The 71,578-nt window shown below is 51.4% G+C and overlaps 1 protein-coding gene across 1 annotated transcript; it reads right to left on the bottom strand.

Moving 5' to 3' along the window:
• Window positions 1-37,069: 37,069 nt before the first annotated feature.
• CDRT4 (CMT1A duplicated region transcript 4) lies at window positions 37,070-64,922 on the bottom strand. Its single transcript, XM_037404991.1, has 2 exons — window positions 64,772-64,922; window positions 37,070-37,528 (listed from the first exon to the last, which is right to left on the bottom strand). The coding sequence occupies exons 1-2, from the start codon at window positions 64,878-64,880 to the stop codon at window positions 37,149-37,151; spliced, it is 489 nt and encodes a 162-aa protein (XP_037260888.1). The 5' UTR covers window positions 64,881-64,922; the 3' UTR covers window positions 37,070-37,148.
• Window positions 64,923-71,578: the final 6,656 nt, after the last annotated feature.

Genomic DNA, 71,578 nt, shown 5'->3' with positions numbered 1-71,578 from the left:
CTGACGTACACACAAAACACACAAAGTGCTCGTGACTACAACTTATTGTAAAACACCACCCAAGCTGTGCTTGACTGATTTTAATACTCCTGCAAAGAGATCACCTACAGAGTTACTTCTGCTAAAAACAAAGCACTAATTCCACATTTTAGTACCGGGATCACTCAAGGGATTGTCTAACTCCAGACTAAATTTCCTTTTATCAGATTTGGCCACTGAGAGCTCTGATAAGCACAACGTGTGTGTATTTACAAGCCATTTCAATAGGCAATATAAAAAAACTCCAACTACATTTACTTGCTGGATAAGGACAAGAAAGCAGCCTACCTGGTTTGGCCAAACGTTTGGCTGGACTCGGAGCCTGAATCTGAACTGCCTTTTCCTTTCAGCCACATTTGTGACCGGCCCTTACAGCTGCCCCAGCCCCAGCCAGGATGCCAGAGACGGACCCACCAGCGAAGGACGGGATGGATTTGGATCCGAGCCCAGCTGCAGCCCGTGACGCTCGGGGCCCTTGGTGGTTTCGGTCAGTTCTAGTTTCCGTACGCCAGCAGGATCACAGAGGAAGTTTACTACTTCGAAACAAAGGGAAACCATTTCCATGTAAAGCTGACAAATCATTAAGACAGCTGCAATCAGATTAGATCCCATAAACTACTTGATATCATTTGGTAGATTTTTATTTTTTTTCCTAGAAAGGGCAGATTACATTTCCTACTAAAACCGCCCTTTTTTCTCACCCCTGTGAGCGTCTTTCTGTCCCCGCTGGGACAAGCCAGCAAGAGCAGTGTTTCTTTTCTGCCATGCCCTGCTGCAGACCTTTAGAGCTATCATTAAGATTTCATCACATAAATATTTTGCCTGATCCTTTATCTCATATTACATGTAATTTTTATCCTTGGAACACTGTGGTCCACTTAGCCAGATGGAGTACGCGGCGCCTGCTGAAGAAAATATAAAAGCAGGGCTGAATCGACGGGTTTCTTCCCTTGTAAGTGACAAATATTTTCAAGCAGTTTAAGCAAAAGGTGTTTTCTGATTGTATCCCGAGCAGCCTTCAGAAAAAGGTTAATTCTAGCACATTTTGGAGAGACAAATGTTGTTCAGACTAATGGGTGAGAGGATGAAAGTTGTTGAGGTCTCTGCACACTGAACCCTCATTAAAGTTTGCTCCCAAAGGTACCTATGAGCTATTTTGGTTTGGGGCTTCAGTCAGCAGCTGGGATTTTCACCTGTATCCCCCAAAAGTGATGGGCCAGCCTCTCAGTTTTCTTCTAAATCCATGGCTTCTTCCTGAATCTTGCCTTACACAATTAAAATACAAGGCACAAACACTTTGCATCAGCCCTGGGCCACGGAGTAGGGTGCAGAGCAGCCAAGGAATGAGCAGCCTCCCCAGAGATGCAGCCCATGTGTTTTAGCACAGGTACCGAGGGCAGGACTCCTTACTGCCACAGACTGCCCGAAGCCCCCTCTCTGTGGGTCTGGGGGTGTGCGGCAGGATTTGTTCTGCTGCAGCTGCAGGGAGCTCTGCAAAACCCATCCCAAGGGGTTTGCCCAGGGGGAAAATCCCTCCGGACAACCAGCTGGTGCTTGGAAAGATCTACAGGGACCCCAAAGCCCCTTCTGCCAGGTTCCTGCCCAAGGCAGACAGGGGAACTGTGCCAGGTACCTGCACATCAGGGGTGATCATGAGGGTATCCTCATGCAGACAGGTTCCAGTCCTGGTGCTGGTGCCTCACCAGTGCACATGCTGCACAGATCCTTTGGTCCCTGCTGCCCAGCTCCATTGAGATTTGCAAGCGGGACTCATCCCCTACCCAATGCAGACTGGCTATATGGCAGACAGCACCCATTCTGGTTTTCAACCATTTTTTTTTCCTAACCTGCATTAAAAAAACTGCACACAAATGCTTTCTGCCTGGTACCACGCAGCACTAACAGCGATACAAGTCTCTCCCGGTAGCAAGATGCGGATAACCAACGGTAACAAGAGCATCCTGCGGCCTCTTGCTTGCTCTTTTGCACCCACTCCATGGCAGCTTTTCCTGTGACCCGAGAGCCAGGCTGGGCATTCCCAGTGCCACCAACAGTCCTCAGAAAGAAAGAGCTGGACAGAGTTGTCCTGCCCCCAGAAAATCCTCACACACATGAACCAGAGGGTGGGCAGGAGGGGCCCCACTGCTGGGGAGCCCGAGCCAGAACACGCTCTGCCTTTGCCCATCAGCTATATGAAGCAAAACAAAACACCCTGATTTCACCTTAGAACAATGATGAAAATAGAAAAAAAAAAAAACAAAACAGATAAAGATAATGAAGAAAAAAATAACTGGAATAGATGTGAAATAAATCATGACAGCCGGAAAAGTATGCCAGGAAATTTGCATTTTCCCACCCTTTGCTGAGAAACACTTTTGTGATGTGCTTGCCCTGACTGCCTGCCAGCACTAACAACTATAGCACCTATAGAGACCACTGACACCAGACAAACCAGTAACAAAGCTCAGGGCTGTCAGCGGGGCCACCGCTCCCCAGAGTGCAGCAAGACCTGTGAGAGGTTTCTCAGCGATGCCAGTTCAGCAGCAATATCTGCTGGGGCTGGAGCTACGGGCAGCGACTCCTTGAATGAGACTTCCAGGCTAGAGCAAAATAAATATTTACCCTGAGCCAAGCAGCTATAAAACCCAGTACCAGGGTGCTAGGCCACCTGCTTTGTGGTGGAGAAGCCCTTCGAACCCACTTTCAGGGACAAACATAAGGAGCAGAGGTGCACATACTGGGAAATAAATAATTAGCCTGGAAAGCAGAAGACTGAGAGGGGATCTTATCAATGCTTACAAATACCTTAGGGCGAGCGCCCAGAAGATGGGACTGGGGTCTTTTCAGTGGTGCCCAGTGACAGCACAAGGGGCAACAGGCACAAACTGCAGCACAAGAAGTGATTTGGGTGATCTGCAAGGGAGATGTACGCAGGTAAGACTGATTTCCAAAAAAACAGAAAGGAAGGTGGGGAAAAAAAAGTCGAAGGAGATAGCCTGGCACTATTATGTCCTTGTCCTTCAGCAGCTGGGTCTGAGGACAAGGGCAGGAGCAGCACGTGGACCAGAAACCTTTGGCTGCCTCAAGAAGAGTCCGTATTTCTTTGGCACAGCCAGCTCCAGCGTGCGTCACCCTCGCCACCGGCACCCTGAGCAGGGATGCCCCAAAGGGCCCTCTGCACCCATGCGGAGGGGCAGGCTGCAGCCCCGACCCCCCGGACCCCCTGCGCTGATGGGCACGCAGCGTGGGCTCACGGAGGCGCATCTTGGCAGCTGTGTTTTCCTCTTCTCCCCGCGGAGGGTTTGTTCCTCGGTGGGTGCGAGCGGCAGGAAGGAGGCAGCTCGGGCTGGACCAGCCCTTCCCGCAGTGGAAGCCTTGGCAGGAGCTCGGCTCCTTGGCTGGATTTTTTGCAAACAAGCACCGAAGGGTTTCAGCTTTGCAGCTTGTTGGAGCTCACATTTTTCCACCTTATTATTTTTTTCCCTCTTTCCGGAGCGTGAGATTCAGCTCCTGAGGGCTTTTCAGGGTTTCGTGCAAGCTATCTTTCAGATTTGGGGCTTTGTGGTTTCGTTACACCCACCTTGAGTTTTATTTGAGAAGGGACCAAAATACAAAGCGAGCAATTGGCCAAACCCAGTGGGTTTTGCCTGGTTTTAGGCCAACATTTTTCAACCCACCTGAACACATAAATCATCTCAGTTGCGAAGCTGGGCTATAAAAGCAGAGAAGTTCATTCACTTTCTTACACATGTAATACCATCACAGCAGGGAGTGATTCTGCCCCAAAATCGTCTTGTTTCTGTCCACTGAGTGCCAAGGAGTCTGCCCAACCGGCTCACACGGAGACACCTGCCCTGTAGACAGGAACAAGAACAAATGACACCCTCCACCAGGCACACGGCAGCACCAAAAACGTTGGTTTTAAACTAAAGGTGCGATTCTATAAAGCTGATATCATGCATGATACTTAAGGTCTGACACGCACTCCTGAAAAACTTGGGATTACGTTATTTAGTGTTGAGCATCACCTGAATCTGGTTATTGACTCCTGGGGAAAGGCTCAATCCAAATGCAACACCCATGTCACACAGAGAAAAAGTTTCAAGCACAGTTCCAGGAGGGATGTACCAGGAACAGGTACAATAGATAGGAACGGGAAAGGTGCAGCTTGCACCCCCAGGAGATGTTAAGCTCTCAGCATCTGCGGGTGTTTATAACTTGTGAGATTTAAATTCCACTGCCAGCATTGAAAGAAAGGAAATGGGGGCGGAAGGACCTGCCTGTGCTGTCTGTTTTTATTGTTTCATTAGGACTTCCATGAAAATTAGTATTTTTCTTAAAGCCACAATGCCTGGGGTTGTAAGACTATGTGAGAAACTCACCTCTCGCTCCAAGATTCCTCTCTAAACCTCATAACTGCATAGAAAATGACCCCAAAAGGGGAATATTAAAGTCAAAACCGTTTCAATTATGCAAACCTCTATTTTCTATGGAAAGGGGGGTCCATCCAATCTGACCTCTGAACGTCACAGGACCTGGGGTGCCCCAGCACTGCACTTTTCCAACCAAAAGAGATGGGAATAAGAGTCCTCCCTACCCCAGACACACAGAGCCGCACACAAAAGCCTTCCAGCCTGGTAGCACCTGATCATAGGGTAACTCACGGTGGAGGAGACTTCAGAAGGTCGTGCCGCCCAACCTCATTTTTTTCCATGGGACGCCTTCACTTCTGTCTGTCAGGACACACCGAGCATGGCTGGGGCATCCTCTCCTTGCTCCAGGCTTGCCCAATGGGCGCACACCCTCCCCAGCTGCGCGACGGGCTCCGATAGCAGCGGGGTGCAGGACGCCAATGTGTGTTCCCTGCAGGGTGGCCAGCAAGTCCCTAAGGAACAGCTCTGCCAACCCAAGGAGCCAGTGAGCCATCCTGGTCCCCAGCTGTCCGCAGCTCTGAACCACCTCAGTGGGGTTGGATGCTCCAGGGGCGATCACCCGCGGTCAGAGTTGAAACCCATCACTTCGCAATTAGAGCCCGGCTATTTAGGGAAAATACTTCTCGTTTCCCCCAACCCTTTTTCCTCCTGACAGCATCCTGCCCCGCCATGGGGAATGGCTATTCTTAGAGACGTCTATTTTGGGTTGGAATGCTGGAATTAAGATCCTTCCTTCCTTTAAAGAAAACATGCCAAACGGTATTTCGAAAGCTTCACCCCGGTTTGAAGGCTACGGTCTGGCTGCTGAGTGAAGCAGATTTATTTGTTAGCTTAATGTGTACTGGGGGCTGTGATGTGCCCTGCCCCACCGCCCCAGCACCAGGACCACCCAACCACCTCCTGAGGCTCTGGGCACTCCAGTGATGGTTCCTTTAATGACTAGCTGCCACAGGCTTTATTCATTCCTTCTTTCTTGGCAATGCCTTGTATTGGTTTCAAATAGGTTTAGTAAAACATTTTCCATCAAAGCTTTTTTTGACAGAAAATGCCTTTGGACACAAAGGAAACTTTTGTGGAGAAAAAAAATAATAAAATAAAACCTGCTCAGCTGACGTTGGAGACCTTTATTAGAAACTCAGAGTTGTTTTCCTCCTTGAAACATTTTTGGGACGGTACTGCTGATGCAAAAGATGTTATTTTTTCAAGGCAAATACAAATTTTTTGTGGAATTACCAGAAAATTTCTCCTGCAGTTATCACTCCTGGACCGGGAATTGCTAGCAAAAGTGGGTGAATCTGACAGCAGCAGCCCCTGGGGACTCAGGCATCGCAGCCTCCGGGCTCCCCTACCCCAACCTGGGGCAATAAGGCAACTCTCTTCCTTCTACGTAACAACACTCAAAGCTTAAACCGAGGATGAAATGCGTATTTCCTCCCTACTGCAGGTTTCCCCCATGGCTACAGCTCTCCACAGGGCTCTATGGTCAATGTACAAAGGTGTCTCGAATGCCAAAATGAACGTGGCTTTTCACAGGTAACAATGCAGTGAGATTTTTGGAAGACAATGTAAAATAATAGGGATTCACCTTGCCTTTCAAGTCTATTACCCCGAGGACCTGGTTTTGTACAGCACCTGAGATGCTGACGTAGCCACAGGACTCCAAGATGTGGGGGCTCGAAAGGAACAAACCCAAACAGCTCAGTGCTCGCCAGAAAATCAAAGTAGCTGGCAGCAAAACCTTCCTTCGAGACGGCTAGATGAAATTCCATGGCAGAAACTTAAGAGGCAGCAAGTTTTGGACCAAGGAAGCAGCTCTTTCCATGGGGGCTGCAGCGAAGTGCCATGTTTCACCCACAGAAGCCTCCTCCAGTCCCCGCACGGCTCGGCACCAAGCCAGCTACGTGGCAAAGCCCTGGCACCATGCAGCATGGGGGGCCCCGGGCTCTCGCTCTTACCCTCCTCCACATTCTCCCTTTCCAAAAGCAATGTTAATGCAACATTTTTTCTGGAAACCTTGACAATAAATTCTTGCCGCTGCCTGTTTCTCAACGGGTGCTGGAGAGCCCCAGCGCAGAACAAGCACGCCAAGGTGGTGGGTGCCTCCGGCATGCTCCCCATCGCTGGGCGATGCTCAGCCCAGGCGCATTACCCACCCCCACCCCCCCCACCCCACCCCGTACATCTTCCCTGGGGTCCACCTGCAAACCAGCATGGACTGTTGCTGCCTCCCTCAAACACACACACACACTCTCTAAGGACTTCAGGATTTTGCTAAACGAAGCAAACGAAAGCTGATTCTGGCTGCTGGCAGCCGCAGCCCCCTTATTGCTTTAGCAGCCACCGGCTAAAACTTTGCAAGGCAGAGCCAAGAGCCACAACGGGCTGCTGGGCTCTCCAGCCCACGTCAGGGGTTTGGAGCATTCAAATTGGGTCTCTGTGGTCACACACAGAGCTGAGGTGTCCTCCAGCCCTGCAAGGTCTGAAAAGCTTGCTGCCACCCCCCCACACTCCACCCACCCCCCCAGCAGACCAGGGCTGTCTGTCAGAGCAGCCTGTCCGTCCCATGCACTGCCAGCCAAGCATCCTTTGCTCCGCATCCCCAGCCAGCCCAGGGATGTGACATGACTTTAAAGCAGTGGTGTTATCCCACGTTTCCTCTAAGTTATCTCCTATATTATCTGACTCTGATGAATAATTAACACAGACTACATCCTGAGCAGAGCTGGCTGGGAGCTGCAATTTCCATTACTTGGGAAATCCTGACATTAAGGGAGAGATTGATTCTGATTCTGCATAAAAAGCTAAAATTCTTGTGTTTGCCAGGAAACATTTCCTCCCAGCAATCACTTTAGGGCCATTACAATGTTTCACTTCAGTAACTCTTTTCATTATTCTTTTCGTTCCTATGCATTTCTTAAACCATGCACTACATGCGCTTGGAATTATACAGTCTATAAAGACAACATAATGTTAAAATTTACAGTCTGCATTGCATGAAATTAATTTAAGTGACAAAACAGAAACATTCTACTTCTGCTGGAGTTTTGGTACTGTCCAAACAAAATATTTCAACTTCTTTTTTGCTGCTGGAAAATGTTGTTGTAATCAGCACATTTCTACTATATGGCTCAAGTTCAATTAACCTGCTTTTTCATATGGAAAGTTCTATGAGAACAATTTTTCAGTGGCTTTAATAACAGAGATACTCTTATACTACTCATCCCCAAAACACTCTCACCCATCTTTTATTTCCTGATGTTAAAATGCTGTGCCAACAGATAAGCAAGGAAGACAGAAACTGAGACCATGTTTTCCCAACCTTATACTCCAACCCCCAAAGCTGGCACAAAAAGGCTACGGAGAGGCTCAGCTCAGAGCAATTTCAGTCCCATTCGCTTTTCCATGGGCTGTTCTGGATTAAATAACTAACTTCTGCTAGGTTTCACAGGCAAAATCTCTACTTCTCTACACCAACGACTGTGCTGGATTGTGCACAGACTTGTGCACCCACAAGGTCTTTTGAACACTTTGATTTCACAGAGATACATGGAGGGGGAAAAAGGGAGAACATCAAGAGCACAATCAGTGAGGGGCATTTGCTGCACGTTGGGATCCCCAGGATAGAAACGCTGATAAAAGCCGCCTCCGAACGGAGCGGGACTGCAGACGGATTAGTTGCAGTGACTGAAAACGCCACTTCTGTTTACTCCACAGCACCTGGTTCTTGGTGCTCTGTTTGCCTTCAAAGGGTTTTCAGCAGCAAACACTGCTGTTGGAAACACCCCACGGACAAGAGGGAAGGGCAAATCTTTTGAGGGCACCAGGAGGTGTCTTGGTGTCTCCTTCGGGGCTCACGATGGGCAGCACAGATCTCCCTGCCCTCTCCATGAGGGCCCTAACACCCCACGCTGACCCGTGCATTACAGACTATCTTGCAATAGCAAAACCGCTCTCTTCTTCCCACAGCTATTGATACTTGGCGCTCAGCTGCCTTTTTTCACCACCTCCAAAACCAGCTGCCTTTCAAATGTATTTTACCCCCAGCAGCCCCTTGCCCATGACGGCAGCATTGGGTGGGTCTCACCTGCAAGGAGAAGACCAACTTCTCATGAAAAACAAGGACGGTATTTCCTAAAGCACCTGTACAACAGCCGGTATGTGGGATGGGGAAAGCCGCGGGGCAGCTCTGCACCTTCACCAGGGCTATGCCAGGGCACACAGGAGTTTGCTGGTGGATTCCAGACCCTGGAGCCCTGCATGGAGCATCACCAAACCGGCCAGGCACCAGCAGAGACATTGCATGGGGACCCTCTCACCAGCTAATGTGCTACACGCTCTCCCCTGGGCTGGATGACTCAACAGTGACCTGTGTGTCTGTCTGCAGCCTCGGCTATTTGTAAACCTCGCTAATAGCGAGCTCCAGACATTGCACTTAAAAAAAAGAAGTAATTACATCATGCTACATTTGTCAGGGTCAGGCTGAGCGAAGCCAGGCCAGGCTGGTGCCTTCCAGGAACAGCCCTGCCATCCAACCCATCCATCCATCCATCCATCCATCCATCCATCCATCCATCCATCCCAGCACCGTGTCTGCTCTGCCCCTCCCCTGGCCACGTGAGATCTTCCTTCTCAGCCTGCAGCTAAATCTTTATCTTTTGCAGGAACTAAGCACAGATTTGGTTTTCTGCACTTTATTCCTGCCGCTGACAGACATTCCTGCGTTAATCCTAGGGGAAGGAGAACCAGGAGCCTCTCTCCAAGGCTGGGTTGATTTGAGTGCAGCCCAAATGCAGCAGTGCTATGCCAGCTTAAAGGGACACATTGCCCGCACAGGTTAGCATGGTGACCAGCCAGCAGGAAAATGGAGACAAGGATGGAGTACAAGCCCCAGTCCTGCACTGCCTCTAGGAAAATCACATTTCGCAGCAAAGACAGGATAAAATCATCCCCTGCCTCCCTGCATGCAGAAAGATGCCTGCATCCCCCAAAGCAACCAACAGCATAGCCCCAGTGGGGCTGCAACGCCGAGGGGTTGGCACTGCAGACCCAGGCATGGCTCTTAACCAGGTGAGGAGCACAATGTCCGAGCATTTTTATAAACAGCCTGTGAAAACAGAAATATTGGTACAGAGCTTCACCCTGACACACAGTCAGGGCCACGCACTGCGGTGCCAGGGCGCTTGCTGAAAGGCGACGTGATCAGATGTACAAGGGGCAGTGCCCCAGCCCTGCTCTTCCCAACAGCTAAACCCTTCCCTGGAAAACTTCCAGAAAGAAAAAAGAGAGCTGACACACAGCATGAACAATGTAAATGCTAATGGCCACACTTTTTATAATCGAATAAAAACACGATGGACATTGTTAGGCAAACACAGCCAGAGACGTTGCTATGAGCCCCACCTGCAATAAAGCCTAATCTCAGGACTGGAGACAGCTTATTTTGAGGGCTCATAAAGTGCCAGCGTACGTACAAAACACACTGTAAGGGCTCGGGAGCAATGCCAGAGCCAATGTCACTTTTGCCTCTTTGGCAGAGAGGAGTTCTGCCCCAGCCGAGCTCCTCCCTGCCTGCTCAGCACGCTCTTCAGGAACGGCAGATCGACGTTTCCAGCAGAGCACTCCCCATGCCGCGGCTGCCTGGCCACTGCCTTGGCTTGACAGATTTTTAAACATAGAAACAAAAGAGTGCATCACCCCGTCCCTCCCTCCTCCCCGCCGTGAGGACACCCGTCCTGGCGAAGGGACCGTGGCGAGGGGTTTAATGCAGGGCTCTCCCGTTCAACCTCCGCAGCCCACCCCTGCGCAGAGGCGGCTTGTAACAACTACAGCAGCACCTGGGGGACTCCGAGAGCCCCAGCCAGGATGGTGGGTCTGGCACAGAAAGGAACGTCCATATCAAGAAGTTTTCTCCTGCTACCGAAGCGCAGCCACCTCCCGCGGGACCCCTCCCTGCACAACACGGCCACCCCATTCCTGTCCCCTCGTGGCCACCCTGCAGGCGTGGGTGCACCCGGCCGAGCCACCAGCCCACACACCCATGGGCCAGCTCCTGCACACACTCACTTTATTTCCATATATACGGCTTTCTGCAACGAACACCTACTTTTTGAATCACAATGCAAAAATCTGGGTCTTTGGGAAGGGAGTCACATCCAACATGCTTGCAAGAAGCTTCCCAGGGTGACTTAAACTGTCCTTGCCACTACCCACATACAATTTTGCTCCTTTTCCCTGGGAAAAGCCACTGTGTTGCCCTAACTTCACTCTTCATCCTTTAATTTCCAAGAAAGCTGCCACTACCTTGTTCCCTGCTACCCTGAGCGAGGCTGGGGGGGGGTTAAAACAGGCTGCTGAAGTGCTCCGTGGTCCTGGGGAAATCACAGCACATGTCTGTGGGATGCGTGTGCCATTGCTCAGGGCACCCACAGCCATATCCACTGTGTCTGATTGCCACAAGGCCACGGAGAGGGAGGAGAGGCACAGCGACCTGCCCAGAGGTGCTGGCATGGAGATAAAGGAAATAACGCTGCCTCCACAAAGAACGGAGGTAAAAAAAAATTATATCAACGAGCAAGGAGTGCTGCTGAATCATCAGACACCAGGGAGCCTGATAAACATGACAGCAGCATACAGCTGGGGAGCAGGGGGGCCTTTTTCTTAAAAAAACCTCTTGAAATTTCAGGTAGCATTATTCAAGGTAGATTTGAGTGAACAGCTCTGTTATTTTGCAAAGAGGAGGAGGAAATGCTTTTTCCAGGCAAGCTCTTGGCATGCCCCAAATATGCTTTTTAAGTAGAACAGCAAGAGAAAAGATAAATTTAAGTCCTTTGCAAATATGCTAGGAGTGTGTGCAGAGCACACAGTAGAAACCGCTGGGAGCGTTCACGCAGGGCCTGGGAAGGATCAGCGCAGCCGTGCACAGCACCGCATAGAAGCGGCTTTTGTTCCAGCAGCAATTAGCGCATTCCTGCAGAGCCCCGGAGCCCAAGAGAAGAGGCATCCCTTGTCCCAGCCTCCAGCCCCGTGCTCCCACCGAGACACCCAGGCCTGGGATGCTGCCTCTGCCAGTGAAACAACTCTGGGAATGCAAGGAGGACACAGCAGCAAAGCAGGGGGAAGCATCCACAGCCGTGCCACTGATGGAGGGATGCCGAGGGCTCCACAGAGACAGGGCTCTGCCCCTGGAATGGGGATGGGACCCAGCCTAGCCAGCCCTTGGTGGGAGAGTGGGGCTCCTCACTCCTACCTTGGGCCACCTGCAGTGAAGGTGTGTGCTGGTGGCCTGATCCCCAACCTCTCCCACACCAGTAGTGTCCACCAGGAGACACCTGGTAGATGCCTAAGAAATGGATAGTGATACTGGTCTCCTTCCAGTGACTATAAAGCGAGTCCAGAAGGGTAGTGTAGATGAGACATCCAGCTCTTAGGTGGCTACATCAGAAATAATTCTTCCCTCTGTGCATTTAACATCATCATATAAGGCAGCATCTTCCCACGAGCACATTGGGCTGCTTTAGCTGATGGCTGGAGGAGGTCCCAATCCTGCCCTGCACTCAACACATCTGTTTGACGACAAACACGGCAGGACTCCCACTGCGCCCAGCAGAAGCAGTCTCTGGTGTAAGCGGAGCTGCTTGCAGAGCTGAGATCGGGCGAAGGGCTGGGGGGGTTCTGGCTCCTCGCTCAGTGCCCTGCCTCAAGAGGCTGGAGATCATCTGCAGAGCATTTAGGAATCCCCAACAGAAAGCACGTAGATAGGCACTTCAGAGTGGAAAATATTACAAAGCCCAAACTCCTCATATAACTGGAGATGTTCTGGTCAAAAGGACAATATTTGGCTTCTACTTATCACTTATCTACTTGTCACAGCACAAGCAAACTATCAGGCTGCAACAAGGCTTTTACCGTCGGTCAGATTCTACTGTCCGTGCTGTTTCTCCTTCCTCCAGAGGCCAGACCACACTGCTCCTCCGTCCAGCCTTCTCCACTCTTTCCATTCTTTCCTTGATTTCCTTTTCTTCGCGCTTCCGCTCATATTTTCGGTGATATTCTGCGGTTTTCTGGGCTCTCGGTTGCACCCCCTCCAGCACGGCACTAGCCTCTTCACCATAATCCAGTTTACAAGCTAACTAAAGATCACGAGCGGCCTCCTCCCAGCGACTTAGAAGTCTATGGGCTTTCCCCCTCCATTTTTAGGGCTGTGCCAGGTCAGGATGAATCCTGATGGCTCTGTCACAACCTCTAATGGCAGCACAGTATTACTGGAAAAAGGGGGGGGTTCTTCCCCTGTGAGGTGCAAACCCTGCGCTGCTCTCCCTTCTGAAGCGCACACAGCCAAGTGCTGAGCACACATCCAGCCCTCAACCCACCCAAACCCACAGACACTGGCGAACCCCACGTCGCTCTTTGCCCATGCTCCTCAGCAGCAGAGCTCCTGCAGATCAGTAGCATGATTCCCACATTGTATGGGGACAGATCTCTGTCTCCAGAGCAAAACAGACATTTGTGCATTGAAACAGCAGGGTCAGGGCACAGGCAGCAGGGCTCACAGCTCCACATGGCACCCAGTGTCACCTTGGCTTCCAGCCACAACCTTCCTCAGGGATGACTGTGGTGTGTCACAGGCAAAAGAGAAGGCCAGAGTGCACGAGCAAGGGCAGGGGCATCAGCAAGGGCAGGGCCGTCAGCAGTGCCCACTGGGATGCTGTGCCTATGTGATTCACGTGTCCCTCCGTGGTGCAGAGATAGGCTGAAAGGGCTCTGCCAACCCAAGGTGGCACTGAGGGCAGCCTGGGTATGTGAGCGCATCCCCTGGGCTGTGCCAAGTGGTCCCCAACACCGATCCTTCACAGGAAGGATGAAAGCAGCCCCTGCACGCCGCTAGCATACACCTACCACAGGGACAGCCTTCTCCTGCTGGCACTGCTGCACCCGGGCACGTCACCGGCATTTCGACCAGCGACACAGGAGCATCACTTTAACACTGTTCTCTCTAACCTGCCTTTAAAGCCTTTGCTGCACCAAAGCTGAACAACCACCATCACCACCAGGAAGCTGAAGGTTATTTCAAAGGCATTTGGACCATCCCAGGCTTTGGGACCTTTACAGGTCCTGTACAGCCACTGCTGCCTGGGGTCACGGCCATCACTCACAACTGAATCCCATGTGTGGCATAAGTAACACGCTGACCTTGAAATGGTTGTCAGGGAAGGAAGTTTGTCTAATACTGATGTACAGGAAGCAGAAGCACGATGCTGTCCCCATAGGTACGTCTCAGGCGTTGGCACAGTTGGTGAGATCTAAAAGTAAGGTTGGAGATCCACGCATGGAGCTGTTCAGTCAGGTAACAACAGGATTTCCCTGTTTAGGGAAACAAATTAAACTGCCCTTATAAGAAAGTGATCTGTGATGGCCACAGCATGCACGTGCACACCCCTTTTTGCACCCTTGTTTGTCAGGTAGTTTCTTGTGTGCTCACCAGAAGGGGCTCAGCATCCAAAGCACAGCCTTGGGATGCAGGCTGGCATCCAGAACTCCATTCATGCAGACCAGATCTAATTGTGCCATCAATTTAGTTTAATTATGTTCTTGCTTTCTCTAATTCACTTACGCTCTACTTTGCCATCCATCACAGGGCTGCAATTGCAGCAGGCAGCACACTGGCCGGCAGTGGGCTGCCTGCAATTAGGATCTGAATCGATGCTATTCGAAGCTGCCTGTGGGCGTTGGACTGCCAGCAAGCAGATTTTTGTGCAAGCCCTTTCCAGCTGACCGAAATGCAAACGGGGGCAGAGACAAGTCCAGAAGTAAGAGGAACCCAGCCCCAAAAGCTGCTGTGGATTCGGAAGCAGCTTGCTGAACTCTGCGTATTTCACACCAACGGTTTCTGTCAAAATTGCATTTAGCTCCAAGGCTGCCAGTGAGCATCAGTTTAGGTCCCACAGAGGGGAAAAGGCTCTAATAAAAATTGGCAGAGTTGCCTTGGGCCGAAGCTTGCACCATCAGAGTCAGTGCCAGGGGTTTTCAGCTAACTGCACTACAGTTTACAGACTGGCCTTTTCAGTGAAAGCACCTTTAAAAAACTTCCACAGATAAACAAGCAGGGAAAGACCACAGAGGAAGGAGGAGGAAATTGTGAGCTTTCTCCTGACTGAAACCTTACTTCTCTTCAGCTCCCCCCAATAATTTTTGATGAAAACGTTTTATAACGGAACAACAGTCACATTTAGACTAGCTCTGATTTTTCTGTAGCTAATAACATTATTTTCAATGGCTGAATCAAATAATTTTCATCTCTGTACAAGAGCAGCACAACAGCAGCACCCATGCCAATGGGATCAGTACTCCAAAACCAGCAGAAACCTCCCAGGTAGGATGGTTGGGGGGGGCAATAACTGCAATCTTATCTACTGGTATCAGCCACACAAAGTGATTTATTGGGATAATTGGAGACAGAGTCTGAGCACAAAGCCCAGCCCCTCCTGCACGTCACTGGAACGGCACGGCCGGCAGGATGATGCTCCCTGCACGCACCAAGGGCAGGGCACAGGTTGTGCCAGAGGCGCTGGCACTCCCCAAGCACCTCGCCTGCGTTATGATCGGTGACACAAACCCGCTGCTCCCCACGAGGACCAGCCCATGCAGTCACCCATGTGCCACACAGCCTGGGCTGGTCCCTCCAGGCACCCTGCCTGGGAGGGAAGCATACACATATTTTACCTTTAGCTCATTAGCCCTAAAACACTGTCTTGAGTTGTGGGCAGCATTATAGAAGTCTTAGTCATGCAGCATCTCGGGGAGACTCCCAGCTTGTACTGACAGATCTCTGCTGCTTGAAACAAGTGCGAGTTGTCCCCGTTACCCCTGCGCCTGGTGCCGCAGGGCAGAAGCCCGGGAGATGCCACATCCACCCCGCAAGGGGCTGCAAGATTAGGGATGGGCACACTGAATGTCTTTATTAATGTTTCTGTGTCTTATTTTTGCAGTGTGCAGGTCACAGGTGAGATTTCTCTGGAGGAGATTTCTGTTCTTGCAGGGCTGGGTAGAGCTCCTGGTGCTCGGGCACCCCAAAGCCACAGGGCAGCCTCGCACAGCAGCAGGGGTGGGGGAGAGGACCCTGTCACAGGCTTCTGCTGACTGAAACCGTGATAACAGGGCTTAGAGTAATAACAACAACTGTTTACAAAAGGGTTTGATCCCATCCACACAGACAGGACCCAGCTTTGTTAGGAACAAGGGCCACGAGAAATTGTGGCGTCTTTTCTTTGCTACCAAGAAATGCTCAGCGTGGCTTTGTGGCTATGGCAAAGTGATGGAGGCAGCCCGTGGGCACAGGGTCCCTCCTGGGCAGCTGCCAAACATCACGTCCTGGCTGTGGGGTTAGGGGCAGGGGTAGCCCTCGAGGCACGAGGAACCCCAGCTTTGGAGACAAGGTCCCCCAGGGAGTAGGTGGCTTGGTGCTGGCCTCTGTCTGCATTTCAGAGGTGGCCGAGCACAGCGAACACCAACAGGCTGGTTCCTTTCCTTATTGTTATTTTGACCGGCTTTTTATTAAGGTTAAAGATCAAGGCTCTGCCGACCCTTTGGGCTGAGCAGTTTACATCTGGGTCCATATTCAGGAAGGCTGGAGGGCCGGCACCCGCAGGCAACTGCCAAAACAAATGGTCGTATTATCCAACAGTTTCCTCCCCTGAGACCTGATTCATGAAAGAGAAAATCAAAGCCAAGAAGCCTTAGGTGTGGAGCAGCAGCCCTAAAGAAAAAAAAATAAAAAATAAAAAGAGCCCATGAATTAAGCTGTAACACATAACACCTCTGGTTGTTTTCTTCATCACGTGCATGTGATTAAAAACACATGCACGGTGCAACACCGGCTTCTGGAGGGAAATGAGTTGTACCAGGGGAAAGAGGAAACAACAATGAAAATACACCAGGGTTGGGGAGTCCCCAGGCGACTGCAGAAGGAGCCCTGCTCTTCAGGTCTGCGCTCCCTGCTCACAAGCAGGGTGCCGTGGCCACCGCTCCTATGCGCCCGCTCCCCCAGCATCGATGGCCCCAGCCTGGTGCATCCCACCCAGGAGCTCGGGGTCCGTTTCCCATTGCCTCACATCTCCATGCTTGCAGAGAAACCCCCACACACCAACACCAGCTGTCTGCAAGAGCGAGGTGCTGAGACTGGCTGGGGTTCCAACGTTACAACGGCAGTACAGCACCAGATACCTTCATTTCAACAGAGGGATGGTGGAACTAACGTATTAAGTGTTGGCTCTTCTATAGTTCATGGTGACATCTTCTAAATGTTTTGTGCTAACGGTTTTAGCCACTTGTTCTCCGCAGAAGTGCAAAATGAAACCGCGCTGAGACAAAAGCAAAAGATTTTGCATTTCTAGAGGGAATCCCGGACTTGCAGCATGTTTTGGGCCAAGAAAATCATCTCACTTCTGCACCTGTTTGCGGGACCACAAGAGGATCAGGAGGAGATGCCTACAGGCACCACTGACCACCATAGTGTGCCTTCCAGCCAGGCCAGGCATGGCACAGTGCCAGGTATGGTGTCTCCATCCTGCACCAGTGCGGGAGTTCCCCCCAGGATGGGTTTTTTCCAAACCTCTCTGCTGTCAGACCAACGCTTTCACTTGACATAAGGAAGCCAGAGCAGGGACCAGAGCAGCACATGTGGGCGATGCAGAAGGGAACTCCTCAGTGAATCATTTGCTCCAGTCTGTGAAAATCCCCCACCACTGTCATTTACATAATTAATGCCTCTCATCCCAGAGCTTCCTGAATTGCTTGGAAGATACTGAATATAGCATCTCTTCTGCAACAATCACACAACACTAAAGAAAGCACAGACATCTCTGGGGAAGAAGTAGCAGACATTATAATGCTACAGGACACCGATAGCTGGGACCAAAATTACTAGGAAGGTGTACAAGCATCTGGCCATAAAAATGGTCTTAACATCACTATTCCTGCAAAAAGCATCTTAGAATTTTTAAGGGTCACAAGGACTTTGATTTTATCTCATCTGAAAGTCGGTACCTCCCCCTAGCTCCATGCCGAGGAACTGGTTCAGTAATGGCTCTCAAACCATCTGCCACTTGGAGACCCCCTGAAGCATCTGGGGATTTCAGACCCCCCATACTATGCTGGGATATTTCCAGCTGATCCTCTCAAAACTTTTATAGGATAAAAGAAAGAGAAACCAGATGAAAAGGTTTAGTGGAGCACAGTGGGACAAGCCCTTGGATGCCACAAGTGAAAAGACATAAAATAAAGGTAGGCCCCAACTTCTCCTCTCTGCCCATCTACACAGGCCTTCCCCAGATCACACAGGTCCTAAACAAAAACAGAGCCCAAAAGTGATGGGATGGAAAGAAAAGAACAGTTCAGCAAAGGTTGGATTCCTCCAACACCAAGAATGGCCCCAGAAGCACAACCTGCCCCCTGGAAATCCCACAACACTGGAGACAACAATGCTCTTACCCTCGGGCTACAGAAAAGAGAGACCCATTCCACATTTACATTGCAATTGAAAAGCACTGGTATTTAATTTTAAAAAGTGTATTTTACTTCCACGCCAGACTTTACCAAGGGCTGTGTCTACACAGATTTGCACTTACGATGAAGAACCACACGTCTGCATTCACGTTGCATCTCCAACCTTGCCAAGTGACAAAAGCTTTCATTGTGCTTGTCATTCTCTTCTCCCCTGCTTTAGAAGTAGAAAAATCCAATACATGAAAGATGAATGCGGGCATACTGTATTTTATAACAGCTGTAACACTGCCATTACTGCAAACCAGGGGCTCAGCTTGTGCAGAACCAGCCTTGGAAGCCTCCGGCTTCAGGAGCAAGACGCAGCAATGAGGGGATACCTGCAAGCTGATAAGGACACAGCCAGCACTGATTCAGCCTCTCAAAGACAAAAGGAGCAAAAGGGTGGAAAGCATCCACCCCATTCCCTGTGTACACCTTGAAGAACCAATATTTATTGTCTAAATTAATTATTGTGTCCCACGTATCACCCAGGTTTTCCAGCTGGAAGCCCTGTCAGTCCTGTGCAGCACGTTGCTGTAAAACCCAGCTATACCAAGTGACACCCCTATTTCCTGAGCATGTAGTTGGCATCTTTTCCATTTGATTTTCATCTGAATTTTCCGTATGCCCTCTGGGTTAGGGGCCAATTTTGGACCGATGGCCTCCTGCCCGTGGCGGCAATCGCTAACAGAGAAGACAGGCATGGAGGCACGTTCACCTGGGAGCAAGCAATGGCACTACACAGCCAGGCTGCTGCTGGTGGTGCTGAAGGCATGTAAGCACATGCTGGAGGCAAATTACTGTCCCAGGCCACAGCTGGAAGCAAATTACTGTCCCAGGACCTCTGCTACAGACCCAGCTTTCTGTAGGGAGGAGACGCATGGCTTAGCAAGGCTGGGAATTACTTTTGAGTGAAAAACTTGTGCAGAAACCCACAAGATGCACAGCGTTCTGTATTTCCTAGCAGACAACTCACACCATAATCTCTCACCCCAGCTGGCCCCGGCCCCATGCAGGATGCACGGATAAATTCTGCGCTGCCAAACATAAGGTTTCCCTCTGCCACGCTTGCAGCAATGGGAACAGAGAGGCCAGGAGCAGCAGGAGCTCCTGGAGACGTCTGGGGGTTTGAAGCCAGGAGGCACAGTGTGTGCCAGGGTGTCAGCAGGGCATGCCATTCCCCACAGGGCATCGCCACCCACCCACAAAGCCCCCGCAAAGGTCACGTCTCCCTGCGACGGCCAGCGACAGTTAAATTCATTCCAAGCAACAGGGCCGACTGGTGATTCATGAAGCTGCGCCTTGGGTTGCGCTGGCAGGACACAGCTGGAACAACAGCTGCAAGCAAAGTACAGCGTGCTCCGGGGAGCGGGTGAGCAGAGGGATACGTGTCACCACCAGGAGGTTACAGCTGGGCAAGGGAGATAGCAAAGGAGAAAGGAGAAAAGTCTGCCACCATCATGCCTCCATGTACTGCCAGCCCAGGGAGAAACAAGAGCTGAGAGGAGGAGAGGATGCTGCGGCATCCCTTGGGGCAAGGCATGACCCATGCAGCAGCCACGCTGTTCCAGGAGACTCTCCTAACTGGGCACTCCCTGTCTTTCCCCAGCATTGTGGACCAGGGGGATGTACAGTCCTTCCCTCCTGAGCCTGGTCACTTCATGGTGTTGCAGCTCTGACAGCTTGAGAAACAGTAATTCATGGGAACAAAATTAGGTTCCCAGCCTTGGTTTTATTCCAGGGCTTTTTTGGTGACATCTAGGACAGCTTTCACCCTTTTCAGGCCTTCCCACCATCCCCTCAGGAACAGCTAAGGGCAATATGGACATCTCAGGAAGGTGTGGGCATGGAAGAGACCTCAGTTCCAAGGACAAAAGGCTGGGTATGCCTGGGCACAACTTCTGGCCCAAGGCCAGTCTGACCCATGGGTGTCCATCTGCCCTCTCTGACTCTGAAACTCAGAAACCTTCTGGGCAAAAGTGTTTCCAGGTCAGAGAGATTTCAAGAAACTGACATTTTCCAAAGGAAAAAAAAGACCTAGTAAACTTTTTCAACAATAAGCTTCAAGGTTTCTTGGCTTATTCCTAAGAGCCACCACTAATTTAAATACACAGGAATATTGGGATCAGTGAGGCATCTCGCCACCCTTTGGAAGACGTGACGCATATTCCTATATTCTCCACCATTATTTCCACCAACGGACCTCACTCTCATCCTCCCCCTTCTTTACGTGCTCTGCCTTATTAGCAGCGTGCCTGCTGTCCCCACTCCGGCTTCAAGGCCACCTCCAGACGGCAGAGGCCCCTCACAGCCAGCAGGCTGGGGACTCCCAAGGGCTCTCCATTGCCTTCCCCGAGCTGGTCCACAACACATCAATGTGCGCGTCTGCACACGCCTCTGCGACAGCCAAACATCAGCAGAGCGGGACGGAGAGAGGGAGGCATCAGAAGCTGTATAGAAGTTGTGGCAAACTGTCCCAGCACAGGCAGGGACCCCCTCTGCACATAAATACCCTGCCGATGCAGTCCGATCTGAACCAGCAAAGCCTCATGTCCAGGGAAGCATGGCTGGAGAATATCCACCCAGGAGTATCTCTGAGGGTCTCTGCTTATGTCACACTTGAAGTTTGGTCTTAAATGACTCAGTGGACCAGACTTGTCTCGCCTAACTTTAGGCACTTTGCTAAATAAGGAGACGAGGTTCCTTGGGGAGCTGGTGGTGACAGTGTGGGAGTCACGGACGGACGGACACAGCCCCGCCAGCCTTCGCTCCCCCTTGCACTGCCACACACATCCCCTCTCCCCATCCTCTGCTCCATTTATAAAGGAAAAGAAACATCCCTCCAGCAAAGTCAGGAGCTACGCTGTGGTTTTAATTTCACTACAGGCTTTTTATAGCTTCTAGTGAAAAAAAGCCTTGTAACGCGAGAAGGTCGGGGTAAGGCGACCAGCGTGCTCAGCGCTGCCAGGGCCAGAGGCAGACGCTGCCGAGAGCAGCTAAGTGCAGGAACACAAACTGCCACCAGCAAACCAGGCTGCCCTGGCCCAGGGCAGTGCCCCGCACCACGCCGAGCCCACCGCTGCGGGGGACAGGGGCTGCACTTCTCATCCTCTGTTCCAGGTGATGTGCCAGCCTCGCTCAGCGCTGGGTGCAAACACAAGGAGCCTTGATGACCTATTCCGACACCTGGCCCGTGTTCAGAAGCTTCAGGACCATGCACTTGAGTAGCTGCTCACAAGTGCCAGGGCAGGACACAGAGGCTGGTCCTTCATTTTAACACTGCAGAGCACTCTGAAGGAGCTGTTGGCTCCACGGGTCTTTACATTGGATTGCAGACAGCATATTTGCGCTTAAGTCAATATGAAACCAGTTGTTTGAAAAGAATTCAGACCCCCGAAACTGTTCCCCTTAACGTGAAGAAACTTCAGGGGGAAAAAAGCCTGGAAAAAAATAATTTATCCAAGTTGGTTGGAATCTGAAAGCAAAACTGGAGAGGCACAAGGTCAAAGCCCAAAGTGAGAAACAAACTGCATGGACCCCCCTGAGCATGGACCCCCCCGAGCATCAGAAGAGCTGCTCAGGAGCAGGCTGGGATGGGAGCAGCAGGGGGCTGGGGCTGGGGGCCAGGGGCTGGCAGGGCTGGGGTGCAGGCAGCACGACCCCTGCCCGCACTGCGTGGGCACAGCCCACCCGGGCTCTCCCGCTCCTCTCCAAATGCTCATTCACCAACTGCCGCACACCCTGCCCTTGCTGCTGCATCTTTGTGCATCTTCCCCTAAAAAATGTAATGGGCATTGCACTAAGAGGTGGGGTAAAGCAGAATATCCGTAGAGCAATGCTGCAGCACCGAGCGCTTCAGTAAGTATAAAACGGGAAGAGGAAAAACAGCAAAGGCTGTGCTGAGCCGCGCACTGGTGGCACCACCCATCCACTTGCTTGCCCTCTTGGATGTTTACGTAGCATCGTGAAATCCTATATAACCCAACGGGGCTTTGCTGGTTTCTGAAACGTTTGTATCATAACAGAGCCTCATTCATCAAACATGTTGCTAATGAATTTTCCACTGAGCAAAACTGGGGATGCTCTCAGGGACGGCTCCTGAAACAGCCTGTGTTTGGATCCAACCACTGGCCAAAATAGGGTTCCTTGTTTCTGATCAGATTAATAAAAAAAAAAAATACCACACAAACAACCTCCAAGTGGGGCATCCATCCCCAGCTTCAACCCCTTCCAAAGATGAGTCATTTTTACCCGTCTCAGAGCACCCAAGACGCTGATGGCCGAAGGAAAGGGAGTCAAACCGCCAGTGACAGAACCACCCCAGACCTACTTTCAGAAGAGATTCAGGCACTAAGGATCCTATTTCTTCGATTCAGACACACATTTTTCTTTCAACTTAATACAAAGTGGAAGTCCAGAGCATTTGGAGCAGAAATCTCTTCCCCAAAGCAGGACCTCAGCCAGGGCAAGGACAGAGACACTTGGTCAGCCCCTGCTATTTGCCCCTTTTCCTCCTCTGCTCCCAGCTCGCTGCCTACATCACCCCCTGCCATTTGGCAGGTCACGGCAGGAAAACCAATCCCCCCCATGGCACAAACCACGTTCCATAAGGAGATTGCATTTCAGAGCGAAAACCTCCGGCATTTGGTTCCGTGACCCTACGGTGAATGAACCGTGCGGGCTGGGTGCTCGCCGAGCCCCGTCCAGCCCCGTCGAGAGGGACATATCCACGCCTGCAGCCCCACGGGAAGGCAGCGCCGCAGGACTCACAAATATTTTGTGTTCAAGAAGAGCAAGCGCTTGCCAGCAGTTCTCATGGAGGCTATGGCATCCTGGGATTGGTTCCGAGTTCTCGGTCCAAAATATCCCTTAACATTAATGCTCAAGGCATGCTGCAAAAAAAAATTATCTGCTGGGACTTGCAGCGGGGACTGGCTCCCTGGGAGTGTTTTCCTGCCCATTTTTAGCCTCTGTATGCTTAGCGCTATATTGCTCTATGGATACTCTGCTTTACCCCACCTCTTAGTGCCATGCCCATTACATCTTTTAGGGGAAGATGCACATAGATGTTTAATGACTGCTTTTTCTAAAAGCCTGGATTATGTCCTTGAAAGCTTTCTTCAGCTGGGAGTCACCCTTTTAGACCTCAGACGCACAAAAATATAAAAGCAAAGAGGCAAAAGTGAAAGAGAAGGGAGGAAAAGCAGAGAGCTGGAGCCTGAAAGGCCCAGGAAACATCAATAACCTTTACAAACCAACCAGCCCCAGCAAAGTTTCTGCAGGTACATTGGTGTCCTGCCTGGACAACAGCAGAGAGGGATGCTGCAGAACGGGAGGCAGAGAGTCTTCTCTGAAATGCCTCCTTAATGGCCAGAGGTTGCACACAGGGAGGATACTCGGTTGTCCTGGAGGGTCAAGGAAAAGCCCTGGGCAGGAGATACCGGTCCTGGTGCTGTTGGGATACCCACACCCTCTCCGACATCAACGGGAAACCCCTGGTTTGCCACCAAGGAAAGGAGCAGGTGCCACAAGCCCATCTAAGCTGACCTCAGTCAAATTACAACAGAAGCTGCACTCAGTGTGATCCCGGCTTGTCACCAGCCTCAGGACCAGAGGTGCAACCCCACCAAGAGAAGGGCTAGAAAATGCTCAGTGGCTTCTGGCTGGGAGCTCACAGAGGGTCCCTGTGCCCAGGGGTGAGGCACCCATAGCCCTCAGGAGACCTCTGTCCCCAAGAAAAGCTGTGTCAGCCCTGGGCAGTGGTGCACTGCAGGGATGGGGAGGGAAGGCGAGGTGGCTCGCCTGGAATTCGGGCAATGTGGCCATTAGTCTTGGAGAACTGTGCTGCTACAGGGAGGCGGAGGAAGAGGTTTCCAAGGCATAAGTGCTTATTCATCACCAGAACTCTCTGGAAATTGTCCAAAACCCAGCTGTTAGAAGAAGTGAAACTTCTCCTCAGCACATCCCTCTTCTGACATAACTTTGAAGAAAGGTTTCTCCTCCCTGCAGGAGGTGGGATTGGGGGCAGGAGTTCACTGTGGGACTGTCCGTCCCAGGCAGGGCTCCCTTTCTGCTTCTTGGCTCTGCTTCTTTGTCAGAAAACTTGTCCCAGCCTCAGCCTGCCCTGCTGCAGGAAAAGAAACTGAATTGTTGGGAGTACAGTAGCTGGGAAAAATCTCTTCCTGTGTAGCCCCAGTCCCCACCTGGGCTGCCGTGCCTGGGAAGCACAGCACATGGGACATCTTAGTACTCCAAACTGTCACTGAGTTACCCCCAGGAGTGCCACCAGCACCTGCAGAGCTGCGGGAGCACGGGCTTGAGCAAGCCTCAGGGTGGTGGGATGGAGGGATCTGTATGAAAGCAAAAGAGAAAGCCTGAAAGACCAGCTGGGAGAGCAGCAGGGAACTGCAGGAGAGAAAAGAACTCGGGGATGTGTCTGGGCAGGACAGGGACTGTAGCACGCTGTTGGGGCTGTCCTGGAGAGCCCACTGCTGTACTCCTGCCTGTAGCAAGAGGGGCACGTGTGGGAGAAACCAAAGCTTCCAGGAGTAGCTGGACTGTTGCAATGAATTTAATCCCAGCTTTATGTATCACAAACCTTTAGAGTTACTGCTCTGGAGTGATAAGAAAGTCTCATCCCCAGATGCTCCTCACATCCCACCCCCCGTGCTTGCATTGCACTGCTGAGCAGCGTTCGTCAAAGGGAAGGGCAGGCAGAGAGAGCCTGAAGCTCCCACTTCACAGCACCCGTCTCCGCCAGGCTGGATCCAGGATCCAGCAGCCCCCGTCCTGCTGCTGGGGCAGCTGCACCCTGCAGGACACGGGCTTCTTTCCACACCTCAGAAAAAAATCCCCACAGCTACCACCGCAGTGTAAATGCCGGTGGATAAACACATCGGAGAGGCACCGAGAGTTGCTGCGTGTCAGAAAGGAGCATTTCCCATATGCATGAACTTGGGGCATCTTGGGGCACTGAAAGGAAACTTTGCATTGCTCCTGCCAGGTGTCTGTTCGACAGCACAGCCTGCATGTCTTGGCCTTTAAGACAGATCAAATAAAATGAGGATTGTTTGTTGTTTTGGTTCTTGTTGGGTTGGGTTTTTGATTATTTGGGGGGGGGGGGGGGGGGAGTAATAAAAGATTGTTAAAAATTAAACATAGGCATCTTAAATTCCACCTATTGCCTGGCCCCTTGTTGATCACAGGGACACAGGCAGAGGCTGACCACCGTGCTGGCCTGGGTCTTTGCTCCACACCAACCTCCGCCTCCTGGGGCACTACCCAGATCACCCCAGAACCCGAGGCTGTGAAAGCCCAGTGCTGTGCGTGCCTCCTCCAGTCCCCAAGTTTCCAAGTCTCAGGCTCTGAAAAGCCAAGCTCCAAGCAGAGGAGTTCACCCTCCTGCCCAGCCCTCACCTGCTGCTGCTCTGAGCCCCGAGAGATGCTGGCAGCCTCAAGAAATCAAGGCATCTCCCTTGCAGAGATGTGGTTTGCCTTTGCACTTTCATCTTTTATTAGATACCCCTCAGCCCTCATTATCTCTGCTTTCTTTAACAAGGTTAATTTATGCCAGCCTAAGACCAGGAAGCAACCAAGCTGCTTCTGCGACCCAAATGCAGTCAAGGAAGGGTTAAACACAGTTTTCCTATTCTGTCCTTTCCTTAGCCACAGGCTCTGCTTCTTCCCTCCACCCACTTCTGGTGTTATCTCAGTTTCACGAGGCTACGGCTGAGGTTTACTGACTGTATAGCCATCATCCTAACAGCATTAACACGCAGCAGCCCTGATGTGCCCAGCCTGGGACATCATCCCTAGTTCTCCACGTGAACCAACCAAGCAGACCCCAGCCCAACCCCTGGGGCTGGGGGAGCTCAGCCTTAACATGAGCCAGGCTGCGGGGTCAGGCCCACGGGGGTCTGACACCAAAGCAAACACACCAGCCACAACCCCCTTGCCCTGGGTTCTACAGCAGGATGCCTTTTATCCCAGAGGGAGTCCGTGGCACGGAGCACATTGGCTGCAGTGCAAACCGAGAGGCTGGAACAAAGCCGTAATTTTTACCTTCTGTTTCAAAATAATTGATCTGCCTCATTTGCAGCGCTGGAAGCCAAGGGTCTGGCCAAACTGTGGCATGAAGTTCCCTCCTGCGTGAAGACTCACTCTCTACCTACTTGAAATCCCACCTCTCGGTCTCTGGCTGAAGAAACCGCTGCTACGCCTGCCTGGCCAGCCCGCCCGCAGGCAGCAAAGCGGGAGGCTGGATCCAAAGCTGATGGCTCCTCAGCAGCTTGGTAAGAGGAGCTGTTGAAGGTTAAAGTCAGCACAAAGGCAAGTGAGACCTGGAGCTGTTCTGCATGGCCAAGCTGAGCGTGACCGCAGCAGGACTGTCACTAAAAGAGTAATGGCCATCTGCGGTGAAGAGTATCCCACTGAGCTTTGGCTTTAATTAAAACTGGTTTGGTTTTCCCCCATAAAACAGACACTTAGGTCAGAAATTGCATTTTATTGGATGTTATGTTCTTGTACCAATACCACTCTGAGTGTCCTAGAAATGATGGGTTGGACAGGACACCCAGGATGTGTCCCAGGCTTGGGGGTTCACAGCGAGCCCCAGACTGATGACCCTTCCCTCAGTTTGGGCCTGACCATCCCCCCAGGAGGCACCAAACGCTGCAACTGCTCACACCCCAGCAGCGACTCTTGCAGCAGGGACAGACCAAATGCCACCCACCTCCGTGATGCCCGGGTTCATCCCAGCCCGGATGCGCTCCCACCAGATGAATTGACTCTGTTGCAGAGGCAGGAACAGGCTCGGGTTCCTCAGCCAATTGCCTTCACCATTTTTCATGGGTCAGAATCACTTTTAAAGATGGGGGAAGGCATGAATCCTCACGCAACCTACTGCATCATTGCATGGCTGCAAGCACCAAGCTCACGATGAAGTGAAGTCTCCCTCTGCTGACTTGAGGCTCTTCAGGGTCCCCTCGGACCAACCTGTCCCAAGCAGGATGCATTTTTCCATGCTAAGCTACAGCCAAAGCCCTGTGCAAAACAGAGCATCGTACACCAGATTCTGCAAGCTTTGCCCACAGCAAACAAAGTACGCAATGACCCACACTGTCCGGGCAGCGATGCGACCTCTGCTCGCTCCTGCTTGCCAAGCGAACGGCACTCTCTGATCACACCGATGAGCAGACAGGCAAAACCTCACGATTGCTGTTACCTGGCTTCAAGGTCAGCGTTACAACAGGTCTCCTCTAACTCCTGCACCACCCAGGTTTTATAGAGGCTCACCCTATCACCTCTGCATCGTTAACGCTATCAGATCCTCCCGGGAGGAGATTTCTAGGGGAAGTGCTGGCACACACCCACACAGCCCCACCACAAACTTTTCGCAGCAGCACCTCTCCCTGCGCACCCCGCTTTGTCTAGACACCGGAGCATGGGCAGAGCATCCCTGTTTATCCATTAGGGAGTGAATCAGCAAGTCTAGAGCCCTGCTTGTGGCAGATTAGCTCTCCATTGGAAAGGATAGCTCTCGTTATCGTTATTGTACTTTGCCATTAATCTAGCTGAAGGAGTCTGGCCAGGAGCCCAGAACAGCTGGGGCGGCCACAGAGAGTTTCTGTTCCCTGAGCATATTTTCATCTCCACCACAATGAGCTCCCCATGGCCCTGCGAGTGGCCCCAGCTAATAGCAGAGCCCGCTTCCAGCTCAGAGAGATCAATGGTAATTTAATTGCTAGAGCATCTTCCAGGAAATGTGCTGCTGGATCCAGGCATGGTTAGAAGGAAAACAAGAGAGGAGTGACATGGTGAGCATCAGAGCTCGTGGCTGTCACCCTGCTACAAAGCACCCCAAATTCAGGTATTAAATTTATATAATTCAGGTTTTATTAAATTCAGGTATTAATTATATAAATATAATGTAATATTTATAGAAATATTAAATTAAAATTGAGAGAAGAAGTTCTCAGTCTAGGTGATTTCTAGCTGTGGTAGCTGCTGCCCGTGGCTGCCAGCAGCAGTGCAGACATACATGCTTCACTGCCTTGGTGCAGAGATGCAAAGAGATCCTGGTGGACACAGGGTCTGCTAAATAAACAGGGCTGGCAGCTCCCCAAGAGAGTTTATACCACGTTTTGATGAGTTTATTGAGCTTGTAGGGCAGGGTGTAGATTGAGAGTGGCAGCATCTGTGCCCTGTAGTCCCCACCACCATGCCCTCAGACAACAACTTCTAAGAAGGACGCGGGTGCCTTGCTACCTCTGCTGATTTTGCAAGTAAGATCAGCAATGTTTTCTCTTTTTAAAGCATTTCATAAACTCTTGGAGGCCCAACGTAGTCAAACAAGCGAGAAAGAGCAGCCTTAGGGGAAGAACACAAAGGGACAAAGGGACGAAACACCTTGCACCATCTGATGAGCTCTTTTCTGCTCCGCAGCACCAAGTGTACGATGCAACGGCAGACGGGCACATGACTGACCCCTTGACTCCCGGAGTCTCTGGCTGCCTTTAGCTGACAAGATTTCTGTGGGTGGCTGGAATGCCATCTATCTCCTGAGCCTGCTAAAAGGGAGCCCAGGATGCCAGCACCCAAGGGGGGGAAATCTCTTGACCACAGAGGCACTGCAGCAGAGTGGCCTTCCATGCACCTCGCCCAGAGGCTGGCAGGTCCTCGTGTGAGGTCTGGGCACAACCACCCCTCCCCAAAGCAGGAGTCCTGCAAGAATTGTCATCCTCTATTGCCTATCAAAAGACTTTTCCCAGCTGCTGCCTTTTGTGCCACCCTCCCTTAGAGCTCTGGCACCTCAATGGCATTTAGGGAGTCACGTTTGGGGAGCAACAAGTCCGATTCTGGCTCCTGATGGCTGTAAGTAATCTGGCATACACGGAGAGGACCACGGGCTGAAATGTAACTGCCACCACTCTTCGTCCAGCACGTGCAGCTGGTGCTAGTCCCTGGCGTACAGTCAGTGCAGCCAAGCAGCAAGGTGGATGGGCAGAGGTGGAACTGGGGATCCCCGTAAGGGCAGGTGGTCCCACCTCTATAGACAAGGACCAAGTGATCTGGTCTCCTCCCTCTCGCCACTGGTGTTTTAAGCTCCAAACCCCATCAGCAGTTTTAAGCTCCAGCTCCACTGCAGCAGCTCCCCACTTCTGTGTGGGGAGCAAGGTACCTTCTCAGCCCACAGCAGTCCCACCAGCACACCCCAGTACTGCCACGCAGAGTACTGGAGTGGGAGCTTTCCCCCAAGCATGGACCTCAGTCCTGGACCAGGCTCACAGCCTGTGCTCCTTCAGCTCAACAGATGATCTGCGTTTTCTAGAGGAGGCATCACTTATTTTCAATGCTATTCTTCCTAAACAGGTAACGCCGAGTCTCACACCAGCCCAGCTAAAGATCTAGGAGAAAGTCTAGCTTTCCTTCCCCAGGGCTCATTGGGAAGAGATCTTTTATTTATCTATTTAAAAACTGAAAATCTGTGGTCAAAACCAAACCAAAATCAGTTTGTGGTTTTCAGATTTCTAACAAGAAACTATAACAACTTTAAGAAAGCATCTACTGTGCATTAAGAAAACTTTAAAAAACATCTAACAGTTTCATTTAGCTAGTAAGAAATTTCCATTACGAAAAAAGTAGAAAAATCCCTTGTTCAGCCCAAACCACACACTCAAAATTCCCACTGCAGAACTAAGGCTGGACTTGAAGAAGCAGATGCCGCCCACTGAAGACAGGGACTAAAGGCAGCTATGCCTGGAGTTTTGTGAGAAAGAGGTGGAGGGATTCACCCTTACATTTGAGCCAGAGAAATCTCATCCAGACTTTAAGCTTTGCTCCTGTCCTCGCTGTGCTAACAAGCAGTGACACAGGGAGGACAGGGAGAGAGAATAAACAGAAGAATGATCAGCCTGGGAAGACTGAAATTCCAGCACTAGGGCTTTTCTACCTGTGATCCCCATTCATGCTACGACATCCAGATGAGCCCTGAACCCAAATAAAAGCAGGAACACAGCAAAATCCCTGTAGCAGTGATGGTCTCACTGGAGCAGATGGGTTTTGGGGGTGGAACCACATTTCCAAGCTACCCCTCTGTACCCACACGCTGCAAACATCTGTGAGCCACTCAGTCCCCCTGCACCCAGAGCTTCCAGCTAAGCACAGAGCTCAGGCCTGAGCAGTTCAGGAACTCCAAACAGGGCTGCTGTGCTAAATCTTTCTGGATTTTGCCTTTGCATCTGCAGGGGAGGAATGAAGATGCCATTGCTGATGCAGCAGAGGCGCTGGCAGGGATGCAGGAGCTGGGCAGGGATGCGGGAGCTGGGCAGGCAGCACCAACCTCAGAGCCTGCAGCCAGCCTGCAGATGCCGCGTGGGGAACCTGATGAGTGGGTACGTAGCTAGGCACAGCGAGACAAGGCATAGGAACGGAGGTTGTTGTTCCACTCGAGCAGCTTGGAGAACAGGCCAGAGATCAGCCCGGGGTTTGATGAGAAATAGTTTGAGGCGAGATCAAGATCTCTGGCAACGCTTTGCAGGCACACCCTCAGAGCCACGTGTCACGGTGAGCACGATGGAGCACACCAGGCTTTAAACCTGTTGCTCATCAGGATTATCTTTCCTGCCACTAAAGACTCTAAGGTGCAAAAGTGAAATCCCCCTGGATCCCAGGAGACTGATGGTGCCAGGCACTGAACCCCATCCACCTGCAGAGATTCTCGCCACATCTAGACATCACCAGCCCCACCTTTCTGCCCACGCATCTTCTTCATATCACAAAGACCTGGGAGTTTTACTCCCACAGAAGTCAGCGTTAACCCTCCCCCAAGCTGCTCTGCAAAGCATCGCACCAGATCCACAAACACAAACATCTAAACCCCAGCCACTCCGGCAAGCGTCGCATGACGAAGCCCTTCAGGGAACCATCTCCCTGCAGTTCAGATTGCAGAGGGTGATGAAAAGCATGGCCAAAAATAAATGCCACTTCTTGCCGAGTGGCTGCAGGACAGTCTTTTTGAAAAATACAGCTCACACAATTTTTGAAGAACCAGTACTGGCCTCAGAAAACCTCTTCACCTGCCACCCACATCAAGCCTCCCATTCCGGCTGCAACAGTGGAGACAACAGTAGCTAGAGAGCTTTGACACCACATGATGTTCACAGACCCCAAACTCCTTGCAAGCAAGGTCAGACCTTGAGAGGTGGTTCGGGCAGCATTGCTGTGAAAGGAAACCCTGAAAAAGTCTCAAAGCACTTCAAACTGGGCGGTAAAGGCCATTATCCAAATTCCATAGACAGGGAAACAGAGGTAAAGTGAAATGTTGTGATCTGGACCTCCCACACCTAGCAATGAGTGACCCAATAAAACCACCCCAACCGCAGTCCTCGTTACGCTTCAGAGTTAATCACAGAACTGAGGCTCAGACTCCAGCGGGCTGTATCCCCACCCTGGAGATGAGCCAGGACAGCTCGCTCCGAGGGATCCAAGTCCCCAAGCAACATGAGAACCCTGTGGGTACTTCACACCTGGACTGGACAACACTTCCAGCGCTGCGGTGCGGTACGGGGAGGCTGAGGCTGCCCTGCAAGAAGCTCAGAGCTGCCTAGACCAGCCCTGAGGCTGAGAGCATGAGGGTCCCAGGGGGTAATGTGCCATGTTGCAGTTGCTAGCAGATTCACAAAGAGAGTTTGTGTTTACGCACCGAGCTATAAATATTCCTTTATTGAAAAGGCATAACTGGAAAAATGTCTTAATGTCTATTTTTGCCTCCTCTGCTTCACCCACTTGAAACATTGACATCATACCAAGCTCCTACTGAGACAGAGTCATTCCTGAGACCCAGAGCAGTGCAACTACACCCAGCGTAAATGCTGGGGAAAGGGAAAAAAAGCATCTTTGTAGCCTGGGAGGAGAGACGGAGCAGCGCTTGGGGAGGAGGAATTTTTGCATGAAAATGGCAGGTTTTCCACTGCTTTTTGATTCCAATAAAAATGACTCAGCAAAGCCTAAGCCCAGGCTGTCACAGCTTTGCCCTATGCTCACCTCAGGTCTGATACTACTCCAAGAAGCTTCCAGCTACCCAGGTTCAGCCTCACCAGCCAAACAGCAAGCGGTTCTGTGCCATCCCTCCCTCAGTTTCATATAATCCCACAGAACCAAGCCCAAGCTGCCTCTGCAGAAAGACACCCCCATCCCAGCGAGAACAGGGCAGCTTGCAGCAGGCTGTGACCCCTGCAGCTCTCGCCCCAGGCTTTGTGAAGAGCCGCAGATGATCAGAGCAGCGGGCACTGGCAGCTCCATCACCTCAGCATCTGCAGCATCTCCCCTCTGATGGCAAGGACAGGTTGAGCACTGCTGGCAGCGCTCGGCACGAGCCAGGATCTCCAACTGTAATTGCTGGCAGCAGCTCCCTCCCTCCAGGGCTCAAGCACAAGCTCTCGCAGAGGGTAACTCCTGGAGCTGCTGCTGGCACAGGCGGCTGCGTAATGACAGATGAGTCAAGTGGTAAATGCAAACAAAATGGTTGAGAAACTGGTTTAGAAACACCTTGGGGTTAGCTGGGCAACCCTTAGCTCTGCTCACCACCAGCTCTAATTTCTACCTGTTGTGCTCATGATCATGGTAAAGCACTCAGAGAGAAGTTCTCAGTGACAAATTCTCCAGCGAAACACTCTGTGGGTTAAAGCACTGAGTTAGAGGCACAGAGACACCCCACAGACCTGCTGTAAGGACTCAACTGCAGCTTCCCCCCAGAATCAGCACCACATGCTGCTGGGGGTTTGTCACCTCTGTGCCACGCTGTCAGACCCACGTGCCTTTCAGCGGGGCAGGTGTCTCATCCAGACACCTTTCTGAACACCTATCAGCACACTGGTGACACGCTCAGGGAACAGCTCTGCAGCACAGTCACCTCCCCAAAACCCTCAGCAGCTTTGCATCCAGCCAATCCATCAGCCAAGTCCCAAAGCAACACTGAAAGCTTCACCAGGGTCCCCAAGCCACAATGGCCACCATTCTCCCCAGCTGCCTCATCCCATTCTTGGGTGCTGGCATATATATGACCACACTCATTCCTGCAGGAAATCAACTCCTATTTTGCTTAAATAAGGCAGTCAGCACCTGGCTTATATCTATTTAATAACCTGAGCATCTGGTTTCAATACAGCAGGCAAGGAGCAGCCACAGCATAATAAAAGTCATTTAGAGCTGCAATTAGCTCTGGGCCCCCAGTCGTATATTATAATGACTAAGTAGGTGCTGCTACATCTGTTGACAGATGCAGGGGGGTCAGTTCCACCCCACCTCCAAGAGACACCCTACATAACATGTAGGTCTGTCCTCAGACCCCCAATGTTCCCTTGTACTACAGCCAACGTTACACTGATGCTCTGCCATGGCACCTTACACGTGGGCAGGGATCCCTGCAGCTGCACCACACAGCGAAGCTTTGCCTACACAGCTCTGTGATGCCTGGCTACACACCCAGGGCACCAGGACACCCGTTACTTTACGGGTTTCAGCCTCGCCAGATGCATGTCTGGAGTACAGAGCTCACCAGCGTGATGAGCCCTCGCAGCATCCCCAGTGCCACCTACACCGTCCCCATCGCAGCCCTGGGCTCACCAGCTCCCCGCACTGCTGTACATCGGGGCTCCAAAATAACAGCGACGGATTTCAGTTGGAGCTGGACAGAGCTCACCGAGTATTTTTTAATGCTAGTGGGCAGTCCAAGCTGAAACACAGAATTATCATCCGGTGAATCTGCAGCTCTAGAGAGGTCCCTTTAATCCCCAGTGACAACAGAAAAGTCGGTATTTCCCATAAAGTGACGTCACTGAAAACATCATTGTAACAATTACCGAAGCCAGCATGTTTAGGTTTGGGGGATTTTTCTTTTGGTTTGGGGATTTCCCCCCCCCCCTTTTTTCTCCAAGTGCTTCTTACAACACTTGGTTTTCAATGTTTCCATTTCACTTTAACTCATTATGGAGAAGCAACACTGCAACCTTTGCTAACAACATAATCCATTCTCAACTTTTTTCTTTTTTTTTTTAAGATAAAATCATTCAATTCCTTGAAACTTTTACACCTCTGGCCATTTTGCTGCAGCAAGCTGTACTGCCAGAACATTTTCAAGACAGCTTCAACATACCTGACCTCAAACGCACACGCACAATCTAATCCAACTACATGTCACGGTCCCTGCTGCAGAGAAACTGAGACCAAAAAAAAAAATCAACTGATGTATGTGGTGAGGAAAAGAGGAGAGCAAAGAGCAGCCTGCAATGCCCCCACCAGCCCTAGACCTGACCATGGGACAGGGGTCCCCCAGTTGGGGAGACGCTGCTTCAGGGATGCCCTGGGACACCTTCCCACAGTCAACTCTAATGCATTTGAGCACATGTGCAAACACTTGCACACGCAAAAGAAAAACAAAAGTGTTCTCTCAAGTCACCTCAGCTACCACTTCTGCTCTCTAGGGATGATTTCAACCTTTTTCTATACTATTTCTCACCACAGAACCGCCTATAAATAACTCTGGTCTTTCACCTGCAGAAAGAGGCAGCCATTCGCCAAGGGAGGAGGTGTAATAGCGAGAATGGTTTAACAGAGGTATAAGCAAAATCTCAGCCTCGGTAAAGCCTCTGTATGGCCAGGAAAAGGAAGGTGGGTGTTCTCACCATCCCCAAACTGTGCAAGCAATGCTTCAGCATCCTCTGCATAGGCAGGGCTGGCCTACGGTGAACCTCGAGAGAAATCAGCCCCTTACCCCAGCTTGGCTGGGAGCATGCGATTGCAGAGCAAACCCTGACGCTGAAAAGCTTGGACACGGGTTCACGTCACACCTTACACCTCTTCCACTTGCTTCAGCACTCCCACGCAACACTATCCCAGTGTCAGCTACATACATTGATGCTATTAAATAGAAGCCATCAACTGCCGTTGCAGATAGTGCCCCACACCCAGGAGGCTGGGTGGCAAGGGGCTACAGGGGGACAGTGCCCACAGCCCCCCCCGGCCACCATCAGGAAAGACACAGCCCCAGCTGGGTCTCCCAACTCTTTCCATAGTCATCCCATCGGCAAAGAGGTAAGGAGAGGACATCACCGCCTCCCTCTTCCAGGATCCCTCACAACAAACAGAGAAGGCAGAGGGAAGAGCTGAAAACTAGGGTTTATTTATTCCTTCCCAGCTCTGTGGCTCTTGACCAAAGCTGCAGGTTGGCAGGCGAGACACACGACTGAACACGGGGCTGGTGACGCGCCACGTCTGTGCATGCGCAGGCACCAGGGGTGCGAGATACCCAGGCTCCAGACAGGGCAAGGAACAAATGTATTGATACACCTACAGAAAGTAATAATCTACCTTTTTTTGTTGTTGCATGTTCTAATTCTTTACATACTTTTTTTTCCTGCAGAGGCCCAACACTGTTTCCCAAAGCATTCAGCTGACGGGTGGCACTGGTCCCATCTCAGCCAAAATCACATGAGCTGACAGCAGCAGCTGGGAACAGTGCAGTAGACGCAGCAGCAAACACTCCTGATTATTAGATAAGTTGTCTATAACTTCAGCAAAGTTTTCCAGGGCACATAGCTTCCTCAAAAAAAATTTAATTTTTATAGGGGAAAAAAAATGACAATTTTTTTTTTCACCATCACAAGAAAGATGTTTCAAATGCGTTAAATGCTGAAATGATCTAACACACCCATTCAGTCCCTGCAGAAGCAGAACGTGAAATTAGAAGGGATCACCCCTGCAGGAAGACAGCAAGTCTTCACAACAAAAATTCCCAACCATATTTGCCAGAGTTTGAAACTCCAGAGAAATGTGAGGTCACATCCCAGCAGCACACTCCCGGGATACAGGCACAGAGGGCTAAGCTGGACACCCTCCATCCCACCTCTCCAGAGCCCCCTGCTCCCCTTTAGGTGCTCTCCTTGCCCAGTGCTCTGGTGGGAGGAGAAGCCACCTCTCAGGTGTGCCGGCTGGTAGAGCCTTCAATTGAGTGATCACCCAGCCCTGCATCCACTCGGAACCCTGCATCGCTCAGCGCACAGGGTGCACCTTCTGCAGCAGATGGACACATCCAAGGTGCCGGCAGGATCCCCTGCCCAAGTAGGAAGCTCCTAATGAAGGAAGGTGGCCATAGACAGGGCACTAGGAAACTGGGTTCTACCTCTTGTCAGTCAAAGAACAACGAGACAATGCCTTTGCAAATAGCTTTAGAAAATCTGGCAACATTCCTCAGCGCCAGGGTCTGAGGTGGCACGCACCAGCAGCTGGGGAGCCTGAGTACATGCTTTCCAGTAGCGCATAAGGCTGAGGACTTGCAAAACAATCATGTCCCCCAGCAATTTCGACCTTAGAGTCTCTGCTCATCTGTTTAAGTGAGAAAGGAGCAGCACTTCATCTACCAGCTGACTGACCAGCTTGGCTGCTGCATTGCTTTTAATTGACTTATGTGCATGTATCACATGCAGACACACACATAGGTGAAGTTACTAACTGCAGCTTCATCAGTCCTCACACCCTAAGGACAGGTAGGCCAGGGGAAAAGATAGAAGGACAAGCAAGCGCTCATTGTAAACTCCTCTCCCTTCCCGTTCATGATCCTTCAGCAACACACAGCTTCAGCAAGGGGGGACACTTATTCCCAGTGCACTTTTCCTCCAGTCACCCAGCATCTCCAGTGGATGCAGACGCAGGGTCCACAGAAGCCATTACCCTCAATGACAACTACTGGCACTCAGCACTGATGCCAGCAGGGTCACAAGATGCAGGAGAGCAGAGAACTGGGTCCTGTGTGTGTGCCGGGCTGCGTGGGCGTGCAGGCATCCACATCTCCATACCCTGCCTCTGCACTGCACCCATTCTGGGGCATTTCCAAGAAGCAAAGTAGCAAACAGCCAGCACTGCATGTGAAGCAAGTTCACTAGGAAGAGGTTATGGTTTTCTCTAGACCTGAGAACCGAGAAGCGCAAAATGCAATACCACCACCTTTTGTGTTTGTCTGCTTTCATTCAAACGGGGCTTTTAGGAAGAGTCAAAATGTTGAATGCTATTTGTATGTGTGGTTTAATGCACTCTGGAAAACATTTGAATGCATCTCATTCTTTGCTTCTAGATGCAAACAGATCATTTCTTCTTGCTGGAACATGCCAGGGAGCTACTTGGTAGCACACGCAAGGGAGGCTTTCTTGCAAAAATAACCCTATTGCAAACACTTGGTGATGGCAAACTGCTCTCAGCCGTGGACATCCCCACAGAGTCCTTCCCCATCCCGTGGGTGCTGCTACCTCTGCTCAGCTTTGGCACTTGAGTTACTTCCTCAGCTTCTTGAGGCTCTCCGTTTGTCTCTGTCTCTGCTGGGCGGTTGGATGCAGCCTTTCTCCGCTCATCCTGCTCAACGAGCATCTTGACCACGGGGGCTGTGTGAGTGGTGTAGGCAGGCCGGGGGCGGTGGCACTGGATGAGGTGGCCGGGCAGCCCCACGTTGGCTGAGGGTGGCAGATACTCTGGAACCCAAGAAACAGACACCATGAGCGCACAGCTGGTTACCTCCCAGCCTCTTCCCTCTCGGGGAAGGGTTAGAAAGAAGGATGCCTTTGATGACACTAAGGATGCTCTTTGGATTAGTGATGGCTTTGCTATGGCCATGGAGGGCCAGGCAGCACTAAGGGACAGCAGGCCATACCAGGTGGCTACTCTGCATCAAGGTTCAAGTAACCCATGCAAGAAATACAGATGATGCCCATAAATTCTAGCCTTTGTACCTTTATTTCTATACTTGAGCACAGGGTGCGATTGCACTGACCAGGAGGAGCTGCAGGTCAGTATTACACAGAGAAGCACAGTGGGAAAGGAAAAAAAAAAAATTAATATGAAAAAAATAATCAGCAGTTCTCATTTCTGCAGCACTGACCAATGGCCAAGATAGCATACAGCAGGACAAGACCACACTGAAGATCTTCCCAGTCTCAGCTTTCTGCCCTAAACCCCATAATCACTCAAGTCTTGCACCTCAAACACAAAGCTACCAGGCTGGTAGGAAAGGCTGGAGGGATTAGGCTTCCCATCTGCTTGGGAAGATGTCTGCCCAAGGGAAACTTCAAAGCCAAAAATCCAAGGGAAAAAAACATTCAGAAAAGGAAAATGCATTCAAATAGGTCTTGGAAAATGAGATCATCAGTATTAGCATTTTTAGATACAGGGCTTTTCATAAAACCAGCTTGTTTTCGCTTAGATGGCATTAGTCCTTGAAGAGTTATATAGCAAAAAAGCAGAATTTTCCATCTGAAATATTTCACTTTTCAATACCTTTGCTTAACGCAACAGTTAATTATGACTAGAAAAAGTAGTAAAATGCAATCTTGCTTAGCGCAAACAAGCTAGAATAAGATGGGAAAGTCCTACTGATAAAGGTTTCCCTGAAGGTCCATTGCTGTCAAGAGGATGAATTTCCATGCTACAGTATATTTAGAACTGGTCTTTAGCAAGCTCTGAACAACAGCCTGCATGCAAGAAAGGATGGAGAGATGGAGCAGCCACCCTGCAATCAGGCTTTTGCTTAAGATATCCATACTTCGCGCTTGAGAGTCCCCCGTGCATGGTGGACAGGGCACTCCTAAGGAGAGGAGGTGGGATGACTCGTTTGCCCTCAAAACAGGCAAGGACAAGACGTGGCTGCTGTGGAGGGCAGCAGAGGTAGAATACAGTCCTGTTAAAGGCAAAGCTATTTGGTTTACAGGTGTGGAAAGCCCGATCCACTAAATGACGCTAACTCTTATTCCTCAGGTGCATTATGAACCACTTCACACATGAAGAAGCAGGTGGAGGCCAGTAAATACACATCACCTCCACAGCCCTGTTCACCAGCGGTCCCGGGAGAGCACTGCAGCCCTTGGGTACCCCTCCCCAAGCTGGGCTGAGCCAGCAGCAGAGCAGGAAGGAGGCAAGCTGCTTCAGCTGGGATTTACAGACCTGCCCACATCACACACACCTCCCTGTTCCTAAGTCAGCCAGGTGTTGGTGGAAAGCCTGGTCCTGACCTCTCATCGTGTACTATTTTCTTTTACAAACTGGGTATAACTGCCTCTTTCCTCCCCTTCTTTCCTGCAGAGGGTCAGTCCTTTCCCACCAAGCTATGCATACCAGGGAAGCAGCCAGAAGAAAAGCACGCTGGCTCTGATATTCAGCTGTGACACTCAGGGTCCTCATCAGAAAAGTGTGCCAGCTCTGGGCGTTCAGAGAAGGGGACATGCAGGGACAGAGCCGCAAGCGTTTCTCACCAGGCTCCTGGTGGAAATTAAAAGCAAAAAGCTTGGAGCTCTGAGAGTTTTAAAGAAATGAGAGCACTTACAGAAACAGCTTAAATACTTCAAAAAGCTGCTTCAGATTATCTTCTGCTAAAGCTGTACGGACAGAAGGAGGGAAGAAAAGTGGATTTGCAGTGGCTTCTGCACCGAGCCACATCCCACGGGCTCCCGAGCCCAAGAACGTGCACCGCGGTCACCGCTCCTGCAGCCCCTACCCGCAGCGTGGCTGGTGCCAAACAGGCTCTGGGTGTGCAAAACGTCAGGAATTTGCTTTTACGTAAGCCATGCTCCTGCTCGTAAGCTATGCTCCTGCTCACGCTGCGGGAACATGGCTGGTGCCAAGCTCTGCCTTCCCGCGCTCCCCCTGCCCGGCCCCAGCCCAGCACCCCAGCCCAGCACCCCTGCGAACGCCCGAGGAATATAGCAATGTGCATCGCATCCCAAGGGCAGGCGCTGGGGCTTCGCCTGCCCCAGCCAGGCTCTCCAGAAACCCCCAGCTGGCCTCCCCCGCTGGGGAGACAGCAGCGGATCCAGCCGGGACAACCCCATGAAGCACCATGGTGTGACAGCAGGGTGGCGGCAAAGGGGGACGATCAGCGATGGGCAGCCCAGGCTCTCCCCAAAGGTTATAAATAGAAACAGCCTGACGTGTTTGCAGAAAAAAGTTTCCATACCAAAAAAAGTTGCACTGCAATTATGTTGCTGTGAACTTACGCCATCCTGTACCTATGCTGTACACACACACACTCAGCTTTACAATCAGAAAAAGTCAAATTAAAAAACGTCTTTTTTTAAATTATGAGCTTTCGGACAGTGGCACACGCTGTGCTTAAACAAAATGTTTATTTTGACAAGCTGAGATAGTCCAGTCTCTTCAAATGCCTGTTCTGACTCACTATCTGGAGGTTTTAACCGTTGTTACAGAACCGGTTTACAGTTCAGCTCATCAGGCTGACGTGGAGCAAATACCACCACCAGAGGGTTAAAAAAAAAAAAAAAAGTCTTGTTAAAGGACAATTCAACTATTTTCCAAGTGTTTCTGATGATTCTGGCTCAGCCCACCCTCCAGAGAGCTGGGAGGGACAGCAAGGCACCCCCAGCCCCGGCAGAAGGAGTCACGCCGGGGGCTGCTCCAAGCACACACATTTGTGAGCGTGCATACGTGCAAGCTAAAGCGCTGCACCGCAGTGGATGGAACAGCAGGATCAGGCCCCAAACCCCACCAGCCAAGCACAAAAAGAGCTGATCTGGAGCAGTTTTCCCCACTTCTGTAGGCTGCAGCTCAGGTCTTTGCAAAACGAATAAACACACGGAGCAAAACCCGGGCACCCAGCCACCGCGCGGGGCTGGGCTGTAAATTTAATTCAGCAGTAACAAAGCCGGTGGAAAGAACTCAGCGAAACCACCCCGCCTGCTCCCGGCTGGACCCAAAGAGCTGCCAGATGGGTGACAGGGGGCCAGGGAGCGGGGCAGCGAGGGCACAGCCAAACCAGCAGCACCAGCTGCTCACCAAGCACACCCGAAGGTGCCGTGGGTGAGGACCACGCCGCACACGGATGGTGGGCTGCTCCCGCGTACAGCCACAAAACAAACCGCGCTGCATGTTTTGCAGAGCAAACAAAAAAAAAAAAATCCAGCTGAGTCCCTCACCCAAACAATCAATTGTGTAATGAAAAGGCAAGGAATGAGCACAACGAGGTGGTGGAACCGGGAAGGACAAGGGTTACGGTGCTGAGGTGTGGCTCCAGCCCGCGCCTCTCGCTTGCACGCCTGGTGTTTTCTCCCTCGCATGCCTGGTGTTTTCGTTGGAACATTTACCTTCACTGCCCCGAGCCAGATGTTCCCAGCTCAGAGAGCTCCTGATGTGGTGAGGCTCGCTAAGCTCGCGAGTTTGGGACAGGGGGACATGTGCATGTGCTAGGCGTGTCTCCTAATATTTTCAGTGTTTGCACAGTATTATTTTGACCCTGGATAAATACTGCTACTTAGGTGATATTTGTGTAGGCTGGAGTTTCAAAAGAGCCTTGGCCTCAGCTGCATTGATTAATTGCTACAGCATCATCACGGAGGGCAATAAAATGAAAGGGTTTTAGAATTTCCTGAACAGTGAGGGGGGGGGGGAAGAAAAAGCAGTGTGATGGACAGCAGCTCAGCTCAGATATTTGATGAGGTGGGAACATTTGGTGACAGGATAAAGTTTAGATACCCACCAAATGAATTCTCCCGTCTAGTTGGGGGTGCAGGGAACCTCAGATAAGGCCACCAGATCTGCCTTCCAAGTTGCCCGTGGTGGAGTGCTGAGACAGAGGGTGCTGCAAATCCCAGACATTTATCCTCTGACGTTATCTCCAGCCCTTCGCAAGCCAGCAATGACTCGAAAGGCCCCAGTGAGTGAAGACACAAACATCACCCTGACTACAGAGCCCAGATCCATCAGCTTTTCCTGCATTACATCCCCGTGGAGGCCACAGACAAGTGACTCCTTCACACTGATGGCATGACAGGAGACAGCCAGATGCCACAACAGCACTGGGAGCTGAAGATGGGAATGCAAAGCACTGAAGAAAAGATGCCAAGGGAAATCCCAGAGCTGACAACATCTCAAAGCAAAACAAGATGGGATCATCAGGCATCATTTGTTATTTACAGCCTGTGTTTGGCTACTGGCCTGGAAGTGATTTCAGAGCCCAGGAAGAAAACGCTCCACAATGACCCTGGGTATCCTCTAAGCAATCAGCTCCTTTGCTTCGTAAGCACCTGCTAGTGAGACCTGTCTCCAGGATTGTCCTGGAAAAGGCTTTCCAGGGCAGAACTGGGTTGATTTCCCTCTCACTACAGTGTCATGATTATTGCCTGCCATTGCCTCTGCATCCCCTGCCTGGGGCTTACCTGAAGCTGTACCCATTGTGGTACCTGCTCATGAACTGCTCCAGCATGCTCCTCTCCCATCCTGATGCCAGCTTGGGACCTCACCAGCCTGCGCTGGGGAGCACCAGGGTGGGATTTCCACATTCCCCCCAAACTGTGGTTTCCAGCAACAAATCTGATGCTAACACGGGCTGCCCTGCCTGATAACAGGGACCGGGTCAGCATCAGGCCTGGCCTGCCACGCACCACCTGATGCAGCTGAGAAGGGACACATCTCCCTGGCCTGTCACAAGCCACCAGCCCACTGCACATGGGGAGACCCATCTCCTTCTGCAAAGCACAACCACCAGCCTGGCCTGCAAAGCACAACAACCTGCAGCCACGAGCACCAGGGCTTCCCCCCAGAACCACACACTCCCCTCCCATCTCTGCTTCCACCTCGTGCCATTCACCACCTGCTCCCACCATCCATCCTTGGCAGCAGGTGCACTGCGAGAAGAGGCTACCAGGCTGTGTAAGGCTCTCCACTCGCATCCCAGCCTGCGCTTCTGTTGGGTCTCAAACTCAGTACGCACCTGAATGTGCCGATTCCCTCCCCTGAGATAAGCAGCCAATGCAAAATATAAAGACAGAACCCGACTGAAGCAGCAAGATCAGACAATGGCTAAAAACATCTCTCATGAGACCAAGTGCATCAGGGCACCTCACCTGCTCAGGTGCAGTGAGAAAGGCAATACTAAGCTGGCTTTAATTTGGGACAGCTGGGAGCATCTAAAATGAGTGCCAGGCCCCTACAGCACACAGCTATTTCTGAAAAATTCAGTTTTGCAGTGTTGAACTTCATGTACCTCTGCTGAAAGTGCCAGCCCTAGAACATAAAACCAAAAGAAATCTCCCACCTGGAAGCCTTCCAAAGAGGGCCTTGAAGGATGTAATATCTAGAATGGGACTGTAAAAACACCCTGTGTTAGCTTAACTTTTTCCACCAGAAATAAAACTCATCCAACCCAAAAATTCCCTATTGACTTCAGAGTGCTTTTGAAAACCCCATCCACAAAAGCAGCATTGATCAAATTTTATTTTTTAAAAAAGTGTCATCAGTGGAATGATATCTAAACAGAATAATTCAGGAGCCTGACCTAACGTTCCTAAGCGATGGGCAACCTCCAGCGCTGCCCACGCAGCCTGTGAGCAGCTATGTAGTGCTGGGGTCTCTGTCTTGCTCCTGGGCTAGACTGCGCTGTGCAGCTCCCTTTAGGATGGGGGCCAATGTGCTACTTGGCATCTACTACCCAAGTACTACTATTTAGCACATCTACTACCCAAGGCAAGCAAAGACCTGTCATCATCTATAACAGATGAGCTTAACCTGTTTGGGCTTGCAAGCGCAGTTTCAGATTAGACGGCAGCTTCCTAACTTCATACCTGACCAAACTTTCATCTTAACATCAGGTGGAATTTATGTGAGGACAGCCCTAGCTTCAAGACACATATACACACAGCGTGTGTTTTACAAGGATGCTGATTTTACACCTGTGACGGTACTTCCTGGGAATTTACTGTCTGGCAGACCTCTGCAAACCCCTCAATGTGAAAAGCTCTCCAAGTTGCTCTAGAGGCTCAGCCAGGGCACTTCACAGGGGCACTGCAGCCCTCAGCCTTGGAAATCCTCTTAACCGCCAAGGTTCTGGTAAAGTTTAAGATCCAGAGATCTGTTTCCATTCTTCTCCCCAACAAAAGACCCAGCTCCTGATTGCCCACGTGCCACATACAACATAGGGCCATGGCTGCAGCTATTTCTATGTCCTTCAAGTTACCACAGAGGGAATTCACTGTGCAGCACCCTCCGCCCCCCTGGGTCACACCTGTGACTGAGTATGGCAGCCAAGAGCTTCCTCTGGCCTCAGGTCTGGGTGGGAGCTGCCACAGCCCCCTGCACCAGAACGGTGCCTTGTGCCTCTGCCACAGCCATACGAAGGCTCACCGCCTGCACCCACAAGCACCACCTGAGGAGCACCACTGCACTAGCAGATACATCCAGGTGAAAAAATCAAATCCAAAAGCCTCCTTTGTACACAAGAAGCTGGCACCCCTATCCAGCTTTGCTGGCTCAGTAACCAGACCAGAGCCACGGAGATGCTCCAGTCCCATCCCACGGGTTTGGCAGCACGAGCCACCAGCCTGCTCAGTCCAACCAGGCTATTAAATCAGATTCAGGTTGTCTGGATACCACAGCAGCACACTGCAGAGGGCAAACTTGAAAAGACACACACACACCCCCTCAAACAGCGATCCTTTGGAGAGGTTGAGTGAAAAACAGAACTTTCACACAGAAGTCACCAACAAGCGCTATGATTCCTATGAGAATGGGGACACGTGCAGCCAACTTTAAATACAAATCAAATGCTCCCGAGCTTCAAGACACTGTCAGAGGTGCAAATTTCTCTCTGACTGCATCCAAAAAGCGCTGCAGCACCAAAGCCAGGTGCTTCCATGGGCAAAAAAAGGACGTTACTTGCAGACAGAGACACAGAAGTAACATCACACAGTGAACACAACTATATTTTATTAACCAGAACATTAAAGCACATGCTAAGTTTTGCTCAGGCTGCCAATTAAGGCTTTCCCCAGTTTTCAATTATTATTAATTCACTTAAAATTAGCAGGCTAGGCTGTATACCTGCCACTGCGTTACACTTCATGCTGCTCATTTTCTTTATCTCTTCAGGATGGGAAGAAAACCTTAGACAAAGCTCTGTTGCTGAAACCCTCGGTCAATAAATGTCTCCCTCACGATCTACAACTCTGCTGATGGTACACAAGGGAGCCGGTAGCAGAGAAACAGTAAGGTAACAGCCACTGCTTGTTTTATTTTATTTTCCCCAACTACAGGTTGAGATATTCGATGTAATAAAAGGAAAAATCACCCCAAGAGAAAGGAGGGAGGGCTGCTTTTTATGAAAGACATTTAAGTCCTAAAGCGCCCAGCACTTTGCTTCGTGCTACAACTCATGTGAGTTTTAATGCTAAGAGAGTTGCTGGCAGCGGGACAGTTTTCACACTCTTCTATTTAGAGAGACAAGCCTGAAAAATAGCCAAAGCTGTCACTTATAAATCAGGTTGTTCTGACAGTGCCCAGAGCAAGCAGTAAAAGCAAATGGGGGGAAATGAAATTACATGCTGCAAAGGGAACTCTGCAAAATAATAAGCTTTTATTTTGTGTTTTTAAAAGTTCACCATAATTAGAACGATTTTTTCCTCTGTTCTTTCATTTGTTTTTAAGCCAGCCCCTGCTGACAGGCTCTGGGCCCCCAACCTCTGGTTCCCATTCATTTGGCTTTGGCCATGTGGTTCGCATATTCTTGGCCGGGGCACGCTGGCCTGCAGGAGCAGACGTCTCCAAGGGCTGGGGTGGAGAAGATGCAGCACTTGGTTTGCTCTGGGCATGGGAACCCGTGCAGACCATCCCTCCCCAGCAGCTTGCAGGCACAGGTGTTCCTGCAGCACAAGGTCAGTCCACAGGACACCCAGGTTGGTGGAAAAGGTCTTCCCTGCAGCAGGCTTGGGATGTCTCAGACCGTATCATCTTCCACCAGCGTGGGATTTTTCATTTGAGCTGGGACATCTGGGTTTTTTTCTACAAACAAACTGAAAGCTGCTGATCTAAATTAGGAAGACAGCAGCAAGTGATGTCCCTCCTCTTGCCCCAGTCCTGAGGGGGACCACATCCATTCCTCCAAGCTGACAAGCACCACTGGGCATATCTTAACACTGTTTTAGAATCTTAGCTTACCCTGCTTTGCTGGGGGATCCTCAGGACAGGAATTCCTGCCTCCAAGGTTCCTGTCCAAAGATTTTTCAAGCTCTCAGTTTAAGCAACATGAAAAGCAACGAGTGCTACTCTGCCAGAAGTCAACTTTACACCTTACTTAGTCCTATACAATTCAACAGCAGTTTGCTCTCATCTTAGGCAGGATTAATTTGACCCTCAGCAAGAAGCCAGATGGAACAGCAATTGCAAAATGAACTGCTGGGAAACACATAAAGCTGATGAAAGGATAAGAGCAACAAAACCGCCCTTTATTCATTCATTCATCTGATGTTACTGTTTGAGGTTCTCCATGAACCGCTTGCAGCCCAAACTCCTCCCCATGCATGTGAATCGGGAAGCTGGGATAGAGATGGAAACAGATGATCACAGGCTCTGAAAGGGCTGGAGGAGAACGAGATCAACAGAAGAGGCAGCCAGGCAATGTGGAAACTCGGGATCCCCATAACAGGTCCCAGGGAAGGGGAAAAACCCTGCCTTGGTGCTAGGGCCATAGCGAAAAGCTAATAGAAGAAACTAATAGCTTGAGGAGTGTTTTATTTCTGTGTATTCCAGGATGGGCTTGATCTAACATCAGGTGGAGTTGACTTTTGCCTCCAAGGGGCTTTGGATCCACTGGAAATTGAACCACGGGGTACACTATGTTGGCCCAAGAACAGTTAGCCCCAGGCCAGGAGGTACCATCACATCACCCCAAATACTTCCAGACAGGTGCTGAGGTGAGGAGGCAAGAGATGAACCCACATGGATCACATCCCTTCCACCACCTCAGCTCGCTCCAGAGCGGCCTTTCCAAGCGCTGCCCCAACCCCAGCATCCACCTTCAGCTACCAGGACCAGCTTCTACCTTCAGCGGACAGGAACAGAGGAGAAACAAAAGGGTTTCCACAGCAGCAGCAGCTCACAGGCACTGCATGCCCCAAGCTTCACTGAACATGTCTTACAATGCGCTCAGTGATCTATCAGGTTACGTGGCTGAGCACAGGAACACGGAGCAGCACACTTGTGTGGCACAGCTGAATGAGCAATCACCCCGGGAACGCTGCTGGCACTACATTTCATAATGTAGATGCAACATTACAGACCCCTTTCAGCTTCTAATTTTGATTCTTACAAAGGGGAAGGGAACATGCTAGGAAAAAAAAAAAAAAAGTGGCCTCCAGGATAGAAGCCTTCAGTATTGGACTCAAGTCACTCCAGTGTGTACATGCAAACAGCAGCTAAAATAGAAGGGGCGGTTTCTCAGCTGCTGCAATCCGTGTAGTGCTGTTCATTTGACAGTCACTTAAACCAGGGGAACATCTGACCCCACAGCAGGATGGATGATGCCCTGGCAAGAGCAGAACAAGGTACTGGCCCAGGCTGGTGTAAACAAGGATCATTCAGCGTAAACAGGGATAGTTCACCAGCCTCCCTATGGCTGTGCCCAGATCTGTAAGCAAGAGCGTGCCCCCTGCAATCAGGCAGCAGCAGTCCCTTGAATTAAAAGCAGCTCAGACTGTTCATTTCTTTCCGAACCCAGTTTCAGCTGCCTTTCTTGCTGCTCTCTGGCCCACAGCCCCCTCCCCAGCTAGTCCTGCATCCCTCCAGCCGCGCCAGCCTGGCTGGGGGGTGGATGAGGAGGCTGGGCTGCCCGTCCCGCGGGCACCACCGAGCTGGGGGAGCAGCCAGAGCAGATATTCAGGAGAAAGTGCTTGTTTATGCGAAAACACAAGGAGGCAAATAGTTGACATTAAGATTTTGAGGAGGCTGTGGGACTGGGCTATTTCTTTCAGCCCTCACACAAAGGGACCTTTTTTGTCTCTCTCTAAAACAGAAACGATATTGAAGGGTCTGTGGAATTTCTGGGCATTTTTTTCCCCTCAGAGACGCAATGGCCCGCACTCCAAGGCGACCAGCGAAGCAGGATGCAAAGGACAAGATGTTCATATGTGCCTCTGCATCCATCTCCTGTCCCCCTGCTGCCACAGCCACACCAGACCCTGCACCCCCAAGAAGCCCTTGCTGGCAGCAGCCAGAGGGGCAGAGCTCAGAGATGCCCCACCAGGGACCAGGGCTCACGCAGCTGCACCCGTGCCTGGAGTGGCTGCAAATCCTGCAGGAAGCCATTTGCTGAAAGCACCCCCTTTTGCAAAGGGGGCTGCAGCTCCCACACCCACCCTGCCGGGGAGCTCCAGACTGTTGTTACACATCCAGCAAACACCATATTTCAGGCCACAGCCTGGAAGCCAGGACAGGTTGCCTTGGACTTGTCATCCCACATGTCTCCAGCTTTAGCCATCCCCAAGAGGGGCATCAAGCCCACACCAACTGCCAGGCCAGCCCAGCTCCCCCTCCCTGCACATGCTCCTGTCCCAGCAAGGACCAGGATACATGTGCTGCTGCTTCCTCAGTGCATTTCCCAACACGGCTGAGGACATCTCTCGACACGTTCTTTGTGGAAGCATTACACAACACAGTTTGGCTCCAGAATGTTTCCTGCATCAGTGCCCACAGGGCTTGGACCAGCCCAAAACCAGGCAGCCAAACACACAGACAGTTGTGGATAGGGCACCTCTACAACACCGCAGAGCTCGCCACCGCGGAGAAATCTCTGCTTCTGCCAAGACAAGTTCATGAAGGCACATGAATATACCTGCTACCTGACCCTCTGTGAACCCCTGCCACCTCAAAGACTGTAAGAATTTGGCACAGACCCCACCACGCTGCTCATCCTGGAGCTCCTTACACTCCCAAGGCACTTTCTGCCCACAAGATGATAGGAAGAGCTTGTCCTCTGCAGGCAGCCAAACTGCCATGGGTGCTGGCAGGAGAGCAACGCCTCCGCTCAAGTGAAACACCAGATAAGCCCAATGCCGACAAAGCAGCCACGGTTTATAGGATGAAAGTCCCATAAATACCAGGGCACAGTGCAACTCCTGCTGTTTACAGGCAGCCCCCCGCCTTACCCGCTCAGCAGCAAGGGCAGAACCAGAGACCTCCCAAGTTCATTTGGAGATCCACCACGTTCTCCCCTTCCTGAACATGCATAGCACCCAGCCAGGGCAGTAAGGATGTTTTAGCACAGCCCTGGTACAAAAGGCTGAAGACAACCAAAAATAAACCCCCCATTCTCCTGCAGCGAGTGCCGAGCATGACCCCGGTGCCAGCAGAAAGCGCGTAATCCCACCGAGGAGAGGGCAGATCCCGGGAACAGCACAGCATTGTACAGTGCTGGCAGCAGAGCGCACATCCATGAAACCTTGCAGAGCTCCCCATCCCGTCTGTTCACATTGCAGTAGTTAGGTAGGTTGCATGTTGGTCTAATCAGCTGTGGGTGCTGCTGCACGGTGGCCTGGTGTTATGGCACACAGAAGGTGAATCTGAATTCCTCGCACTAGTTCCTTGCAGCCCTGTGCTTTGTACAGTTTGCACAAGCAAGAAACTAGTGTGGTGGTTGAGCACGAGGACCCCCCCCGTCAGGGGGAGCAGCGGAGGAGCTGGCAGAATGTTCTCCCTGTTAACTGGGAGACTCTGCGGGATGAAAGCAAAAATAGAGCATGTCCGCAGCCACACCTGATGGAGGCACTTCAGAGCGGCAACTGGTCCCAGCCCCACTGGGACTGAGCACCAGCTCCTGTTTCCCCAAGGCACTGGGCACAGCCTGCCCCAGCACCATCCAGCCCTCCCCAGCCGCCTGCTCCACAGTTCCACGTGCTTTATTTCTCCCTGCTTAGGAGACTTTTCATGGACACTAACTCCTGACCACCTAGAAGCCCAGCCACAGGAAAAAGCCACCTCTGGGAAGCAAGAGGAGCCCTTCCCAGTCCCCAGCATCTGGCCAGGAGCCATGTCTCCAGCTGGTTTTACACATCTGATGTCCTGGGGTACTGTGCATCCTCCAGGAGGACTTAACCTCCTTGTCCATGGGGAAGGAGATGGGGAGCAGCGGCTGCAGCCCCAGCGTGCAGAGGAGGAAGCTGGGGCGAACAATGGGTGCTTTGTCAGCCCGGGCCAGGAGACATGATGGAGCAATAAAAGCTGCACGCTGAGCTGGTGGGATGGTTCAGACTGATCAGCCTGTTCGTCCTTCGCTTCCTGGAGGCCCCTGCAAGAAATTCTGGCATTGCCCCTTCAAATCAGCGCTTAGCTAGAAGAAATCTCTCTTCAAACCTCCGAGAAAGCTTTCCTACTGGTTGGAGCTCTCTTAATTCCCAGTTTGAGTTTGCCTAATAAATCCCAGACTGCTCGACTTCCATAACACTGATCTATGAGCTCAGGCAGAAGTTAACCCTTTGTTAGCCCCAAACAGGGAGTGAATAACCTTCTCCTGGTTTATATGCCTTCAGTGCCTTTTTCGGTAAGCTGCGGGGGAGGGGGGGGGGGGGGCAAACCCTGACAGCCTGCGGGAGCACAGTACCCAGCCCCATCCAAACCCCAATGCCCCTGCAATACAGCACACCCTAGTTTCTTGCTTGTGCAAACTGTACAAAGCACAGGGCTGCAAGGAACTAGTGCGAGGAATTCAGATTCACCTTCTGCGTGCCGTAACACCAGGCCACCGTGCAGCAGCACCCACAGCTGATTAGACCAACATGCAACCTACCTAACTACTGCAATGTGAACAGACGGGATGGGGAGCTCTGCAAGGTTTCATGGATGTGCGCAGTGCCTGCTTGAGACTGTTGCTATTGCACACCCGATCTCAGTGACCAAACAGAAAAGCCAGGCAATATTTTTTCATCCTTTACCAGAAATGGACTTTCAGAACAATTGGCAGTGCTATCAACCCTTTTGGTGTGTATGTATATAACTATACAAGAACACATTTACAAATACACTTTGTCACACAGGCATGTTTGTACAATCAAGTCTGGTTTTTTGCTTCCCAAAAGCATCTTCTAAAGAGAATCTACGAAATTTCAAAGACAAACGTGATACAGATTTCCACTAAGAGGCAGAACAAGTCAGAAGCATACCAACCGGCCACCCAGTGCCCAACATTAAGGCACACCTGTCTGTGGCAGGGAAGGGATGCAGCCAACATCACATCCCACATCTGACCTCCTACCACACCTTCCAGAGGAGCTGCCTGGGACAGCTGTTGGCTCGAGAAACTCAATTGACCACTGCAAAGCAGAGAGAGCTACTGCTGAGATAGCAGCCAGTGCTGCTCCAGGGGCCTCAGAGCACTGATGGCTGTAAGAGTCTTAAACCTCTACAGAAACAGAGGCTCCGCAGCAGTTCCTTCTCCATCCAGGCTCCCCTCCAGTCTCTTTCCACTGCTGGATTGACCAGGAGTGGAAAGGATTGGCAGGAGGCTCCAGCTGGGGTAGGCTGCCTCAAAGGGGGCTCCTCACCCTCCCACACCACCCAGCTCTACCAGGGAAGAGCCATCACCATCACCACTCCACAGCAAACTCAGGCCATTTCCTGAGGCCAGGGCGACAAATCTGTCCCAACAGAAGCATCCTCTCCTAAGCTGCATTTCCCTACCTGCCACCCCTGTCACGTCTCACCCGCCTGACCCCAACCCCAGCAGACTGGGGGCTTGCTATCAATGTTTCCACTTAACCCAAGTTGTGTTAAAAGCACCCCAGTGTTATCCTACACATTACAGCCTCTCACACCCTGCCCCCTTTCAGTTCTGATGTTTGTAAACACCCTGGTAATAAACACAAACCCACTGCAGCAGAGCCACACACATCGAGTCACAGCTAAAGCAAGCCCCTTGGAAGCCCTACAGGATGCTCTACTCTTAAGAGTAAGAACCAGGATACCTCATATGTTTATGAATACATACATTTGTAGAGACCATTAGTTTGAGCTACACTTTGTGACTCAGCATGATTTTGCCTGGAAATGAGCTGGCCTGGGGGGTTATTTTAGTCTTGCAAGACTCCCACAGCTCACACCAAGCAATGCAGCAAACCTTGCTGTGAGCTGGATCTTCCAGAAAGCTTAATCACACATGTACTTCCACCCATATAAGCCTTACCAGAGAAGTTAGAGATGCCATTCCCTAGCTACAGAACAACACACATCAGAGTTGGAGCTTTCACAGTTTTCCTACACTTCTTTCCTCCACCAACATGTTATGACACAGGCATGGGACGCTCCTCTGGTAGGCTTGCTGGAAACCTCACCATAAATCCCAGTGTTTGTAGCTTTCGAGTCATGTGGGGTTGTACTTTCTCATGTTGTCTCCAAAGTAATCCCCCAGGAATTCCATGGCACCTACCCAAGCGCTCTGGCTGGTAACCCAGAGGTGCCAGAGCAGGGAGAGCTCCAGGACACATGGTGGCAAGGTGCACACTGCAGAGTAAGGCCACCCTGTGACCAAGGGACGCCTCAGTTCTGACATCCAAAAGCCTTGCTTTGGAAAGCTTTCCAGAAAAAAGTTGTTCACCTCCCAGCTCCCCAACCAATAATTTCACTCTCTTGCTTGATCAGCAACAAACTTCCAGAAGTCATTGCAAGCTTTCTCAGTCCAGCATCACCCTGTTGTTTATACTTCAGGTGTCTGACAGTGGGGAATCTCAGAGCTAAGTAGAGTCTTAGTGCTAAAGTATAATTAATGACCACATTTTTCCTAGTAATCATTTTCCCAAGGCATTAGCCAGTACGACGCTGAAAGGATGGTCATTTTCACTGCAAGATGACCAGTTCAATGCAACATTTTCCATCCAGATTTCTCCAGCAGACACACCCGGTCTCTTCTGCAGGGCTTACAGGCACCTCAGTGGTGATGCTCCAACTCTTGAAGCCAGGATAGAGCACAGATGTGGGTCCTGGCCCACCCAAGGGTGCCCACTCCAAGCACAGCTTGTGTACAAGACCCCAGCAGCACCGACTCCTTCCAGCCTTCCCCCAGTATCCAGGTCAGTATTTAGGCAGCAAACACCAAGCTTCCTGCTGTCACAGCCACATTGCAGAGGGCTCCTCTTGCACAAATATATGGAGTTGTTTGCTCCAGGGAGGCTGCAACATGCATTTACCTGCAATGCCCTCCCAGGCATCCTGTCACAGCTCCAACACCTCCGGTATTCAGACAAGCAGTAAAAAACCCAGCGCCAGTAGTTAAAACACACCATGGTGACTCTGCACACAGCAAGGACTGGATTTGGGATCAGATGAAATCACAAAAATGAGGGGAGAGAAACCAGGCTGGCAGCACAGGCAGGGAGGGATAGCAGCTCTAAGTATTAGTCAGAAAGAGTCAAAAGTTCACGTTATTCCCACAGCAGAAAAGTTCTGCAAAGGCACTGTGCTCAGGTTAAGGACTTCAACAGGAGGGAAAGAGGATTTTTCCCAGCGAGGGCTTCCCCCTCACAACATACCATTTGCCCTTTCTCCACGGGGATGAAGTCCCAAGTAGAACTTGACAGAAGGCAAGCCAACCCCCAAACCCAGGTAGGGGTCTGCACCTCCCAGGCAGCTCTCCAGGCCAGGATCTCCATCAGCACTCTGCAGGAGCCCACTTAGTTTCATCATCCAACAGCACGTGCACAGGGTCCTGCACCTCCCAGGCAGCTCTCCAGGCCAGGATCTCCATCAGCACTCTGCAGGAGCCCACTTAGTTTCATCATCCAACAGCACGTGCACAGGGTCCTGCACCAAACCCACGTTGCACCAAACCTTTTGCTGCCTCCGGAAGAGCTACACCACATATAGCTGAGTTGAAGTCCAGGATGCGCCATGGGATGAGACAACTTGAGAGCTAATGCTCTGAATCTGGAGACTGAGCATAAAGCTGAGATGGGACTGCAGACCAGGATCTTCTACAGATGAGAACGGACTTCACAGAAACAGCTCAGACCCAGCTCAGAGGGATGTTTGCAAACCTCACACCTGCTCATGACCTTGTGCAGCCTGGCTCTGCCAAGGCTGAAGAGGCTGCCACGCAAGCAGGCAAGCTGCACAAGGAGAGTCTCGGGCATAACTAGAGCAAACGTCACCCTGCTCCTCGGGTAGTAAATGGGAGGGATGAAACTGCTGCTGTGGAGGAGTGCAGCAAGCCCCAGGGCATACACTGCTGCTCCCAGAGGTCCTTTCTACCTCCTCCCCTGGGAGCTGCCCACCCCGAGCATCTCTGCATCTGTGTCCTACAGGAGAACGAAGTATGTTTTTGCTACAGTGAAGAGAGGCATCTTCTTGCCCCGGACATTTTCTCCCACATTTAACACAGATTTAGGTACAGGGAGATGCTGAGGCAAAACAAAACTTCAAATCCAAGCACAGACCTGGCCTCCTTCACAGACAGGCCTGTCCATAACACAGAAAAATAAAAACACTGACCCACAGGAAGAAAAAAACCCAAAAAAACCACAAACTACTTTCTCCCTCCTCACAGCCTCCTTGCTATTTGGTTGTCCTCAAACAACACCCCAGCAAATGCCTGAACAATACAGGTTACAGCAACACAGCAAAGAGACTTGGCCCAGGTTCTCCCCCCACATAAATCAGCACGGTATTAGCGGAGCCAGAACTTTATGACAGCAGCAGATCTGGCTCAAATTCAGCCCACAAAATCAGCTGCCATCAGCCTAACGCAACACAAATTAAACATAAGGTTTTCCAATCAAGCCTTACATCAAAAGTAGAGCTATGTGATTCAAGTTGCAGGCACAGCTTCAAGCTAATATTTGTTTTACCTTAATTACTGTGCTATTAGCCTCTGCAGTAAACTTAACTTGATAGGCAAGATCCTGCTGGCGGCCAACAGTAACTACTGAAGAGTCATTTTTACTGATGCTCACTCAGTTATCTACTGCCACAGCCACAGTTAGGTCTGTCTGGCCAATTAAATTCAGGCTACCTTCCCTGTGAAAAAATCCTGGATGGATCCATGTGTATTCCACATCTGTGAAGCACACCAGGGAAGTACAGGCAATTCCAAGGGGTCCACCCGGGTGTTTAGTGGTGCCCTTTTGTCATTTAAAATATAGCCATAAGTTAACTTGAGCATCGATGGGCTAGTGACTGTTCCTGCACCGCAGGGGAACAAGGAGGATGCTCTGGGCTCCTGCCTTCTCCCCCTCCCTGCACCGTCCTCCTTATTTTACTATCTGTAGTCCCAACAGTTTCACAGAGAGGAAGCGGATTACTCAGGGAAGCCACATATTTCCCCTTTACGGTGACACACTATAACATGACTCAGCCAAACACAAGAGTAAAAGACAGCACACATGTAGCAATCTAGGAAGGATGGTGCAAGACTCCCGGGGTGGCTTGAGCCCAGATTCCAAGTTCCACTCGATAACCTCAGCGATTATCTCTGTGCTGGCTGGAGCACTCTGAGCTAGATGAGGAGAGCTCAGATCATTCACACTGAACGGTTCAGCAGCGGCTCAAATGCTGCCCTGGCAAGTCCCCACTAACAGCCGTCGAGTGGCTGCTGGAGAAACCCTCTCCAACATCCGTTTCTGGAGAAACCCTCTCCAACATCCGTTTCTGGAGAAACCCTCATTTCTCACCCCAAATGGTTTCTCACTTGCATGCTGGACAGAGAAGATCAGCTCAAACACACAAACCATCTCCTTTGTCACCCAGCAGCCTGGTCCAAGAGCCAGGGTGATACTGGCTTGCTCCCAGAGGGGCTGGAGGAGAAGCCACCTTTCCCCAAAGGGAATGCTTCCATCCACGTCAGCTAGCAACCACCCTTCGGTGGTGTTGGCTGCTATTATCACACAACCAGGACATGGCACTGAAGGTGGCATGAGGTGCCCCGCAGTCCTACACTGACAGGGACAGTCTGGTACCCGGGCAGTGGGCTGAGCTACTGCAAGCAGCCCGCTGGCTGGTCAGGGTGCTGGGATATAAATTCATCTCAAAGAGGAAGGAGCCTCATGCAGCTGTGCACTTTCCATCAGATGGGGACCAAGAGATGGAGCTACTCTTCCATGGGTTCCACAGAACAGCCGGGGCTGGAAGGCACCTCTGGAGCCCACCCAGCCCACCCCCCTGCTGCAGCAGCTCTCCTAGAGATGCTGCACAGAGCCACGTCCAGGTGGGTTTGAATGTCTCCAGCGAAGGAGACCCCACAGCCTCTCTGGGCAGCCTGTGCCAGGGCTCTGCCACCCTCAAGGTGAAGAAGTTCTTCCCCATATTCAGCTGGAGCTTCTTGTGCTGCAGTTTGTGCCCCTTGTCCTGTCACTGGGCACCACTGGGAAGAGCCCGTCCCGGTCCGCTGGGCCCTCACCCTTAAGGTATTTGTGGACAGTGACAAGGTCCCCTCCCAGTCTTCTCCCCTCCAGGCTAAACAGCCCCGGCTCCCCCAGCCCTTCCTCGAAGGGAGATGCTCCAGTCCCCAGATCACCTCTGTAGCCTCCGCTGGCCTCTCCCCAGTAGTTCTGCATCTCTCTCAAACTGGGGAGCCCAGCACTGAACACAGCACTCCAGACACTGCCTCAGCTGGAAGGCAGAGCCATGCAAGTCAGCTTCTCCACACCCCCGTGGCTAGAAGCAGGAGACAAAGCATTCATCCAGGCTTTCACCTCCCTTCCCTGCCTGCCCAGCCTGGAAGCAATCTGAAGCAAGGTCCACGTTTAGCCAACAGACCCCAGCCTCTGCCACACATCTGACCTTGCTGTATGACAATCCACTTTTTTCCAGACTTTTGGAAGTACCATGAAGAACTCTGCTTGCAAGCCACTGTGTCTAGCAGTGGCCAGAAGGAATTTCACTGAGCAAGAGGTCAAGCCTCTGCGGTTTCCAGTACTTTCCTTTCACAGGCAGCTCCTAAGCCTTAAGCACATCACTTTATTTGCAGCGGCTCACAGAACTGCTGAGGCTGGAGGCACCATTGGAGATCTTCAACCCATCTCCCTACAGCAGGGTCAGCAGCAGCAGGTCGCTCAGGACTGTCTGGTCAGATTTTTAATAACCCTGAGGATGGAGACACTGTTTTTTCTGCTTTAACATCCCACTCTTTAATCACAGAAAAAAGATTATTTTTATTTTTATTTTTTTTTTACAAAGGCATTCACATCAGGCAACATCCAATCTCAACAAGTTAAGCTGGCTGAAAATGAGTTGGGAGGGGAAAAGCTTCAGCTAGAAACTATTTTGCTGGAATAAATCTGCTTTTCAGAGCTGTTGACTGTTTGACAAGATTAAAAACTCCATCTGGAAAGTATCCACTTTGCATTAAAAACCTGATCAGGCAAGAGAACAGACAACTTTGCCTTTTAGTTAAAATGGCCTCTCAAAATGGAGAATTTGCACCGTTTGTTTTCATTTTGTCATTAAATTCTCCTTAGTACAAGAAAACATTTCCCAGCCAGCTCTACCAATTAGCAACTGGGCTGCTCTGCCAGCCCAAGAAGTGACAGCCTGCCTCAAGCACGGCATTCCTGCCACAGGGTGCTGCATCAGCCCTTGCACCCCGACGTGCCTTTGCTCCTGGATGGGGTTTCGCACAGCCCCAGACTGCCTCCCACCGAGCAGCACCTTGCTCCAGCTGGAGACCCACAAGACAAGTTATTGCCCAAATATCTCCACAACTCCAAGCCAGCAGGATTGCTTTGTACACAAAAATCCTTGCCCCAGTGATGCCCAAGCCCTGCTTTTGGCTTCGTTGGACCCAGGGTTGCAAACTCCAGCCCTTCATGAGCAACCTGTCCCTTTGAAATGGAGCAGCAGTGGATGGACAAGCTCATGTCACCACCCAACTACCTTAAACGTGCCTGTTATGAGAGCTCAGGGCACATCCATGACGTGCCCTGCATTCCCCAGAGATGCCGTTCAGAGGAGCAGGGTGTGTGCACACACTTTTCTGTCCACAAGCTGTTCTGGATGCAGCATGCAACATGACCCACGGGCTGAAATAGCATCTGTTTTTAGCAGGAAGATGCTGCAAGGCTGTGACACCCGCCTGCCACGCTAAAAATGAGAGGCGGGAATGTTCAGTATCCAGCCAAATCAGCCCGGAGAACAGAAATACTGGGTTTGTACAATTAATCTTCCAGGGGAAGAGAACATCCCCCTGGCCCGCCCTTAGGAAACCCAGGATGACCCGAGGGGGAGCTTCCCAGTCCCTCAGCCCTAAACAAGCAAGAGCAGAACAAAGGCAAGGGCATAAAAGGAAACCCTGCAGGGACCTGCCACCAAATATAACCCAGGAAGGAGCCAGTGCATGCAAGCAGCGAGACCCCTCTTGCACATGGGCTTAGTTTATCTCCATGGATTGTCATATTTATTTACTCAAATGACTTTCTGAAGTGCTTTAGCTACAACAGATTCTTGCTTCTGTTTTCATTTCCCCCCCAACGCAGCTTCCCCCTGCCCTGCAGCCTGCGATGCTTCTGCAGGAGCAGCAGTCTGCACACAGGGATAAAGGTTTCACAAGTCCAGGAAAGAAAATCCCTCAGGTAGTTGTGGTTGCTGAGTTACGGTGGGATTTGTGTCTTTCAGGGAGCCTCTGGAATGACCAAGGTGACTGAGGTCACTTGAAGCAGCCTCTTGATTGCTTCATTTTCCCAATTGTTAGCAAGCCCCTGGCCTGAACGGACCTGAGGGATGCCGTGCACCACAGAAAATTTAGTTATCTTGAAGGACAAAATACAGGCCCACATATCCCCCAAGAATGCCACAGCAGCATAACAGAAGGACCCCCAAGAGAACTGGCTCCTGTGGTTGAGCAGCCCTTCTCTAACCCAACCTCTCCTTCGTGACCCAGAGCCGGGAAGCCAGTTTTAGCCAATGCAGCTGTGAACAGCTCTGACAAGAAAAAGAGTCAAAGCACTCATGTCACCACTCTTGTGACCCTTTCCATACCTGCCATCTGGGATAACTTTCTGGCAACTAACAGTTTCACTCGGCACAGGAGGTTCTCCCCATTTTTGACCACATCTCACTGGAAGGGAAAGCAGTGCTCACAGAGTCCCAGGGACAAGCCATGAAGAGCCAAACCAAACATTCTCTCAGGACAGAGGGTCTGCTTGTGCTGCTTACCTTTGGCTTGGTAAGCACGTACACAAACCTATAGAAGCCTGACGACTTTCCACAAATAGAGACTTCCCTGTTACCAGTGGATGCCTGCTCTCCTACAGAGACCAGGTCTGGCTTTGACTGAGGCTCCCATGGAGCCCAGCTCCGAGGACCATCCTTCACAGCTCTGAGCCCTAGGAACAAACCCAAAGCACGCCTGATCTTGATGCTCTGCAAAGCCCATGACTAAGCCCCCAACCACTTTAGTGACACATGGTCAAGCTTTTAGGCATTTGGCTCTTAGGTCAATGCCACTCAGCATTGCTTTTAACCATAAACTGGAGATCGGGCACAGGTTTTTCCCAGAAGAACATATCTAGTCCCAAGGAGACCTTCACCAGTATCTGTGAACCAGGACACACCGAATCAGGGCACACCACCTCCACAGTTTTGTAGCTGTAGAGCAACCTTTTTGTGCCTTTTAGATGGTAGCAGCTTTCTGAAAACTGTGGAAATAAATGGATAAGGAAAAAAAAAGATTTAGGTCTGAAGGTCATGAGATGACTAAGTGAGAAGGAGGTCACCTAAGAGCGCTCACACACTCCCCAGACATACACACAGACTTGATGGACACACTGCTAGGGCTGGCCAACAGTGCCACATAAACATAATGAGCACATCCAAAATGATCCAAAGAGCTTTGTGGCAATTTAGAGCAACTGCCAGGGAAACTGTTAATCCTTTTCTGCAGATGAGTTGCTGCACCCAGGCTGCTCCATCACCAGGACTCAGCCCTGGACCCATCTGGTGTGACAGGGGCCACCAGGCAGCTGCTCAGCAGGGACAGAGGTCCCAGCAGGACACACACGCTCTCACATTGAAGCCTTCAGATCAGTCACCCACAGTTTAAAAGAAGTTGCTCACTGCTTTTCTACAAGTATTCCCAAGGTATTTGTTGGCAAGTTTCCTGCATTCCTCACACATTCCTGCAAGGAAGCCTTTGATATGATTTCCAAGGGAAACCAACACCAAAGAAACACAAGTTGCTTCAGAAACAAAAGTGCTCATCACTGAATCAATCACTTCCAGCATTCTTTTCCTTAAGCTCTGATCAAGAAAATATTACTTGAAATTTCTGTAGCTGACCCTGGAGAACAGCTCAGCCTTCCGCAGCGCGCTCTCTTCAGCTTTCAACACCATCTGCTTGCTTCTGCCATTATCTCCGTTGCATAGAAAATGAAAGTGAAAATCAGAACACAAATCTTCCCAGAGGTGCAAAGAAAGAGGGTAAAAGCCAAAAACAGAAGCAAGGAGCTGCTATAGCAAGTGCCCCACAAAGCTGCCCTTTCCCTGAGCTGGCAGAAAAGGGATTTTTCAGATAAATGCTTCCTAAAGCTGGTTGATTCCAAAAAAAAAAAAAAAAAACCCCCAAAAAAAACCCCCACCACCCTCAAATGAAGTACAGATGACTATTTCCAAAAGCTTCCAGAGATTTGTGTTGCCAACCATGACACACCCTGGGTTGGAGTTTCCTTAGCAAAATATTAAGCCCCCCAAGATGCTGGGCTTCCAGAGCCCGGAACCTTCTGAGCCACCAGGCACACCCAGCCCATCACCTGTGGGATGCAGCCCGAGACAAGCGGCATTTGGTTCCCCGGATCACCCGTTGGACTTGACATACTCCATGTTCAGAGGGGCCAAATCAGGGCATTTGGATCCAACTAGTTTTCCCAAGCTGCCCTGAAAGTCAGCCAGGGCTGAGGCCGTTCCAGCTGCACATATGGCCTAGAGCAGAAAAGGGACAAGTCCCTCGAAACATCTTCGCTAGCATGTATTTCACAGTCGTGCTGCTCCCCACTCCAAACAGGGGGGGAAAAAAAAAATATATATATATCACTCCACTACTATGAAGTTTCCCTTCTCAGCAAAACTGACCATGCCTCCACTGTAGCAGGTTTTTTGCCTCCTCTCTCCAGCCATGCATTATCAAACCCCTTTGTAAATTTAACAGCAGAGCCTACAGGCAAGACTAAAATTAATTCCTTAATTATTTTTTTTCAGGAGCAGAGAAACTCCAGGATGCAGAAAGCCAGCAGGCTGACAGACACCTCCCTATTCTGCAAACCATTCGCTTGCCACATCGGAGCTGCAGCCAGGACCAGACAGAGCTGGGAGGAATGTCACACCCCACCCAGGCAGACACAGCAGCAGTGTCCAGAGCCAGCACCGGGACCCATGCTGCCCCACACCAGCACCAGCCTGGCTGGGCTGCACGCACACCCCAGGTCCCTGCACACTTGGAACTGCTAGATCTCATGTTCTGGGAAGGCAAAGGTTTCTTTGCCCAGTTTTACCAGCTCCTCCTGTTATATTCATGCCCTGAGGCCAGCAGATGAAGGCAGTGGGGACCCAAACCCCAACGCTATTCCCAGGCAGCCAGCGGACACAGGCTGCACCCCTGTTTTGGCACACCCTGGGGCCAGCGCTGCACATTTGCCCTGGAACAAGCGCAGCTGGGATGCTCAGGGCAGCAGCCACAGCAAGTACTGCTGCCCTGCGTGCAAAGCAGCCCTTACACACCACACACCCCTAGAAACACTGCCAGCACGCCCAGGCAACGCAGCAGCCCAGACTGCAGCATGGCCCCATGCAAAATTCACTTAGGCAGCTTTTCATAGCCCAGAGCAAGATACTACCCTTACTGCTTAGTTATCAGTGTCTAGTGAACGAGCATTAGGTGACACAGAGGACCATACAAAGGAAAAAAAGTGTGGCATCTCCTGCTGTTTTGTTAGTGGACATCGAAGTTTGTGGAGCCCAGCCAAGGATCTCGCCCATTCGGGTCTGAAGTTCAAGTTTACGTGAAGATCTGGCCCAAACCCTCAGCTCTTGTCCAGCTCTGTGGATAGATGGAGAAGATGACTAGTAGATGGACCAGAGGCTGGCTCCTAAATGCCGATAACTGATGCTGGCCCCAAGTGGTGTCTAACAAGGCAGTGGGGGTGGCTCTGGATGGGCAGGACAGACTATCAGAGGAGCACCCAACACCCCAGCCACTTCCAGCTGGCACCAGTCACCCCAGATAACTTAGAGCAGACTCCACACGACCTTAAAAATAGAGAAAAGAAGTCAAAGCATCTCAATTTCTTGATCATGTTTCAATTCCTATTTCACATGACTTCTGGATCTGTTTTTCTGCTATACAACCCTTAAAACGAACAGACACTCCTGCCAGCTGAACCAGCCAGGGCTGTGCTGAACTCACCCGCGCCTCCAGAGCTAACTCGCTCCAGCTCCGTCCAAGCCAGACCACAGAGGCACAGGAGGAAGCGACAGCCCATGGCTTATCCAGCAGGTCACCGATGCAACATCTGCTTTCCATGTTCCCCTGGGCAAGGCTCCAAACACACAACATATACATCTGCCTGCCTGTCTCCATACAGCACATGCCATTTGTCTCCTCCGGCACCGCTGATCGATGACCCCAGCAAAACTTGGCAGAGTGGAGTAAAAAGCAGCTCCCCAAGAAACACACCTCATCCCTCGGGACAAAGCAAGTCTACAAAATAAAAGCTACAAGCGGAGCAGCTGTGATCCCCACCCATGAAGCAGGGCTGTAAAGGAGCTTAACGTCACCAAGTAAAAAAGGAGCAGAGCCACAGCGAGCATCCTTTCCCCACAGCAGCATCTCTGCCATCCACAGCCCGAGCACAGCAGGCAGTGTTGTCACAACCCTTCCACCTGGGTGGCAACAGGAACATCTGCAGGCTGGTGCGTGGACAGGGCTGGAGGAACCAGGGGAAATAAGTGGTCAACAAGGAGCCAGTCCCACCCACCTCAAGGTGTCTGGAGCAGGACTGCGCCTCGGCAAGTTGTCTAGCTTCAGGACAGCCTGAACCCTCCCTGAGCCCATGCTGTTGCAGGGTCACACATTAGTGCTGATGAAAAACAACTGATCCCCTTCAGGATGGCAAGCACAAGGCAGGGACCCCCAAACCACGGGGCAGGGCTCGTGCCATCAGCCAGCTGCAGTGGCTTCAGCTCCGGAGCAGCCACGCAGGTGCAGGGAGCCCTGGGGGTGCTGAGCCATCTGTGCTGCAGCATCACGGGTGGCCTGGACCGCTGCAAGGACCACCGCAGTGTCCCAGAGCTGAGAAGGGGCATCTCAGTACAGCACCCAGGGACATGTCACCTGCAGTGCCCAAGCCACCAACAGGTAATCCAAGAGCTGATTACAGCTCCTTGAGCTATTTGCCTTCCACAGCCTATCCACGGGATACACAAGTGCAGAAATTCTACTGCTCCCATTTTACAGAGGTGGCACAGAGAAGCTTGCTGTCCTGACCAAGGCGCACAGGCATCAGTCCAGCTCCCAGCCCTATGCAAAGGTAATTATGGGCCATCTAAGCACCATCATCCAGCTACTTCCTACTTTGTTTGCATGATCTTGAAACTTTATTTGAAGGACCCATTCAAAAAGAATACCCCAGCTATTTCTGAATTAATGAGAGTACAGCTATATGGAGCAACTGCATACCCATTTGTCTGCAGGCAGAGAAAACAGCACCTAATTTTTTAATCCAACTTTCTAATCCAAAATACCAACCTCTCCAGCTGTGCTAACCCCTGCTTGGAAAACAAGCAGGACAGCAGCCCTGCTTTTGCATTTGGCATGTGGGGGCTGCACACACCCAGCAGGAGATCACACAGGGGGGTCACTACCCAGAGAGATGACGGAAGATGTCATAGGAAGGTCCCAAGAGCTAGGGAGAGCTGGAGATCTGTCAGAAATCACACCACAAGGCTGTGGCACAGCAAGGGTCACCTGCAGCATCAGGCACCCTCTTAGCAGTAAGAGCACCTCTCCTCTACCTGCACATCCTCACCCCCAGGTACAAGTCCAAGAGCAGGTAGTGATGTACCAGGTACATGCAAATACATAACTGCAAGAAAGTAGAAAAGATCCAGGGAAGTGCAAAGCACCAAAAATTATCCTGTAGACCCCATCAATACTTAACTTGTTTGTGTTACACACCCACAGGCCCGCTCTTATGCCCCTGCAGAGGCTGGTTAAAACACATGAAGTTTAATGATTACCACATCTCATGCTACATGTCCCACACCAAGCTACGCAGAAAATCATTTTTATGTTACCTACTGCAAATTCTCCCTGGCCCCACCACCAGCTTGACATTGCCCAGGCAGTGAATTGAAGCCTTAAACGAGCCACTAAGGACGGCAATTAGCCACTAATCAAACTCAATTGCTGGGCATCAGTGAGAAGGGAGTTTACACCCGGGGAAGCAACCTGCCACAGGCAACTTAAATTTTCTTCACTGTTTTCTGCTGAGCTGCCCATAACAAAATCCTAGTATTTTCAGGTATTTCAGGGAACGCATCACACATCTCCTAAGGAGGGAACTCCCAACTTCACTGCAAAGATCCAGGGTGAGCTGGAAGTTTCCCCTAGTGCTGGAGGCCTCGCACCTCGAGCGCTGACCCCAGCTCACCCCGCAGAACCAACCCAGTTCAAACACACCATTAAATGGTCACACTCAGCACAACACAGCCCCAGGTTCCCAGCGCAACAGCCCAGCCTGGCCAGCCACAGGCAGCGGGGTGCAGCCTCACCAGGATTTCTCCAGCCGCGTTTAAATGTCAACCCAGGGGATATTTAAGCTTATGAATAAGAAAATAAGCAACCCCAACGTTTTTGCAGGATGCCCACACAAGGGCAATGCCCGTGCTGGCTGTGTGCACAGAGGGCATCATCCTCCAGCTTCCTCCATCCCTGCCCATCACCCCGGCACAGGGCACCCACCCTGGGCAGCCCTTACCTGCGCAGGGGCTGCTGAAGGTGTCGCTGGAAAATGTTTCCATCCGCGTCAAGTCATCAAACACGTCCTGCTCCGAAGGCTCCAGGATTTCCTTTAGAAAAACATCCATTTTTCCCACCGAGCACGGGGGGAAGGGGTACAAAACCAACCAAAAAAAGTTGCATCACATGATGCTAAGTGGCCAAAACTCCCCCCCCCCCCCTTTTTTTTTTCCTCCCCCCTTCTCAGGGGCACCCAGGCCAGGAGCTTTATTGCAGGAAGCTGCTCGCTGCCAGCAAACACGGCGTCACCGCAGCGACCGGAGGGCAGAGCCGGCGGCTCGCACCCCCCACCCGGCTGCGGGGGGCTCCCACAGCCCCCGGGAACCTGGCTGCAACGGCTCGAAGCTGGCTTTGAGTAGTAGTGCTTCCCACAGAGCTCACCGCTTCTGAGTAGCACCGGGCAGGTTGCAAAATCATGCATTTTAAAGAAAACACCAGAATTAAGAGTTGATGAGATAGGTGTAAGCCTCCAGCCCCCCCAGCCTCGTCCATACACAAGCTAGCTGAGCTCTAGTTACCCTGGCACACACAGTTTTCCACAACCCTCTCCCTTACTCGGTGCAATTAGTTTTGCTTCACGCACACACACAAAAAAAAAAAAAAAAGTGTGAGGCACAGTACTCCTTCGCACAAACACAGCCTCACCCCCTGCAAGAGCTGGGTGCTGGGCGCAGGCAGCCCTTGCTTTCCCCTTCCAGTACCTGCTCTCCCACTGTGCTGCCGATCCTCCCCCCAGTTCATCATCCCCTCCCCCACTCCCTGCTGTCTCCCTGCAGTCCCACCTTACCCATCCCCATTTTTATACCTCCCGGTCCCTGCCCTGCCAGCACTTTCCCAACCCCCAGTACCTGCTGCAGCAGCCAAGCAAGGAGCAGGGCAGCTTCTGCCTGAGCTGGGGCAGCCACAACCCCAGGGCATGCTTAGGAGCCGGGTGCTTATGACAGCATAAAGCACCTCAAGCACCCACCAAAATGGGAGGTAAAAATTCAACCCAGCTGCTGGAGGTGCTTTTAAGGCCCAAAGCCACCTCCCCAGTCAGTGCCCACCCCCACCCTTCAAATACCACGTTGCAACAGCAAGGGGCTTTTAAAGGACATGGGGAATTTGTCCTTCTTTGATGAGTTTGAGCTGAAGCAGCTGGTGGGTTTAAGGCTACAGGGGAAGAGGCAGGCACTCAGTGCATCTATCCAGAGCTCACTTCCTTAGGTAACAAGCCTAAAATTAGCCCAGATGTTTCCAGTTATTCCTGTTGTCCTGCGTACGGCCCTTGAAGAGGCTCACCTGCCTCTCCAAAGGTTTCTTTGCACGCTGGCTACCTGCCCACAAGGATGTGTGTTTTCCTGGACAGTGGATGCAAGCTCTACGTGTACTCCTGTGACAGTGGTGGTTCCATATCACCAACCTCTTCCTATGACAGCTCTCCAGCAACTAGGCATCTTGGCTAGAAAAAATCCTCCTGGTCCCTTTGGTGCTGCTCCCTCTAGGACTCCATCCCTGCTGTCATCCTTCCTTATAAAACAAAATACCCACATCCAGCCCTCTGAAAGAAACAGCAATTTAAATGCCTAAGATGCTAGCTGGCCCCGATGCACACCCTGGAGCAGGGCACCAGCCTGCAGTACCTGTTGCCCTGTGGATGACACGAGGGCCCATCCAGCAGTTGTTGCACCTGCCTGGGTGTCCAAAGAGCTAAGACTAATCCCTTGCTCCATCCAGCAAACATGCTATTTTGCTGACAGATTGGGAAGTTTAATTAGTAGCAGGAACATATGTTAAGCCACTCCAACCAAACAGGCTTGGCGCATCAGATATGGTACATCCAGAAATACCGCTGAGACTTGAGGCAAAACCAGAAACCCTAAAAAACCCAAAATGTTCTCATTATGATGGTGCCTCCGTGCAGCGCTGACCCAGCTCATTCCTTTGGCTCACAGAAATGTGGGATTCCCATTAAACCCAGTGTTAACCAGGACATGCTGATGAGACACCAGAATAAAAAGTAAATTTTGGCTCAGGTATTTCATGGATCCTAGGTGCTTTGGCTGGCAGTCAACTTCATGACCCTTAGTAAGGAATAAAAAAAAAAAGAGAGAGAGAGAGAAAGGGGAAATTTTCCTTTTACAGGAAGAAAACCACTTTAAATACCTTCTTGTCCTCTTGGTGGCTCTTGGTTACTGGCAGCATCAAGCCCACCTTCAGCTGGGGAAGGTTTGCTGCTGGGAAATGCTGCTACAGTTGCTAACATCCCCTGATTTGCCTTGGGTCACGTCTGTGCCGGGCAGAGAGGCTGTGACTCCCAACACACAATCCCTTCACAGGCAGCCGATGAAAGCTGCTGGTATCTGCTCGCTTTGGATGGCGTGCTGTCGCTTGCCACATGCTGCCGGGCATCACTGCTGTCCCCGGGATGAGTTTGCTGCTGAGCATCCATCCCTTGCTGCAGGTGAAAGCCGGGGGTTGTGCTGAGCCCAGCCACAGGGAAAGGAGGGGGGGCTTGCTAATTTTTAAATTTTTTTTAATCATAGAGTCATCAAACCATTTAGGTTGGAGAAGGCCTTTGAGATCATCAAGTCCAACCATAAACCTAACACTGCCAAATCCACCACTAAACCATGTCCCTAAGCACCACGTCTACATGGCCTTTAAATACCTCCAGGGGTGGTGACTCCACCACTCCCTGGGCAGCCTCCCCAGGGCTCAGCCCCGCGGTGGCTGAGGGGTCAGGGATGGGTGCCCAGCGGACCTGGGTGGGTGCTGCCTGCAGCTTTTGCATTCACACATGATTTTTATCAAATTAATCACCTGGAGCTAGGCAGTTCCCACGCAGGGAATATATACTCTAAGCACAGGCATTAAGCAGCAAGGGAGGGAAGGGCATCTTCTTATTTTACTGACAGGCAAAGGTAGTAGAAGGTGAAAGGGTTGGGTACACCAGGGAATTTGCTGATGCTGGTGTAGGAAAACCACTATAACCAGGAGAACATCCACACAGGAGCAAAGGCAACACACATCCCTGCTGCATTTTGACACTGGGATGAGACTAACTCTGTAGGCACAGGGACCTGCTCTTAGTAAAAGCTGGCTGCTGGTCTTAACCACTAAACAACAGCTCAGCCAGTGCTTTTAAAATGTCTTTGCAACCCCAGCAAACCAGGCACTGGTGTGCACATCCCTGCAGAGGCTACAAAGCAGTACCACGTGCCAGCACAGCCACAAAGCATCGCCAGCATACATGGATTGGTGCTGTCTATGTATCAACTGACAGACCCTTAGGACTTCTGAATATTCTGCTTTTATCTCCATATACTTTAACAATAGCCAGCCAGGAACCAGGAGCTCCAGCCTGCTGAAGCAGGAGGTGGATTTCATGACAGATTCTGTGTCTGCACATTATACTGAAGAGCCACAGAGGAAAAAGTTTTGCAATAGCAGGAGCAAGAATGAGCTGACCTCATAGATACTTGCTACAGAAAGCTTTGAGGAGCTTGCAGTCCCTCCCAGAGCTTCCAGTTTGCTTCTTATGACAAACTGCAGGCGAAGAAGAGAGTCTGTGGGAGGAGGCTGGGCAAGACCCTGTTCACCGTTCACCAGGGAGTTACAAGGGTTTCAGCCCATCCCTAATCCTCCTTCCCCACTGCCGTGCCACAAATTTCTGTGCCCTGAGCCCAGCGCTGCTGTGTTCCCCTCTCCTGGTCCCTGCATGGGGGCTGGGGAAGGGATGGAGATGGGACTGCTTCCCCCTGCAGCCCCACGTGCTGTCTGTGATGTCCTACCAGGTCAGTCCCTGCCACAAGTGCCTTTAGGCACAAAATAGCTGTTTTCTAACTGAAACACAGAGCTCATGTGGAAAGCAGGTGATTTTCACCTGCAGCAGGTGGGTGAGGACTCCCTGCGGGATGCTGGGTGTAATGCCTTACCCGATTGCACACGGGAAAGGGATTTGGATGCTCATGGTATGTCTGCGTTGAGTAATACTTCTGGCAAGAAGCAGACGAGTTTGGGAAGTGTGTAATGGTGCCTCTCGTGCCACGAGAGCCTCAGCGGGCTGCCTGTCCACGAAGGGGAGGGGTGAACTTACCACCCACGCAGGCAGAACTGGGCAGGCACTGCCTGCTCCCCCCTGCCTGCCCCGGGCTCTCCCGTGGGGCAGGAGCTGGCGGTGCTGGGGCGCATCCTGCACCAAAACCCACGGATCCTGCCTGCCCCCTGCCAGCCTCCCCTCCCGTGGGGTCACCCCGGGGCTGCCCCAGGACGCGGTGTGGCCCTTCTCTGCTCAAGTGAAGAGTGAAAGCTGTTCTGGCCAGCTGGGGAGGAGGGAGAGCACATCTTCATCTTAATTAGCAGCAGACTTTAATAATCACAATAATGAGGACTGCAGTCAGATAGCTGGGGGGGAACACCCATGGTGGAGGCAGAGGGTCGGAGCTGGAAGGCACCAAGGTAGGAGGTGGGGCAGGATGGGGAGAATGTGCCCAAAAAGGGAGCGGGGAGAAACCAGTAAATTCAACTGAGCCCAGCAATTCCACCCAAAACAACCCCAGGAATGGGGATCGGGACCAGTCACTGCCCCAGAGCAGCCCCTCCTGCGGGACAGGCAGTGCTTTGGGGCTCTACAAGCCATCAGCATCTCCATCCTCATCCTCAGGGGCTGTGCCTGGGCATGTTCTGGCACCTCCATCCCTCTCCCCAGCCAGCAGCAGGGCACCTGGGTGCTCCTCCAGGCAAGCCTTTGTGGTAGTGACAGTAACTGTTTTTGTGGAGCGTCATAAATAAAGACCCGCTTGGCAAACGCACAACAGGCAGAGCCCTGCCTGCAGAGCCAGGAGTTTCAACGCTGAGGTCACTTCTTCTGCTGTTCCAGCCCCAATGTGTCCCAGCCCTGTGCTGGGAGGAGCAGGGACAGAGGGAAGGGGGACCAGTGGGTGTACCCAGCTCCCCCCAAACCAGAGCAGAAAGGGAGGGAGGAGGAAAAAGGATCAGAGCTGAGGATGATGTTGCTCCACCTGAAAAAGCCATGAGTCACCTGCACCATGGATACTGGTCCCCCATCCCAGAGAGACGATAGCTGAGGGGTGGCTGGAGGGAACAGCTCTCATTAGGAGCAACCAAGGGAGCCACAGAGGGGAGATGTGACAGCAGACAAAACCAGGTCTTAGTCATGCAAGGATGTATAAATGAAAGTAGGAGGATGCAGGTTCAGAATAAGCAAAAAGGATTGTTGTTTTTTTTACTGTGCAGTTAGACTGCGACATGCCTTGGCATGGGTCCTGCAGCTGCTGAAATCCCGTGCCAGTGTAAGGGGGAGCAGAGGAGTTCAGGGAAGGGGTATCCATTGAGGTTATTTAACTACATGCCTGGAAACCTAACTCCTAGCTCGAGCAGTCCCTGCCCTGGGAGACCCAGCCAGGTGGAGGTGATGTCCAGCAGCTCCACAACCACCTGCCTCTGGCCACCCCTGGGGAGTGAGGTTGCTCCTGTTCCAGGGATCAGCCCAGCCTGGAGCTGCCCTGGCAGCCCCGCTGGCACCAGGCAGGGATGCAGAGGGGTCCGCCGGCCCCTTCGGACACAGAAATCACGGTGCCAAGGAAACACATTGTTCTTGAGCACTACAGAGGCTTCCAGGAGCTTTCTCTGGTTCAAATGTTCCTGGAAATGAATAATCACTTCCTCTGGGAGCCCCCTGCCCCGGGAAGAGGCACTCCAGCCTTGGTCTGGAAAAAGCAGCAAGAAGACAATCCGACCTGTTACGGCTCCCGGCTCCCGGCTGGCCTCCGGCAGGGCGGGATGCCAAAGCCATTGCTGGTGTGACACAGATCCGGCCCGTCCTGGCCAGACTCTGCCACATCATTCACACTAAAGCCCCGTCCCCCCACAGCCAGATCCCACAGGCAGCAGCCTGGCGTGTGGCACTGACCCAGCACCACCGTCTCACCTGGGCTGTGGCCCTTTCCACACGCCTTTGCGATGCGCAAGGAAGACATAACCATTTCCAGGATTTATTGTTTATAGTCAGAGGTGCTAAAGCTGTGCATGGCGAGAGGGATCCGGCAAGGTAATACCTGCAGAGGCTCCTCCGAGCCACCCCATGGCCTCTCGGGCTCAGCATCCTGCCGGAGCGGGCTCACCGGGTGAGGAACACGGGTGTGCTGGGATGCTGGTGTGGTCCAGACTTACCAAACGGAGGGAAAGCACAGTGGCAGTGTGTACAGCACGACATTGTCCTTGCGCAAATACTTTTGCGAGGGAGATACAATGGTAGCCCAGTTTGGGGAAACTGAGGCAGGGAGCAGAGGCAGCCTCATCCCATAGAAAGAGTTGATGCTGGAGCTGTGGTTAAAACTTGGAGATCTTTTTTCATGATCAGAGAACACTGTAAGTCGAAAAGTCCAGCTGGTGATATCCACAGCCTTGAAAAAAAACCCTTCCCACCCCATCACCACCCACCTTCCTCCTCCGCCGCCTGGTTCAGCAGCCCCTCTGGGCTGGGCTGGCAAAAGGAAGAAGCTCTCTGGCTGCAGGGAAGGGCTGGAGTCTCACATCTGAAGGTGTCCCCAGCACAGGAATGTGCACACACAGTGTCACACACACCAAAGCTGCCCCCAGCTGCTGACACTGCCAGGACATGATATTTTGTATGTCTGGGGTTTTTTTCCCCTAAATTTGTGCATTTTACTCATTCCTCACATGCCTTGCCCTGTCTGCATGGTGCTTCTCTCGACACACTGGGAGTATCTGGAGCAAAACGGCTCCAAAAAATATTGATTAT

This window comes from Falco rusticolus, chromosome 1, assembly GCF_015220075.1.
Source record: "Falco rusticolus isolate bFalRus1 chromosome 1, bFalRus1.pri, whole genome shotgun sequence".
Lineage (NCBI taxonomy): Eukaryota > Metazoa > Chordata > Aves > Falconiformes > Falconidae > Falco > Falco rusticolus.
Note: the sequence above shows the minus strand (reverse complement) of the source record. Positions and strands in the feature narration are given on the sequence as shown.

Coding starts and splice junctions, on each gene's coding strand:
- CDRT4 (XM_037404991.1), bottom strand. CDS start 64,880: ATGGATGTTTTTCTAAAGGAAATCCTGGAGCCTTCGGAGCAGGACGTG. Junction 37,529..64,771: donor CTTCAGCAGCCCCTGCGCAG/GTAAGGGCTGCC, acceptor CTTGGGTTCCAG/AGTATCTGCCACCCTCAGCC.